General features: G+C 40.6%; 3 protein-coding genes and 1 long non-coding RNA gene across 6 annotated transcripts in view; 3 read left to right on the forward strand and 1 right to left on the reverse strand.

The window, feature by feature from the left end:
* The window catches only part of mapk7 (mitogen-activated protein kinase 7), a 10,699-nt gene extending 7,786 nt beyond the window's left edge, over positions 1-2,913 (forward strand). Inside the window, exon 7 of the mRNA XM_067429394.1 lies at positions 2,139-2,913. Coding sequence (XP_067285495.1) covers positions 2,139-2,292 — 154 coding nt within the window. The 3' untranslated portion in view covers positions 2,293-2,913. The remainder of the gene's footprint in view (positions 1-2,138) is intronic.
* A 1,226-nt stretch (positions 2,914-4,139) lies between these two features.
* zgc:92313 (uncharacterized protein LOC436869 homolog) lies at positions 4,140-11,088 on the reverse strand. The gene is made up of 7 exons (XM_067429437.1): positions 10,843-11,088; positions 10,694-10,720; positions 10,349-10,434; positions 9,116-9,195; positions 8,765-9,036; positions 4,831-4,991; positions 4,140-4,715 (listed from the first exon to the last, which is right to left on the reverse strand). The coding sequence occupies exons 1-7, from the start codon at positions 10,886-10,888 to the stop codon at positions 4,458-4,460; spliced, it is 930 nt and encodes a 309-aa protein (XP_067285538.1). The 5' UTR covers positions 10,889-11,088; the 3' UTR covers positions 4,140-4,457.
* Positions 11,089-26,773: 15,685 nt separating this feature from the next.
* Positions 26,774-53,498, forward strand: LOC137055925 (paired box protein Pax-6-like). Of its 3 annotated transcripts, none has more exons than XM_067429843.1 (8): positions 26,774-26,911; positions 36,179-36,307; positions 39,754-39,909; positions 40,003-40,085; positions 40,174-40,330; positions 41,479-41,549; positions 50,784-50,913; positions 52,567-53,498. In XM_067429843.1, exons 2-8 carry the CDS (start codon positions 36,196-36,198, stop codon positions 52,650-52,652), a joined length of 795 nt encoding a protein of 264 aa, XP_067285944.1. In that variant the 5' UTR covers positions 26,774-26,911; positions 36,179-36,195; the 3' UTR covers positions 52,653-53,498. The 3 variants fall into 3 exon arrangements, with proteins under 3 accessions (XP_067285944.1, XP_067285945.1, XP_067285946.1); XM_067429844.1 differs by having other exon boundaries at positions 26,857-26,911; positions 36,137-36,307; XM_067429845.1 differs by lacking the exon at positions 26,774-26,911 and adding an exon at positions 35,035-35,933.
* Positions 48,421-49,496, forward strand: LOC137055926 (uncharacterized). Its single transcript, XR_010900125.1, has 3 exons — positions 48,421-48,535; positions 49,207-49,257; positions 49,333-49,496. It is a non-coding gene; the product is annotated as an uncharacterized lncRNA (long non-coding RNA).
* Positions 53,499-58,924: the final 5,426 nt, after the last annotated feature.

The following is a 58,924-nucleotide window of genomic DNA, read 5'->3' on the forward strand; positions in this document are numbered from 1 at the left end:
AGCAAAAATGCTTCACTCTTATGTACATGCTGGGCATATTATAGGCTCTGTGAGGAACTAACATTTATTAAACATATGATAAAACATATAAACAAATAAATAATACAATTAAAATAAGTAAATGAATAAATTATTAAAATAAATCATTTTTAATAATTAAAATAATTATTATAAATGTAATTAATTGAAATACATTGAGTCATTTATTCATGATTAATTCAAAGTGCTGAATCATTCAGTAACAAAACACCGCTCTGAGTGTTGCTTTCCTTTGGAACTATTTTCGTCAGGAAATAGAACAAAACAAGTAGTTTGAGTCTAAAATGTAAGTAACTTGATATTAATTAGGCTACTTGTTTATTGAACTACACCATTCATGCTACACAATTCACGATTGCAAAGTAAACCTGTGTTATTAACAATATCATAAACATAGGCCGTAAAAAAATATGGACGACTCGACATCATCCATTTCCGCTTGCCAGAGTTGAAGCTTTCAGGCGGCCTGCACGACGCTGACATCTTGGGACAGAGTCTGCGCAGTAGCAACTTCGGCACCGGAGTTGTGCAGTAGAGAGCAGGAAGTACAGTCGCGATATCAAAAGCCCGCCCACACTCTCACAGATGCAGAACAATTAATTATGTTGGTGTGAAATAAACAGTTATGGAAATGTAGAAATTAAAGCTAAAGCTCCAACCTGCTCCCAAAAATCCAGAAAAAAGTCAGTTAGTGCCTCAGTGACAACTTCACTCAGAGAAGACATCAATCAGTAGCCTGACAATCCAGACCCACATCAAGATGTTTGGTCTGGAAACTCACCATAGACAGGGCTCAATCCGAGGGGCGGGATAAACGGTTGTCTTTCAAACTCCCTCTGCACGCGATAGGATAGCGCAACACCAACCAGAGCAATGAAGGTGAAACAGAGCTTGTAGATAGATTAAACATTCACCGTATCCGGTCGGCTAAACTCCGAATACATCTTCCTTTTTAAGAATGACTTCAGTGCCGTTCTTTGTTCTTTTCTCAGAGAAAAGCTTAACTCCAAGTCTTCCAGAATCACAGTCAAAGCTGATTCGAAAGACCTCCACCGTTCGCCAGTTTCTGAGTTTACTAGAAGCACGCAAACGCAACTCGGCAGTCGTCATTATGGCCCCGCCCACCGACTGTATACACGATATGATTGGCCCGTCCAGATTGTGAGGAATACAGCTCAGAAGGGTATTGAGAGTTCCTAGACAACATTGCGGGCAGATTAAATTTGCTGCCACTAGGGTGCGTCTAGATTTCTAGGCTAGTCAATCTGAGCTGTCAATCATGACTTCACAACGTCTCTCTCTCTCTCTCTCTCTCTCTCTCTCTCTCTCTCTCTCTCTCTCCCCCCCTGTTTTTATAGCATCAAATAACTAACTAAAACTTAACTTATTTTAAAAACTAACACTTGAAATGAAATCATCGTGATGATAACTGCCTTCAATGACATAAACTAACTTTGGGGAAAAAATATTTTAAGTGTAATTTTATTGTTTAGTTTGCCTCTTAAGTTTGCCAATGACCATTTGGATGATCCAGAGGAGTCATGGGAAAAAGTCATATGGTCAGATGAGACCAAAATATAACTTTTTGGTCATAATTTCACTAAACGTGTTTGGAGGAAGAAGAATGAGGAGTACCATCCCAAGAACACCCTCCCTACTGTGAAGCATGGGGGTGGAAGCATCATGCTTTGGGGGTGTTTTTCTACACATGGGACAGGGCTACCGCACTGTATTAAGGAGAGGATGACCGGGGCCATGTATTACAAGATTTTGGGGAACAACCTCCTTCCCTCAGTTAGAGCATTGAAGATGGGTCGAGGCTAAATAAATTGATACATTTAACAGTATACATTTATAGTGAGTAGAAAAGATATATAATGAAGTAACTTAATAGAAACTAATGGTAACTAATGAAAATATAATTTAGTTTGTGTATTAATTGAGTGTTTATAAAAGATACGTCTTTTAAATTTCAAGATGAGGTCCCCCACGTGGCATCTAAAAGTTTGAAAAGTCCTGACTTTTGATAAGAAGTGTTTGCTAAATGCATTAAAGTAAATAAATGTACATTTTCAATGGTCGTTTCTTGTTTTCTTTAGCCACAATGACTTGGCCCCCCTGTCGGCATCCCTGCTCTCTGATTGGCTCGAGGTGCATCGCATGACCCCCGCTGACATGGAGTCACTTCAGCAAGAGCTGCAGCTCGGATCTCCCATGATCCTCTCCGACAACTCAACGCTTCCTGACACCTGATCAGTACATGCATTTTTTTCTCCATCTCCTTGTAGAACCGGTTGAGGACCGTGGACAGAGGAACTTGATAGCTGTATTGTCTACCAGTGTACTAGACCTAGAGTCAGTAGAGAGGATATCTTTGAGACTCCAAATTATTAAGGTCTTACCCAGAAAAGTGCCTTTGTCTTTTAATGGGTTCACATGCATTATTTATTTGTGCCAACATTACAGTATGATGCTGTTCGGTTCTCTGAATTTCAGTGCCATCATAAAGCGATTCAGATCCAGGGAAGAAGAGTTCACTTCAGCTGTGCTTGTGCCATTGATTCACCAGCTGACTTGAAAATGAAATCTCAGCTGTTTAGCAGACCAGTGTTTAAAGCTATTTTCTAGTACACTACAGTAGGAGTCGCCACCAGGGCGGCAGTATTAGTGATGAAACACAATAAGGGAAGCAGAGCACAATGGTGGAATACTGGAGACTGTAGAATGTGGTGCAGAGTAGAAAACATTTCATTTGATGTTGCATGAATGCCTTGTAGAAAATAGTGACATTTGCTGCACCAACATGCAGATTTGCTCAGTTTTACACCAGCAATGAAAAAAGTATTGTTGTCTTGAATAAAGCTATCAAAGGGATGTTGTCGTGTTCTTTTGCAATCTTCTGTTGTTGATTTACATGTAGAAGGCACTTGGTAGAAATATGCAAATTAACCTGGACTAAGCCCTTTACCTTTGTTAATGCAAATCATTTATTTGTTCTTTTTCGTTAAAAAAAAAAGTCAAAAGCTTCTCACCGTAAAATGAAAAACCTCATTTAAAATTCATTACACTGAATCAATACACAAATTAAATTCCGTTAAGTTAGTATCTCTGAGCAGATATAGGTGCTTTCGGAAACATACTGCTTGTATCCTCTCTACCTTGTAATTATTACTTTTCACTTGTCAGTCAAAAATTACCCTTTTTTATCATTTTTTTAAATTAAATGTACCATATTTTACTTTGATAGTGTTTTAAAAACATCTGACAGATTGTTGGAAAAACAAAAAAGTTACAAAAATACAATTTTCAAATATGTATTTTTTTCCAAAACATTTTACTGTAACACTGTCAAAGTCAAATCTAAACAAGCTGTGTTCCATATTTGAGGCTGATAACTACAAAACATAGCTTTCATTAAGAATTTTTTTGGGTACAGTACCAAACGTTTACAATAGATGAAATTTGGCTCCCATACATGTCCAATGCGCTCATTTTGACCGCGAACAATACATTTACATTAATGCATTTAGCGACTTATAACTCAGGAGTACAGGAAGCGATCCGTCAAGAAGAGGCAAAGAAACAAAAAGTGCCCTAAATACCAAGATTTGTATACTACTTAGAGTAGCAAAAAAAACTGAAAAAGGGAAGAAGAAAAGAGAAATAGAGGAGGAAGTATTTTTTTAAAAAATACAACTGACGATTTTTTTCCAGGACCATTTAACCTTTTCATTATTATTTTTTCACACAGTAAGTACCATAACCTTTACCAGGTTTAAAAAACAGCAGCAGAGGGTAAAGACATATAGACAACATTAGACAACATAGATGCTTGTCTGAGAAGTGACTGACAGCAACAGTTGCTATGATAGGATTGGATAAGAATGTTTACCTCTACCAAAAATAAGCATACAAAAAACACTTTATTACAAATTTTATTTACAATATCAAGGGAAAAAGTCACCAAGATACAAAAAATACAACTTGCTAACTCTGGAAAAGTATTAAACTGTAAACATCTAATTGATCTCAAGCTATTACTTTTACATTTTACATCTTTATAGAAAGGTAAATAACATTTATAATTACTGTGCAAAAGGTTGGCTCAATTTTTTGGTGTCCATTTATATATATCATAACTGTCAAGTCTCACAAATCCGTTCATCTATTTTTGGTGGATTTGAGTCTTCAGTTGAAATTTTTATATTAATTATGCAGTTTAATCATTTCAGTGTTAATCATTACACTTGCACACATTTTACCATAGATAGTCTGTTACTTTGGTAGAAACAAAATTGGAAATTACATAATATAAAGTGGTTTAAAAAAAAAAAAGATTAAAAAGGCATTAAAATCTCTCTTTGTGTAGGACGGTATTTTGGGGTGTGCTTTCTGCTTCTACACGGATCAATGGGCGTCTATCTCAGCAGCTGCACCAATACCAGTAGAGTTAAAGTCCTGATGAGCACCATGACCCGGTCGGCCCAGTTGTGACTCGATGCGCTCTTGAGCTGGACTCCCCCAACATGGTTTTGGATGAAGTTACTAAAGCTGGAAACTTTGGCATAGACTCCCGGTCGGTTTGCTTTAGCGCAGCCGAGACCGAAGCTCACAATTCCAGCTTGAACCCAACTACCATCACTGATCTGACACACCAGAGGGCCACCAGAGTCACCCTGAAAAAGCATGCACACAGAGACGCATGAGAACAGAAACATATCGTGAACATTAGCACATGCACAAATAAGGTGTGCATTTGCATTTCATCCACCAGCACTCCATGCTCCTCACCTGGCAGGAGTCTTTGCCTCCTTCTTGGAAGCCGGCGCACATCATGTCAAAGCGGATGTCTATATTCTGCGTGGGGTTTGTCAGAAACATATCCTGACAAGCCTTTGAGTCAATGATTGGCACTTGGACTTCCTGCAATGGCCCAACCCCCTGTAGAGCAACTAAAAGAAATAAGAAAATATGCACTGAAAAAATGTAATCGTTAGAAATTTCCTGTGCCCCCATTTATGCACACTGATAGGGCGAGAACATGCTACACGCACAGCATACTAACCAACACTCCACTGAAGTGATAACGAGTGCCAGGCAGTCGCTTTATCCAGTTGAATTTGAAACAAGCGCAATGTCATGTGTACAGTAAAGGCTGTGGTGAAACTAGCTGAACCAGACCTCTAGCTCCGACTATAGGCTGCCTACACGACTGTAATCATGGCCGTATCCAGCTATGAGGCCACCGTGGTCTAGACCTCTGTATTTTTCAGAGGTGTATGTAGATTAGGCATAAAATATAAGATAAATATCAGTTTATTTTACCCCTATGTTTACTTTCTTCACTGACACAGATGGAAATGAAGAGACTATCAGTCAGAACTCAGCTTTAGGAAGGGAAGAGACAAGGCAAGAGAAGGAGACAGAGAGAAAGTGATGAAAATGAGAGGGTAGGTATGGTAGATAATCTACTGCCTACTAACATATTTTAAAAACTTTTTTTTAGCCTTCAACCATGCACATGTAACCCCTCCTGTTCTAACTGCCTCGCTCCAAGCGGGACTCAAACCCGGGTCAGCCGGCATTAGAGTCGGACGCTCTAACAAGGAGACTAAAGGCTGCAACAGCTAGTGTCAGTCGCTAGAGCGTCTCTTGGGATTAGAGGAGTGAGGTTTACTCGCACAGCTGGCCTCTTTTACACACATATGTAGATTTGAGAAATCTAAAATTTTCTTGGGGGACCATGCCCCCTGAATCCTTCTAAATAGCTCAAATTTGGGACCTCACTCACTGGTTTAACCTCAAGCAAGTTGTATGCTCAAAAGTTTCTGGAAAACTGGGGATTTGACAGATCCCAGATCTTCTAATTGTGATAACTGATCTCTGGCTAATTTGGTTCTTCAAACGAATTTGGTGATTGGATTAAAATATCTGGATTAAATTATCTGGGATTATTGCACGCTCTTGTGTTCCCTGTAGGCGGCAGGTGCATTGATACTCGAAACCACGATCAGCAATGCAGCGATTGGTTGGAGTCAAGTCAACAACAGAATGACAATTAAAAAAGCCACCTGGCAAATTTTTTTGACAAAACAAGAATTTCTGGACCTTTATAAGGAAACAGCCAAACAATCAATCCAACATAAAAGCTGAAATAGCTGAACAATAGATTCAGCAGATTATTTTGAACAGATAATAACAATAGACACTATTACAGAACTAGAACAATAGATTATTCATAAATTTCATTTATGAATAATAGATAAATGAATTGATTCAATTCGCATTCAGGATTTTATAGTATTTGTACACCCTTTACATTTTTATTACTATGAATTAGCTATTCATTTAATGTGTGACAGCAATAATTAAAGTTGTTTAAGGGTCAAGATTATCTGCATCTCTTGCGCTGCATCAAGCCATCCCATAATATCCATCACCACTCAAATGAATGCATGCTCATGTTAACCTTACAACAGCATGTGTGTAAACCTCTGATAAAATGATAAATTATATTACAAAATCTACCAAAATCCACCTGCCAAATCCCACTTTAACCGCTGCCAACCAAGATATTACCCTGAAAGAATTTCATACTTTACTTTAGCAAGGATCTATTAAATTGTTCAAAAGTGACATTTAAAATGTTACAAAAGATTTCTATGAATGCTATTTTTGTTTTTGGGGCCATGACGAGCTGTCTATCGGTTAGTGTTTGTGGTGTGACAGTTCCACACCTCGTCAGGGCCGTCAGTGACAGAGATCACTCTGATTGGCTGTTCAGTTTAACAAATGAGTCAATAAATGCAAGTGATGAACGCGAACAAAGTCAGGATGGCACAGGCACAGAGCCATACTAATTATCATCTTGACCGAGTCTTAAAGTGCACAACAACAAGAGCAGAATGATGAAATAAAAAAAGTGACCAGTGAGATTTATATTCAAAATGGTGAGCAAGCACTGATTTGTTGACGGTTTGTATACCTGCTCTTCAAGTTTCAGTTTCTCTTTTTGAATGCCGAACGTAGAACATTGATAGCTGTTAATATATACAGATAGTTCCTTACACGCACACACGAAATGCACATGCTAGCTGGCAGTCAGCTGCAATCTTTGTGTGTGTGCGTGTGTGTGTATATGAGAGAGAGAGAGAGAGAGAGGGGAGAGAGAGAGAGAGGGGAGAGAGAGAGAGAGCGAGAGCGAGAGAGAGCAAGAGAGGGAGAGAGAGAGAGAGAGGGAGAGAGAGAGAGGGAGAGAGAGCGAGAGAGCGAGTTCAAATGCACCATTAGTTCCATTAAATCACCATTAGTTCTTTCATGTTTGCTTGGTGTCACGGCTTTTTATTCATTAAAAAACGTATCATGGTTTCCACGAAAATATGAACCAGCATAGTTTTTTTTTCAAGATTAATAATAATCAGAAATGTTTCTTGAGCAGCTTATTAGATTGATTTGTAAAGGATCATGTGTCACTGAAGACTAATAATGCTGAAAATTCAGCTTTGATCACAGGAGTTAATTTCATATAAAACATTCAAACAGAAAACAGTGCTATTAAATTGTCAAAATATTTCACAATATTACAGTTTTTACTGTATTTTGATCAATTGAATGCAGCCTTGGTGAGCAGAAGAGACTTTTCAACAGTAGTGAGTTTAATATTAGATTGTGAATTGTTGGTGTAATAATGTAGCCTACACCATAAACTGCTCATGCACAACAAGACCAGAAATGTGCATTAAGAAAGAACAGCAGGGGTTAACAATATATTGGCAACATATCAGTTATCAATAATTATTATAATACATTTAATCATATTTTTACATTAGATCACTTTTTCCCTCATCTAACATGTTTCATTCGGTCCAATACCAATGAAGCCATTTTTTTGTTCTCTCTCTCTCTCTCTCTCTCTCTCTCTCTCTCTCTCTCTCTCTCTCTCTCTCTCTCTCTCTCTCTCTACTTTATGGCAGTGGTAAACTGTAAAAAGGTCAATAGTGGTTGACGTTTTTTTAACAGCAGATAGTGATCTTGTTTAAACTCGGTGCAAGTACTGATAATATATATATATATTATATAAGTAGCAGTTATCAACCCATATTTGATATTTAGTGGGTTTTTTTTTTTTTTTTTTACATTAGATTGCTATCACTTAATCTTAGAGACTAATAATTAAATAACACTAATAAATGTAAACTTCAAATCTTATTTTATTTTTCATTTCACATTTAATGCTTTGATGTCTAAATTCACTTAACGCATTTAAAACTAGTTTAGCATTTTATTTTTAACTTATTTATTGAACATACTAGCTTTAACTTAGTGGTTAAAAATATTATTTATCTTTATATTCATGTTGAATTTGAATCCCATTTCCAAGTTAAAAATCATTTTCAACATCACAAGCTGTGCTCAATTGTAATTTTAGGGTGGGTTCACACTTGGCATGTTTGGTTCGATTAAAATGAACCCTGGTGTGCACCGAACAAGCAGACCGAGAAGCTCTACATGAGTTCTTAGGTGGTCAAAATGCTATGATATGTACACACATACAGCGAGCGCATTTAGCCCCGCACACAGCATTCATTTAGATCTTCAGTAAGTTCCGTCAATATATAACTAAGGTTTGGTCTTAAAAATGACCAGGACAATGCATTTTCTTTTTTTTGGTCCGAACCAAACTACAAGTGTGAACACCCCCTCTGATAAGTGTACGTCGTCTCACCTCCATCTCTAATGTCACCCCATCCAGTGATCACACACTTCATGTCGCTGCTGAACTCCACACCGGCATATGGCAAGCACACGGGCTGAATGCGGTCCGACCACACAACAGGTGTGGCTAGCTCCACTAAAGCAATATCCTGACCGAGCTGAGGGTCTGTGTAACCCAGCGGAACAACCACGCGTCTGATCCTGTGGCTCGTCTCGTCCGAGTTCCAGCCGTTCAGCTGCTGTCGGCCCGCGTAAATGATGTAGGAGGAGATGTCATTAGGGCTGAAGGAGAAATTGTTAATATGTAACTGTTTAACAAACAAAGATTAAATATGTGTTAAAAATGTGCGTCGAATCTTACTTGGGAAAGCAATGTGCAGCAGACAAGACCCAGCTCTCCGAGATGATACTTCCTCCACACACATGTCCTAGACTATTACTCTAAATGTGCACATCAGACAGTAATCAGGGGGGTATCAATAAGAAACCAGATATGACAGACAGCAGACCTTAAGGTAGTGCCCTGTTACATTTTTGACAGGAATGAAAATGAGGCTGTGAGGGATAGAAGTACTGGGCATTCAATGGATTGTGCTTTTGTTTAACAAGATACCGATTGTCCAGCTGACTAAACGTCTTTCCAAAAGAAAGTTGAGTTATGACAATCATGTGATCTACAGCTTTTAAAGACTAATGCCCTATCCAAATAAACACACTTGCAGTCTTGGCTATTTGAGAGCTGGTGCACGGGACAGGAAATGCACAAGACTGTCCCATGTCTTAAAAATGCCAAAGTGCAGTGCCCTGAACGCACACTAAAACACAACCTTTGGAACGGTATTCGAGGCAAAGCGCATAACTAATATAAGGAAAACGTTCCACTGAAAGTTAAATTCATTAGATAATACATATCATTTGGTAGTAAAACAAAGTGTTGCACAATTTATTGGTGCAAAAAAGGAGTAGGCCATGTGTATTTTATACACAATATTAACTGCTTTTTATCACTTAATTAGAAGCACCACCATTTTAAAATTGTGTCTGTCTTCTGTTAGATACACAGGAACTAATGAACAGAGATTTAGAAGTTTACTTTAAAATGCAAAGTATTGAAAAGCTCTGTAAACAGAACACTTGCAACACTATACATCATATATACACACTTGCAGTCAAAATGCCAGACAGGACATTTGCCTCTCACAGCCTTGTTTTCTTCAGCATTCAATACAATATTTGTAGCTAACCTAACTATGGAAGTCAATGGGGCTCAATATTTTCTTTTTTTTGTGTTCAGCAGAAAAAAGAAAAGCATACGTTTGTAACAACATCATTTTCATTTTTGGGTGAACTATCCATTTAATGTGTCAAATTATGTGTAATTATTATAGAATTGTGCATGAAGATTTATATATATATATATATATATATAATTTTTTTTTTTTTTTTTTTGCTTTAATTGAAAGCATCTGATTAGTTTGTGCATTCCATGACCTTGCAGTTACACTAATGTCAGAGCTACATAAATGTAAATATAACTAGAGCCTGAGAATTCTGCCTCAGTTTTTCAAAGCGTTACTTTAATGCCTGCCATTACCTGAATATCCACCTGCCAAGGCCAAGCACCATCGATCGCAGAAGAACCTCCAACAATCCTGTTTATCATTGGTGTCCGACCACATTCTGAGACAAAGACATTGATTCTGTTGACTTGTTTGCTTTCCTCTCACAAAACAACACACACACACTATGATCTTTAAAAGATCATAAATGTGTCACACAAAATCTATTATAAAAATTACAATTTTGAACACATTTTAGTGCGTTTTTTTAAGTATACTTAAGTGTAAAAACTGGTATAATGATGTCTGAAGAATAGATTTTAGCTAATATGTTTCTCTCTGACAGACACTACGTAGTACAAATTAGGTCAATTGCTTACCTTGAGCCTCGCCCATCATCCATAACCCTGAATGGCGTCCGACACAAAGCAAAACAATGAAGTTACAATCCAAGATGAATTATTATCTAATCCACTAGCAAAACATATTTTCTATTTGGAAGGAAAAACAACTAAAGTTGGGCACCTACCATTCAATATGACAAAAGCAGCCCAACAACATGAGGAGGAACGCATTTTTATCAGAACACTTATATTCCGTGGCGTCTTCAAAAAAGTTCAACTTTGTTGATAATTCAGTGGAGATCGACGTAATTGTCTTTAAGACGCTGATGTTACTAATACTCACTGCTTTTATCGACGAAGTAGAATGAATACTAAAATACGTCGGAAGTTTCGCTCATGAAAAAAAACATCAACCGAGATTAGTTCTTCAAATGTTCTTCCTACCTGTCCTACACTGACCAATCAGGAGCGTTCGCTCCGCCCACCTGTTCACGTCTAGCAGTTTTGGTTTCTCATGTTTTGTTTCGGGAATTTTTTCGAGAATGTGGTAGGGCAAGGTTTTAGTAGACTAATGAATACAAGTTTAAAAATGTAGGTAAAAGTTTTAAAATGTTTTTGTAGCTAAAAAGCTTCAGTTCTGCCTTGTGGTGGCTTTGTTGGAAAAAACAAATAAATTGATTTAATTGTCTCCCATAAAAAACTTCTGGGCTTTTGCATGTCATCTAATACTGAATGCTGTGTGGGTTTTAAGGGACATTGTAAACAAATTCGAGCAATTAGATCCTTCTTCCATAGACATGACTGAGAAACAGGTATAACAGGTTTAAATTCTATCTTGATCTAGGCTAATGCAAGATTGTCAAAAACAAAGAATCATGACGGCTATTGGTGCTCATGACTTTGTAATTTTGTGGTGGGCACATGTTAAAGTGTTAAAATCAGTCATGACTTCACAGGTAACAATTCAATTAGGCTATTATTATAAATTCTAAACAAAATAGCTTATGTTAACTAAAACAGTTATTTCATTCTTATAATCATTTATAATATTACTGTAACTTTATTATATAAAACTAAACCCTCAAAGTTGACCAGGAACATTAATGGTTTCAATTGAAGTTCCTAAAGGGTTTTGTTCTGCAGTAATAACCACTGTAAATTATCTGAATAGCTATGCAAAAAAGGTAGAAATAAATGAGCATGCAATAACAGCAGTGCAGGAAATTAGTTCGCAGGGAGTTTAGCGGTATTTACAAAGGGAATACGTTAAGAAATCAAAATTGCCTTGATCTTTTGATACATAAGAGGTCTATGAAAACATTCTATAGGTTGAAGAGAACCCAAAGTGTTCTTGTTAGTACAAAAGCTTTTTTTTTTTTTTTTTAAACCAAGCTTTTGTTTGTATGTGTGTGTGTGTGTGGCATTGGAGCATTGCGAATGACCCTATTTTTCCATTTCCCCCAAGAAACTTTGTGCTCGCTAACAAAAGGTATGTGTCTTTGTGAGCAAACTCAAAGTTTATCGGGGAACACAAAACATAATGCCTGCCTGGTATTTTTTTCATATTTTTTCCTCGCATCTCATTTTTGTCCCTTTAGGTCAGTGGGCTCAAACTAAGGACCCGTCCACACGAAGCCAGAGGTTTCCCAATCCAATCTTTTTTTTCTCCTCGTTTTATGAAATATCTGTGTCCACATGAGAGCAGATTAATGTCAAATGTCCAGTGCCTGTAGATGTATCCCTTAACCCGCCATTTAGCCGCCATTTTGAAGTGCGTTCCACTAAGTGGACTAGGGAAGTGGACAGACCCTGATCTCTTGGTTTTGACTGAGGGAGCGAGTCTAATTTTATTAGACTCGTGAAATTTGTGTTTGGTGGTCAGTTTGTGTGTCTGTGTGTATGTTTACTTTCCACTTTTAATGTCATGTCTAGTGAAATAGTTAAATATATTTGTTTATTATCATCAAATCTCTCTATTTTTGTTGTAGATCATTAATGCTGCCTCAGAAGTCTGTAAAAGTCAGGAGTTTAGGCAACAAGTCATTTACCTCAGCTTTCGGTCATAAAAGTGATTCATGGGAGTGGGCAGATTTTTTATGTTAAAGCATTCTTTTAATGGGATGTTATGTTTTCAACGCTCTTATTCTTTGCAGAATGATGGGTAATTTAGTTTTTCACCAGCATTTATTTATTTAAAAAATAAGTTGAAATAATGCAGATTGATTGTTTAAAAACAGCATATCATTACTAACTTCAAAGTCTTAAAAATGTATTTGCCAATATGGAAAACTTATTTTTTTTTTTTTCTTTTTTTACCTATGGAACCAAACTGCACTTGATGAAAGTAAAACAGCAGTAAAAATTTTTAAAAATGTGCATGATTATTCACAAAAAATGATTGTTAAAGGGTGTCCTAATGCCCATTTTTACAAGTATACGTGATATCCCCAGAGTGTATATCTAAAGTTCTAGCTCAAAATACCCCACAGATAATTTTTTATAGTTTTTACAGTGTTACGTTTTTGTACCATTTCACTTTAAATGCAAATGAGATTCTGCTCCCGGCCCGCTTTCAAGAAGAGGGTGGAGCTTTAATATTTCATGTTAAAGGAACTCTATAGCTGTGTCTCATTTCAGAAGGCTGCGTCCTCCGGAGGTCTCATTCGAAGGCCGCATACGTCATAAGGCCGTCTCATTTCAAAAAAGTGAGTAGGACTCTCCAAACGCGACCTTCGAATGCGTCCTTTTTTCACAGGAATTCGGAGTGTGCACGAGGAGTATCCTTCACGGCTGGAGATAACCCACAATTCTTTGCGTCTCCGTTAACAACCGTCATATTTTTTTTTATATTATATGAAAAAACGGCACCACCGCCAGATAAACATGCGAGTGTGGGTGTGGTGTTTAAATTAAGTAGTTCAAGCTTTTTTTTGTTGTTTTTTTTTAAGCTCTATTACCTCAAACAGATAGTTGTGGTAAACAGGATTACAACTGTTTAGTGCATTTTAAACGTTTAGAACAGTACATTGCTGTCAAGACAAGAAACATTTCATAGTCATTTTCAAGTTATAAATAATTTTCATTCATATAACTGGCGTGAGAGCGCAACGAGGCTCAACTTGTTGGCATAGCAACGTGATACTTCCTGCCTGTGTGTCCTACGAAGGACGTCTCGTTTAATTCTGATTGAGGACACTCCGTATACTGCATCCTACACAGGACGGGTCCTCCGGAGGACGCAGCCTTCGAAATTTAATGAAATGAGACGCAGCTTATGTAAGAAATGTATTTCAATTAATCATAAAACTGCCCTATGTCATTAGACATAAAGAAATAATGTTAATTTAAAATACTTATATCACTGACAACAGTAGTCCAGCAAGGATATTGTCATTTAAAAGTTGTTGTTGCAGCCCTCAACTGATGTTGATGTTGACATGTTGTGTTTTGGCCTGAAGCTCCGCCCTCCGCCCTCCACCTATCGACCAATCACAAAGTCAGTAGTGTTTTGCATTCTGGGTTGCCAGATCTACTCTAGTTACCACAGCTGCAGATCTACAAACGTGACTGCTGATCCTGAAGCCTTGAGTCAAAGGGAGGAGGAGAGGGGATACACCGCTCTACAGTCATTTGAAAGTGATTGCAGTACTAGTTTTGGCCTCAATCTTACATACACTTCCTTTAACAGCTCCGATTCTATCATGCATACACGCACTGGAATGGTCAGAAAATGTTTAGTCTTTTATGTTCAAACCGGAGTCTGGCAATGATGGAGAGACTCAAGAAGAAGTGAAACATGTAGAATGAGGCAGGACGTTTTTGAATGTTAGTTGATGAATTTATGAAATGAAATATGAAATATATTTTATTGTCCCTTGAAGGGAAATTTGTGATGGACTCACTAGCCAGCATTTGAACAGAACCTGATACATTATAAATTTGTACACAATAATCATTCACACCATACATAACATACACACTTATGTAGCTGATCTTCAAGTAATTGAATAGCAATTTCTGTCATGATCATCTATAAATGGCTCGTGTGGGGACTGTTGTAAGATGCACAGAGCCAGAGAATATCTACTGCATGAAGAGAGAACAGGTTTAGTTTAGTTTAATTACGGTTATAATTCAAGTTGTCATCTTGCTTTTATGACATGCTATTGCATTTGTGTTCGTACTGTATTACGTATAAATGTGAAAGACGGATGCAACAGCTTGAGCGAATCCCAAATGTGCCCCACTAACAACTTCCTCTTCTCAACATGGATTGTTCCGTGTTCCTGTATGTAAATTTTAGGGTTAGGGATGTCACACACATGAAGAAGCTCATTGTAGTCCCTACCAGCCATTTGTTGTAGACGTTAAAAAGCAATTTCTAAAAGACAGTATCTCCCTTTGCTTTGTACTTTGAGCATAGTAACTTTGTGTAACCTCAAGAGAAGCTCTAGCGACTGACACTAGAGGTTGCAGCTTTTGCTCTCCTTGTTAAAGTGTCCGACTCTCATGCCGGCGGACCCGGGTTTGAGTCCCATTTGGAGCAGGCGGTTTGAACAGAAGGGGTTACATTTGCAGAAGTTTATTCTAAAATTTACACACTTACTAAAGTATACAAAAAAAAAAAAAATCATAAACAACCGCTTCAATGATTTATCTTCTTTTGGAAATTTTGTGAACTGGCACAAGGTGGCGCTAATTATTTGGTCAAGCGGCGATAATCACTACATGACTCTGTTCACCTTCCTCTTCTCTTCTGTCGTGCTGCTGCTGTCTCTGTTCTTCCCTCTCATGCTCTCCGTGGCCTCGGGCGCTGTGTCTGCTTTTACAGCGCGATTGAAGGTGACAGGGACAGAGAGGAGGGGGAGAGACCGAGAGAGGAGGATGCACCACGGTGTCGCCAGGAGCAACAAACACAGGAATAAAGCAGAAAGTAGAGGGCGCGTAACAGAAAAGAAAAGGATGTATAGACACGCCAAGAAGGTGTTGAAGGAAGCCTCGGTTCCAGCAAGCAGCAAGAACACCTATAATAAGCAACAATTTGAGAAAGTGACCAGAAGAAACCCTACAGGCTTAACAATATTTATTCTCTTAAGTTGAGTGTTGTAGATCATCTCTCTGCTGACTGTCCCAGGATGCACTACACGAGTTATTTGATAAAGCTGCTCCGCTTGGCTTTGTTTTAAGGACTTGATGGATATTTGTCGTGGCATTGTTGCCATGGTGACCACCCCTTCTCCCTTTATAGTCCCCTCCCGCCCCACTTTTAACCCCCAGCGCTAAAAAAAGAGGTAGAGAGGGATGGAGAAAGTGTGGGGTGGGGGTAGTTTGAAAAAAATATGCATGCCCTAAAGCTATATGAATAGTTGCAAGAAAATAGTCACACACGACCACACAGTCTTGTTCTCACAAATACACAAGATGCACTTAGTCACATTGTTAGAAAAATACAACTCTACATAATACAAATTTATCAAAAATAAAATTTCTAATTTCTATTATACATTTCTTATATGTATTATATATGTACATAGGCTATAGCAAAAAGTCGGACACACAGTTTCTTATGATTTTAAAATGTATGCCTAATACCGAGGAGTCTTTTAATCTAACTTTAATTTCTCAATAAAAAGATCAAATAAAATAAATAGAAACATGTATTGTGCTACATCATGACTATACCATACAGTTAAATAATTATTACACATTTATTTATTTGTTTAGCTATTTCTGAGGGGGTCATCTTACCCCAAGGGTCTAACTTTAATTTTCCGCTTTAAAATAAATCATTAAAAAAAATTGTCTTCTTTTTTTTCTCTACACAACCTCTCTCTTCTTACTTGATTATTTACATTGCCTTTTATTTATATATTATTTTTCTTCCAGTACTCTAGAGCACAAAATATGTTTCTGATAAGATTCTAAATATGTAACTGCTTAATAAATAAGTGTGTGTATGAGAGAGACAGAGACGTAGGGGATGTAAAGTCTTGTCAACTGGAAATAAAGTAATGTGGCATCCCCCTGTTCCCCAACGCAAAGACACACACACACACACACACACTCACACACTGGTTTATTTATACCCTCATCCAACTCTCATTGCGCTCTCATTATTCCTTCCACAACATATTATGTTGTGCTTATCATACATATATATCCTGAGAAATCTCTGTGCTTTTTTGTTTCATTTAGAGAAAGAGAAGAGTCTAATTATGGTCGTGAGAAAGGTCAAATTGAATATAATTTTATTAGACTTCATTGAATTGAGTTGAACTGAATGAATTCATATAATTCTTAGTTTTCCCATAAGGTAACAAATTGGATAAAAACTATGTGGCAAAACAATCTGGATGTCTTTTAAAAAGAACGTTAATGACAGTATGTGTTGTATTCTCAATGACAATGAACAATGAAGAAACAAAAATTTAATTTAATGAAATGAGACTTTGAAATCTACAATTTGACAGATATGGATCAACAATTTCCAATGTTTCTTTTTTCCACAGTCATCAACATCGTGAATCCAGTTAAGTCTATAAAAATGTATTATATGCATAATGTTATACTTTGCTATATTACCTTAATTATAAAAATAATAAAGAGAGAGAGCGACTACAATTTTCACATCATTCTCTCTGACTCTGACTAATCAATCTCTCAATATTATTTTCCCTCTTTTGGAAAGTCACAGAAAGGCTATCATGGATTTTCTTCTTCTTTTGCTATTAGAGCAAATAGGAATGCAAACATTATATTTGTTGTCATCTCCAGTTTACCGCTAGAAGTTTACACACCAACTTTCACTTCTCAAAATCCTGGCAATGTGAAAAGGGTCCATTGTAAGAACTGACATGTTTGCGTCTCTTGAGCATGATTCATATATAAATAACAAACCCTTTACATATTATATGCACCAAATTGACGGCTGCAGGGATGACACATTTTTGTAGGCCAAATCCCAGAAACGAGTTTCATCGTCCCTACGGTAATATTTGAACTTAATTTACTTTAAAACTATTAAGAAAGTATAGTTCTATGTAGTACGAGTGTGTGAATAATCTGGATTTACTACATTCGCCATGTTGTCATTATCATGTGACCCACCAGCGTCGCTTCACTGCCATTCACAAACCCTCTCCTGCGTCCTCATGGGATAGTAAAGTGTCCACTGAACGTGTACTTCAGAATCTGGCCAGAAGTAGTAGGTCATCCAGGGACTTTTCGCCCAATGCTTTTCAAATACAAATAATGTTATCGGACATACTACTAATTTTACACATTCTATATAGTAGGAAAGTATTAAATTTCAGATTAAAATATAGCTGCAAGCAGCAATTGTCGGGGCCAAGCGAAATGAAGACCCTAAGACATGCCAGCATAGCTAGCTAGGAGTATAAGACCAAATGCAACAATGAACCATTGAAGACCTATTAAGTTGATTTTTTAGGCAAAAAAGCAGTACAATTTTTAATACAGTAAATAATAATGATTTAATGGTTAATCTTTTTCGACCAATAGGTGGCACTGTTATGAAACTGATGTGGTGTAGTCAGACTGAGGTGGCAATGACACATGCAAAGTTTGGTGTCAATATGTCAAAGCATTGCAGAGATACAGCCTCAAGAGTCATTTTTTGCATCATAGCTCAACTGCGTAGCTGTGGTGTATGACAAATGGTTTGTCTATCAACACGAAATCCATAACTATTTGTTCTCATGGTCTGAAGACGATACGATTCAATTTTGGTGAAAATTGGACAACAGTCTAGGATGAGTTTGAAAAAGTAGGTTTTTAACCAATAACAAGATAAAGGGTAGAGAGGTTTGTCAAATATGGACAAAATTGGCGTCTATGTTCTCGGCAGGAGCCAATGAATGAATGTGACCAGTCTCATTACAATAGGCTAATTTAATCAAAAGTTATTAGCATTTTTGTACACCTTATTACAACTTTTGACCACAAGGTGGCGCTGCCCGAAAACTTTTTGAGTACCTTCAGGGCATGGAGCAGAAGACACATACTGAGATTTGTAATGATACACAAATGCATTCGTTAAGTGTAACATTAGCATTTTATTCCCTAATACTGCATTGAAGTCAATGGGAATTTCATGTTTTGTTCTATTATAGCCCCACCAAGAGGCACAATGGCACCATTTTTTTAATTTGTCCTCAGAATGAGCCCATACATATACGTGTCGAGTTTGGTGAAAATACCTCATTTTGTTTTGGAGTTATAAACATTTACATGAAAAAACACGTAAAAAATGACTGACACCTGACTTTGATTGGATTTTACTACCCCTTACTATCAATATTTTGAGATTTGGGTATTAGCATATTGCTATCGACCTATGTTTCCGAACTTCTGAGGCTGGTTTCGTCTCGATCGGACTAGCGGTTTTGAAGATATCTGCTAATGTTTTATAAGCACTAAATTACAACGCTGCGCAAACCATTCGCCGAAACCTGGCAAGTCTGGTATCATTGGACTCGGCAAGGATTCAGGAGACAAAAAAAGTTACTCCCATCCAAATATGTCAACCACAGCCAAAGTTATAAGCATTTGGGGAAAAAAATTATCCACTAGGTGGCGCTGTTTCAAAACTTCTCAGGCTACTTCAGGGCATGGTGCTGATGACCCATACCAAGTTTCGTAACAATCCGTTCATGCGTTCATAAAATATTTTAGCACATAAATCAAAATGGCCGACAGCCAAAAAGGCAGACCTAGTAAACTTGGATATCAGTTGACTCGACATGACTCCCCGTATCTAAGGAGATACATTTTATGATTTTTGGATAAATGGTTTAGAAGTTATAAGCCAAAATAGCCCTTTTTTGTACCTCCGGACCAGTAGGGTGCACTGCGCCGAAACGCTGCATGTTGCTTCAGGTCATGCTTGTGATAACATGTACCAAGTTTGGTTTGAATACGATAAAGCGTTGCAGAGATATGGCCTTTGGTGTGCTTTTGCAACCTCTACGTAAAATTTGTTCGCACATTTATCGTAAACGATTTGAAGAATCAACTTGAATTCCATAACTTTTTGTCACCATGGTCTGAAGATGATCTGGTTCAATTTTCGTGCAAATAAGACGAACCGTCTAGGACGAGTTCGAAAAAGTAGTTTTTTTGGAAAATTAAAAATGGCGGGTAATTTTTATGACGCAAAACGACGTCATAGGGTGCAATCGAATCGGCTTGAGCCAAGGAGTCAGAGGAAATTTGGATTTTGTTTCTAGCCCTTTTAGTTCAAGAGTTATTAGCATAAACATGAGCGCAACTATGGACAGTTGGTGGCGCTAGAGGGATTGAGTTAGAGACTCAAAATTTGATATATTGACAGTTGTGACTGTCCTTTATATGTGTGCCAGATTTCATCATGTTCCCGCGAGCGGTTCTATGGGCTGCCATTGACTTGTGAGGGGAAGAAGAATAATAATAAGAAGAAGAACGCTAACGGTTTCAATAGGTGCCTCCGCACCTTCGGTGCTTGGCCCCTAATAATGGGTTTTCTGATTGGGTTTTTAGTTAAATGTTTGAAATAAGGTCTGAGGGAATCAGGGTGATGCTAATTTCTGGGTTGGCCTACGAAAAAAGTGTCATCACTGCTCTGCTGTGTCCTAATTCAATATCCTTCGAAGGGCAGACACTTCAAACGCTTGCCTTCGAAGTCCCCAATACTTACATTTAAAAGTGTAATCCGGCAATAAAAAATAAAAATAAAAACCTGTCGTCACTGGATGCAATGGATTTTTGAGTAGGCAAGGCTGTGACAGATCCATCTGTTGCTTGTGTTATAGGCAACCCGATCACAGATAAATGCGTATAAATAGTACGAGTGTGCAATGTCGTGGAATGTATACGCCAAAACTCATTTCCCTTTCGGGGAACTCGAGCTGCGTCGAAACGCTGTGAGAACGCCTCTGCGTTAATGCGTCGTGAAGCGCCTGTAGAACCATTCCATCGGAAAAAAGATCGATCGTCGGCGTGATGACGTCATCGACCGGAAGCTATAAAACGTCCGTGAAAACAAACAGGAACTAGCTTCTGTGCCTTCAGTAAGCGATCTGTGTGAACCTGTCTGTCTATTTGGTGTTTTTGTCTGTCTATTGAAAGAGTTTTTCCACCCTTTGTTAAATATTCCATATATATTTTACAAAAAAGAGAAAATAAAATAGATAGAGAAATGGCGAGCGAAAGCAGTAACTTTAAGAGGTGTGTTCATCCCTGCCCACGCTACATCACGAGTGGGGATACACACTCTCTTTGTGTTGCCTGCTTGGGAGCGCAGCATGCCCAGGCAGCCCTCGAGGGGGCTGCTTGCGAGCACTGTGAGCGTATGCCACTGAGAACGCTGCGCTCCCGCCGGGCACTCTTCGAGGAGGGTGCCTCGGCTCGTGTTCCCCGCGGCTCTGGTCCCGCTGCTGCCGAGGCAGAGCGGAGGCTGCAGTCGTGGGGTTCACAATTGGATGTTGCGGAGGGGTTTGAGACGGGCGCTGCCTTATCTCTGCCCTCACCCGCTCCATCCAGCGGTTCTTCTCGGGGCTTGGAAGCACGCATTGCGGTTTCTTCCCCCCCGAGAGAGCCGCCGGTGCTCCAACTATCCAGCTCCGAGGAGGTGGACGTTGAGAGCATCGCGACTGAAGATTCGCCACTTCAGTCCCCTGCGAGTGATGAGCTCGTTGAGGTTCTAACGCGAGCCGTGGCCAGATTAAACATCGACTGGCCCGTAGAAAGATCTGAGGCAGGAAAGAGACGTTCTAGTAAATTAGACGAAAGATTCCTGCCCGCTCGCGCTTTAGAACCTCAGCGGCGGGGCCTGCCATTCTTCCATGATTTGCACACCGAGGTGGCAACATCATGGAGGAGACCGGCATCTTACCGTGTGTTCAGCCCTCAGACTACGGTCTATAGTAACATCATTGGGCTGAAACACTACGGTTATGGGGCGATGCCAAAGGTAGAAGAGACGCTTGCGAGCCATCTCTCGCCTTCCTCGGCATCGTCCCTAAAGGCCCCGACTTTGCCCACCAGACCATTGAAAACAACGTCGGCACTGGTGGGCAAAGCGTACTCGGCGGCAGGTCAGGCTGCTGCATGCCTTCACACCATGGCAATTATGCAGGCTTATCAGGCTGACCTGCTTAGGGACCTAGATGGACGCGATGAAGTGGGGGGTGATGTCATAAATGAGCTTAGAACAGCAGCTGATATAACTCTCCGGGCCACCAAAGAGACGGCCAGATGTGTTGGCCGCTCGATGGCAGCATTGGTGGCTACGGAGAGACATTTATGGCTCAACCCCACCGAAATCAAAGAGAGGGAGAAGAGCTTTCTGCTCGACGCGCCGCTGTCTCCTGGTGGCCTCTTCGGTGACGCAGTACACACTGTCACCGAGAGGTTCCAGGAGTCAAAGAAACAAGCTGCGGCGCTGAAGCAGTTTCTCCCTCTCCGAGTCCAGGTCCCTGGGGCTGCCGCTGACATCAGGCAGCCCAAGCCGAGTACGAGCTCAGCTCACAGGGCACAACAAAAGCAGAGCGTCGCCGCTCGGGCTCCCCCTCAGCGCGGGGACCAGGGGCGGCGCTCTCAGACGAAGCCTTCGAGGGGCAGGGCTGATCTGCGGACAGTCCTGATCGCCAAGAAGGCTTCGTCGAAGCGTTCCTGACGCCAGAAGCGTCAGGACGCTGAGGGTGGTTCCCCCCGTAGGGAAACGGTGCTTACCCCTGCCTACGGTACCCGTTTCCCTACGGCACCCTCGGGGGGCCGCGCTGCCAACCCTGCCGCAATGCCGGGGCGCAGTCGGTCTCCGCGGGCCACCCGAGGGTGGTCCGCACCCCCTTCGGGGGGTCCCCGAGCAGTCAAGTCAGTTGTTCCCTGCCGGTCCGCCGCTTCAGGGCACTGTGCTTGTTGCTCAAAATACACCAGAGGCCAGCCTCGAGAGGCTGGTTCCCTTAGTAGATTTTCTAGACGAATGGAAACGTCTATCAAATATATCTCAGTGGGTCCTGCAGATAGTAGAAAAGGGGTATGCCATTCAATTCAGAAGTCGGCCACCTCCTTTCTGCGGTGTCCTACCTACAGTGGTGGGCCCGGAGCAGGCTCTGGTAATGGCACAGGAAGTAGAGACACTCCTGCAAAAAGGGGCTATAGAGAGGGTTTCCCCTCCCAGCAGGGAGTCTGGCTTTTACAGCCGTTACTTCATCGTGCCGAAGAAGGATGGGGGCTTACGCCCGATATTAGATCTGCGGCTATTGAATCGCTCGGTGGCCAAGCTCAAATTCAAGATGCTTACACTCAGACAGATTGTAGCGCAGGTCAGATCGGAGGATTGGTTTGTCACCATAGACCTCAAAGATGCGTATTTTCATGTCTCCATCCGTCCACATCACAGGAAGTTCCTGAGGTTTGCCTTCGGGGGAGAGGCATACCAATATCGTGTACTTCCCTTCGGTCTAGCACTGTCACCCCGCACGTTCACCAAGTGTGTGGATGCAGCTCTGGCGCCGCTGCGTCTTCAGGGCATCCGCATACTGAACTACATCGACGACTGGCTGATTCTAGCGAATACAGAGCAGATGGCGGTTCAGCATCGAGATGCTGTTCTCGCCCATATGTCGAAGCTGGGGTTGAGGCTGAACGCCAAGAAGAGTGTGCTTTCTCCGGCTCAGAGAACCACTTTTCTAGGTGTGAACTGGGACTCGATAATTATGCGGGCGCAATTATCGCCAACACGCATAGCGTCGATCCTGGCAGCCGCCAAAGAACAGAAGCTAGGCCGAGCCGTCACTGTGAAACAGTTCCAGAAACTGTTAGGTCTCATGGCAGCAGCGTCCAACGTGATACCTCTTGGCCTACTGTACATGAGGCCACTGCAGTGGTGGCTCAAAACACAAGGGTTCTCCCCGAGGGGAAATCCGCTCCGCACGATCAAAGTCACGCGGCGATGCCTACGTGCTCTGGTCATGTGGAAAAACCCGGGGTTTTTATCTCAGGGTCCCGTGTTGGGGGCTCATGTTCGTCGCGTAACGCTAACGACAGACGCCTCCCTCACGGGCTGGGGGGCGACCATGAGTGGTCGCTCATCCCAGGGTCTATGGCAGGAACATCAGCGGCACTGGCACATAAATCGGCTGGAGATGCTCGCAGTGTTTCTTGCATTGAAACAGTTCCTGCCCGACCTCAGGGGCCACCACGTACTAGTCAGAACAGACAACACGTCCGTGGTGGCCTATATAAATCACCAGGGGGGTCTGAGGTCTCGTCCGTTGGACAAATTGGCACATCGGATCCTCCTGTGGGCCCAAGGGAAATTGCTGTCAATCAAGGCAGTATATATCCCGGGGGCCCTAAACCAGGAAGCAGACAACCTGTCGAGACAGGGGCCGAGGCCCGGGGAATGGAGACTCCACCCAGAGGTGGTGGAGCTCCTATGGAAGGTTTATGGGAAAGCAGAGATAGACCTGTTCGCTTCGGCGGAGAACTCTCACTGCCCGCGGTGGTTTTCTCTGACCCATCCGGCTCCGCTGGGGCTGGATGCCATGGTACAGGAGTGGCCGAGGCTGCCTCTGTACGCCTTCCCCCCGATTGTTCTGCTTCCAGGAGTTCTGGAGAGGGTACGCCGGGACGGGGCCCAGGTACTCCTAGTGGCCCCGAACTGGCCGACCCGAGTATGGTTTTCGGACCTGATATCTCTCCTGGAAGGCTCTCCGATGGAGATTCCGACCAGGAGGGATCTACTCTCTCAGGCGGGCGGGAGATTCCTGCACCCACGCCCGGAGATGTGGAAACTGTGGGCCTGGCCTCTGAGGGGGCTAGGCTCATAGAGGAGGGTCTCTCGGCCGAGGTCGTAGAGACCATCCTACACTCCAGAGCTCCGTCCACGAGGAAGCTGTACGCTTTGAAATGGAGACTTTTCTCAGCTTGGTGCAGAGAACGCCAGTGGGATCCAGTTAACTGCCCGGTTGGTACAGTGCTGGAGTTCCTGCAGGAAAGGTTCTCTGCAGGGTTGACCCCCTCCACACTTAAGGTGTACGTGGCGGCCTTGGGCGCTGTCCACGTCCCTTGCAGTGGAGTGTCTTTGGGAAGACACCCTTTAATTACACGCTTCCTTCGTGGCACATTAAGGTTGAGGCCAGTTATGCACTCGAGGGTCCCGGCATGGGACTTGGCCATTGTTTTGAGGGGCTTGTCCGGACCTCCGTTCGAACCTTTGGAGGAGGTTTCGGATAAGTTCCTCACCCTGAAAACTATTTTCCTTTTGGCCATTTCATCCCTTAAAAGGATAGGAGATATTCAGTCCCTGTCAGTAGGGCCCTCATGTCTAGAGTTCGCGCCTGGGATGGTGAAAGCATTTCTGCATCCCAGGCCGGGTTATGTCCCCAAGGTTCCTACGAGCCCACGGGGCCCCATCACTCTACAAGCCTTCTGTCCTCCTCCATTCTTGACGTCAGACCAGGAAAGATTAAATCTGCTGTGTCCGGTGAGGGCACTGGATACTTATGTCCACAGAGCTGCCCTGTGGAGAAAAACTGAACAATTGTTTGTTTGCTTCGGACCCCCTAAGAAGGGGGCTCCTGTATCCAAGCAGAGGATGAGCAAGTGGGTGGCCGAGGCCATTTCACTTGCTTATGAAGCTGCCGGGCAGCCATCTCCTTTGGCTGTCCGGGCACATTCTACCAGGGGTATGGCTGCTTCTAAAGCACTTTTGTCGGGGGCTTCCCTCCATGATATATGTAACGCGGCCGGATGGTCGTCTCCTTCTACCTTCGTCAGGTTCTACGAGCTAGACCTGGCATCTACAGTAGGGGCACAGGTTCTCTCGTAACCGTGTGCGCTTCGGTTTCACACATACGAGACACTTGGTCCTATGGCGATGTGGGTATAAGCGTTCTCACAGCGTTTCGACGCAGCTCGAGTTCCCCGAAAGGGAACGTCTCAGGTTACGTATGTAACCCTAGTTCCCTGAGGGAACGAGACGCTGCGTCGCTCTGCCATACTCCCGGCGTGTCCGTGATCACTTACTTCAGGCTTTATCAGAAGTTAGTTCCTGTTTGTTTTCACGGACGTTTTATAGCTTCCGGTCGATGACGTCATCACGCCGACGATCGATCTTTTTTCCGATGGAATGGTTCTACAGGCGCTTCACGACGCATTAACGCAGAGGCGTTCTCACAGCGTTTCGACGCAGCGTCTCGTTCCCTCAGGGAACTAGGGTTACATACGTAACCTGAGACGTTTGGCGTGCATATAATACGCTGTTTTTCGCGTGCATATGATACGCACTTAATGGCGTATATATGACACGCACTTGGGTAGGTTTAGGGTAGTGGGGCGTATATATGACACGCACTTGGGTAGGTTTAGGGTAGTGGGGCGTATATATGACACACGCTTGGGTAGGTTTAGGGTGGTGGGGTGGGGGGTTCGTATGTATAATACGCCATAAAATGCGTATCATATGCACGCGAAAAACAGCGTACCATAGACACGCCAAAATGAGTTTTGGCGTATACATTCCACGACATTGCACACTCGTACATTTATACGCATTTTTGAGAGAATAGCCTGGTTATAGGACACATTTCAAGAAAGTCTTTGAATTGGGAAGACCTCCGTCGCTGTCGACCTTCGAAGGATGCAGCTTGTGTTGTACTTGTATCTTTGATGACACAGGCATCATATTTTAGAGGGGTAAAGTGGATTTTGACCAGACTATTTACAGCACCATTTAGAAATGTTAACATTAAATCAGCATTTATTGATTTACCATTATTTACTAAAATCTGCAGATTCAGCCAAGCTGAAATCAATGATCAAAATAATGACCTCACATTTCCCTCCCAAATCCCACTTTTTTTTAAGGTGTGCAGGCCAATTAATAATAAACTGTGCTCTTTGCTGCCATTCCCCTCTTCGTCTTTTTCATCACTCCATTATCTCGTTATTTATTTATTTATTTTTTTGCTGCTCTCTCTCTCGCTGGCATTAAGTTCAAACTTGACACTGATGTTGACTCGCTGTGTCACTCTCTCTCTCTCTCTCTCTCTCTCTCTCTCTCTCTCTCTCTCTCTCTCTCTCTCTCTCTCTCTCTCTCTCGCTCTCGCTCAGGACAAATGTGCCTGCAGATGCATTTCTATCTCTCTGTCACTCCACGCACACAGGTCATTGTTAACAAAGCAAGTGGAAAGTAAACACTTTAAAAAGAGGGATAATATCATGGATGTGCTGCTCGTAATGTAACAACTGGTGAGTCGGATTTGTTCTATTTCTTTTTTGTATTTTCTTATAATTTGTTGGTAAAAACAACAGTCAGAATTTTTTTACCAAAACAAAATAACACTGTAAAAAATCCTACAGTAACTGGTGAACCTGTTAACTGTAAGATACCTACAATATCATATCATTTGTAATTATACTGTTATACTGTCATAGGCCTATGTTTTTATTTTTATTAAAAACTGGATAATTATAAATATAAAGTGTATGTATAATTTACAGTAAAAAAAACAATAAGGGATTATTGATTAATAAGTCCCTACATGACACTGCATATGGTTATATTTTATATGAATAATTTTCTGATTTTTGTTATCAGTAATGTGCATTTAATTTACTTATTATTATTATTATTATTATTATTATTATTATTATTATTATTATTATTATTATTAACTGTATTATTATCATTATTATTATTTTAAGATGCAAGCCGGTTTTGGCACTTTTAATTTAGCAATTTAAGTTTTGGCCATTTCATAATGCCATAAACATTATCACAGTGTTTAATTATTTATTTATTTAATTTAGGGAATAGCGTATGTAGCTTTATTTTTAAAAAGTCACTTTCTGTCGGCTTAAAAGGCTATTGAACATTTCCTCACAGTTCATTGAAAGAAATATGCAGTTCATCAAACACTGGTGTCATTATGGGAACTATGGAAACCTGAGAAAAGACAATTGTAGACATTTCAGCAACTTTGAATAAAATATAAATAATAAAAAGAGCCACAAAATAATTAGTGAAACGGTTGAAATGTAAAAGAAAATGTAGCCTACTACAATATCAAACCTTTTTGGCCCACAGAAATTGTAATGTGTAAAAGTACAACTTTAAAAAATAATTGATAACTTTTATAAACCCTATTTTTTTTTTTTTTTTAGAAATACTGTTTTATTATATTGTTGACCCTAAATGACATGAATGCATGTCAGAATGTGTTTTCATTCAAGCTGGTATACTACATCGGCTGGGCAGGCAATGGACAAGAAGTGCATACAAAATGCAGCACAAAACATGTATTAAACAACTAAATCCAATCCAATACGAGGGCTAAAACATAACAACTTAAAGGGGTGATGAATTGAGAAATCAACTTTCCCTTGAGCTTTTGAAATATAAGGTCATGATAATATAAGAATATCCAGACTCCCTTTATATTAGGTGACCTTAACTACTATGTACTAACATTTTAATTCATCATTACAATGCACTTATTGTGTACATACATGTTTTTACACAGTGTATACATTTAAAAGAAAACCTGCATGTAATTACGTCTGTAATTAATTTCTGTAGTTACATTTGGGTAGCTAACCCTATCCTTAAACTGACCCACACCACCACACCTGTCCCTAACTTTACCCTTAAACTGACCCACACCACCACACATGTCCCTAACTTTACCCTTAAACTGACCCACACCACCACACCTGACCCTAACTTTACCCTTAAACTGACCCACACCACCACACCTGACCCTAACTCTACCCTTAAACTGACCCACACTACCACACCTGTCCCTAACTCTACCCTTAAACTTACCCACACAACCACACCTGTCCCCAACCCTACCCTTAAACTGACCCACACCACCACACCTGACCCTAACTTTACCCTTAAACTGACCTACACCACCACACCTGACCCTAACTTTACCCTTAAACTGGCCCACACCACCACACCTGTCCCTAACTCTACCCTTAAACTGACCCACACCACCACACCTGTCCCTAACTTTACCCTTAAACTGACCCACACCACCACACCTGTCCCTAACTTTACCCTTAAACTGACCCACACCACCACACCTGACCCTAACTTTACCCTTAAACTGGCCCACACCACCACACCTGTCCCTAACTCTACCCTTAAACTGACCCACACTACCACACCTGTCCCTAACTTTACCCTTAAACTGACCCACACCACCACACCTGTCCCCAACCCTACCCTTAAACTGACCCACGCCACCACACCTGACCCTAACTTTACCCTTAAACTTACCCACACCACCACACCTGTCCCTAACTTTACCCTTAAACTGACCCACACCACCACACCTGTCCCTAACTTTACCCTTAAACTTACCCACACCACCACACCTGTCCCTAACTTTACCCTTAAACTGACCCACACCACCACACCTGTCCCTAACTCTACCCTTAAACTGACCCACACCACCACACCTGAGCCTAACTCTACCCTTAAACTGACCCACACCACCACACCTGTCCCTAACTTTACCCTTAAACTGACCCACACCACCACACCTGTCCCTAACTTTACCCTAAAAACTGACCCACACCACCACACCTGACCCTAACTCTACCCTTAAACTGACCCACACCACCACACCTGAGCCTAACTCTACCCTTAAACTGACCCACGCCACCACACCTGTCCCTAACTCTACCCTAAAAACTGACCCACACCACCACACCTGTCCCTAACTCTACCCTTAAACTGACCCACACCACCACACCTGAGCCTAACTCTACCCTTAAACTGACCCACGCCACCACACCTGACCCTAACTTTACCCTTAAACTGATCCACACAACCACACCTGACCCTAACTGACCCACACCACCACACCTGTCCCTAACTCTACCCGTATCCCACCTCAATATTAGCAAAGGTGTTTTGCAATACAATTTAAACACAGTAAGTACATTGCACTTATTTTTTGATGTAAGTACATAGTACTTAAGGCCACCTAATATAAAGTGGGGCCAAATATCCTGTAAGTTTCAGAGCTGAAAACGTCCTTGTTAGTCAAAGAAAAGCTTTTATGGACACCGGGCCCAGAAAACGATTGTGTGTATCATCTTGGCCTAATCGTGTGATGAGACACGCCTCTACAGAATTACAAGCACGATTAATTCAGTAGCCCCGCCCACCGACTCATAGAGCTGTTCAGATCGCGGAAGCCAGCAGCAATAAACATGTCGAAGAAGATAGCAAGATATTGTGGAAGAACACAGCCGCTGCATAAGCTTCCTTCGGATCCTAAAATTAGGAATGTGTGGTTGAACTTTATTTTTAATAAAGTTCCAGCTCACGTGGTGAAGAGATTGTACACGTGTTCACTTTATTTCCCTGTGGAATCGTTTGTATACAAGTCTCAGGTCGAGCTGGATTTGCAGATATATTGAGATTAAAATATAATACAAAATACAATGTGCCTTCTATATTGGATCAGACAGGATTGGTGTGACACACTTATCTTTTTTATATGTAATAGTAGTCCTGGGAATCTAGCCACAGGAGGTCACATGCCAGTGTACCTTTTGTGCCGGTCCCAAGCCCGGATAAATAGAGAGGGTTGTGTCAGGAAGGGCATCCGACATGAAAATTTTGCGAAATCCATTATGCGAATCACGAATATGACTTCCATACCGGATCGGTTGGGTCCCGGGTTAACAACGACTGCCATCAGTGCTGTTGACCTACAAGGCACTGGTGGAAATTGGGCTACTGTTAGTCAAACAAGGAGAGGAGGAAAGCGTGTCCGTAGGCAGAAAGAGAAGAGGAAAGGCAAGAGTTTAGGACTGAAAGTAGGGACTTTGAATGTTGGTACAATGACAGGTAAAGGCAGAGAGCTAGTAGATATGATGCAGAGGAGGAAAGTTGACATTCTGTGTGTCCAGGAGACCAGGTGGAAAGGGAGCAAGGCTAGAAGCATTGGAGCAGGGTTTAAACTGTTTTATAATGATGTGGACAGGAAGAAGAATGGAGTGATCCTGAAGGAGGAGTTTGTGAAGAATGTTCTGGAGGTAAAGAGAGTGTCAGATAGGTTGATGAGTCTGAAGCTGGATATTGAAGGTGTGATGTTGAATGTTGTTAGTGCCTATGCTCCACAAGTAGGTTGTAAGCAAGATGAGAAAGACAGATTCTGGAGCGAGTTGGAGGAAGTGATGCAGACTGTTCCCAGAGGTGAGAGAGTAGCGATAGGGGCAGATTTGAATGGACATTTTGGGGAAGGGAATAGTGGGGACGAGGAAGTGATGGGCAGGTTTGGTCTTCAGGAAAGGAGAGAGTGTAGCTAGACAGCATAGGATGGTGGTGTGTAAGATGACTCTGGTGGTGAGGAAGATGAAGAGAGTAAAAGCAGAGCAGAAGACAAAGTGGTGGAAGTTGGAAAAGGAAGAGTGCTGTGTGGTTTTCAGGGAGGAGTTGAGGCAAGCTTTAGGTGCTCAGGAGGGGCTTCCGGATGACTGGACTACTACAGCCAAAGTGATCAGGGAGACGGGTAGGAAGGTGCTAGGTGTGTCATCTGGAAGGAGGAAAGAAGACAAGGAGACTTCTGCGTTGTGTCTTTGTAGATTTAGAGAAAGCATATGACAGAGTGCCAAGAGAGGAGCTGTGGTATTGCATGAGGAGGTCTGGAGTGGCAGAGAAGTATGTTAGAGTGGTGCAGGATATGTATGAGAGCAGTAGGACAGTGGTAAGGTGTGTCGTAGGTGAGACAGAGGACTTCACATTGAAGGTGGGACTGCATCAAGGATCGGCTCTGAGCCCCTTCTTGTTTGTGGTGGTGATGGACAGGCTGACAGATGAGGTCAGACAGGAATCTCCATGGACTATGATGTTGGCGGATGACATTGTGATCTGTAGTGTGAACAGTGTGCAGGTTGAGGAAAGTCTAGAGAGGTGGAGGTTTGCTCTGGAGAGGAGAGGAATGAAGGTTAGTCGCAGCAAGACAGAATACATGTGTGTGAATGAGAGGGAACCAAGTGGAACAGTGAGGTTACAGGGTGAAGAGGTAAAGAAGGTGCAGGATTTTAAGTACTTAGGGTCAACAGTCCAGAGCAATGGGGAATGTGGAAAAGAGGTGAAGAAGCGTGTGCAGCCAGGTTGGAATGGGTGGAGAAAAGTGTCAGGTCTGTTGTGTGATAAAAGTGTACCAGCAAGAATGAAAGGAAAGGTGTACAGGACAGTAGTGAGACCAGCGATGTTGTATGGTTTGGAGACAGTTGCCATGAGGAGAAGACAGGAGGAAGAGCTCGAAGTAGTAGAGCTGAAGAGGTTGAGGTTCTCTTTGGGAGTGACGAGGATGGATAGGATCAGGAATGAGTACATCAGAGGGACAGCACATGTGAGATGCTTTGGAGACAAAGTTAGAGAGGCCAGGTTGAGATGGTTTAGACATGTTCAGAGGAGGGAGAATGAATACATCGGTAAAAGGATGCTGAGGTTAGAGCTGCCAGACAGGAGGTCAAGAGGAAGACCAAAGAGGAGGTTTATGGATGTAGTGAAGGAGGACATGAAGGTAGTCGGTCTGAGAGAAGAGGATACAGAGGATAGAAATAGATGGAGGCAGATGATTCGCTGTGGCGACCCCTGAAGGGAACAGCCGAAAGAAGAAGAAGAGTAGTCCCGGGGCGCAATATTTTTTTTTTTTCCAGGATGGTAGGGGAAGGTACTGCCTTTTTCGTCTATGATTGGCTATAAGGACTCTCCTCCGATTGGTTATACATTCATATAACCAGTTCATGGCAGGCTGTAAGCTAGTCTGTTTTGTCTGTTTTGATCGTCTTTACAACAGAAGTAAACTAAGTCAATCCAACATAGCCTACACACACACACACCACACGTTTACACATTTGTTTTTGTGACATATGAGGACATTCCTAGGACATATTGATTTTTATACTGTAAAAAACATATTTTCTATCCCCCTGCACTGCCCCTACTCATCACAGGAAACATTTTGCACTTTTACTTTCTAAAAAAAATTCATCCTGTATGATTTATAATCATTTTGAAAAGTGGGGACATGGCCAATGTCTTCATATTTCACCCTCTCCTTGTAATACCTGTGTCATACCCATGTCAGTATAGGCTACACATTTGTGTCCTCATATGTCACAAAACATGCCCCCCCACACTAAATAAAATCTGTCATATTTGAATCATACTGTGGTATCTCTTCTATGAAATTGGCTATGAAATTGTGAACTTGAAATATAAATCTGAAGACACAGACATATAGCACTTTTCTTAGTATGCTGGATTGACTTTGTTTGCTTCTGTTGTAATAACGATCAAAACAGACTAGCTTAAAGCCTGCCATGAACGTGAGATAACCAATCGGTAGAGAGCCCTTCAAGCCAATCATAGACGAAATACAGCTCCCGGGCTGTGTGTTTCCCAGACAGGCTACTAAAACCTGTGCCTGTCAGCAGGGTGGTGAATCTCAAATAGTGAAATATTATTCCTTTCTTGATCTGGCTGCACGCACGTGTGTTTCTTTTTGAGCTTTAATATTCACTTGATGCGACAGCAGCCATGTTGCGCCAGAACGCCCACCACACACCAGCTGATTGGTGGAGAGCAGACTGAGTGATTAAGCCAATCAGGAGAGGAGGATGATTAGGAGGTCATGGTGGACAGAGGCCAATTAATTGGCAAATTTGTCCAGGATGCCAGGGTTACACCCCTACTCTTTACTGAAGGCCATCCTGGAATTTTTAATGACCACAGAGAGTCAGGACCTCGGTTTAACGTCTCATCCGAAGGACGGTGCTCTTTGACAGTATATTGTCTTCATCACTGTACTGGGGCATTAGGACCCACACAGACCACAGGGTGAGCCCCCCCTGCTGGACCCACTAACACCTCTACCAGCAGCTCCTAGTTTTCCCAGTTGGTCTCCCATCCAGGTACTGTCCAGGCTCAGCCCTGCTTCGCTTCAGTGGGAAACCAGTCTTGGGCTAAAGGGTGATATGGCTGTTATACGATTGGTTAAGAGCATCTCCAAAACTGCAGCTCTTGTGTTCCCAGTCTTCAGTGGTCAGTATCTATCAAAAGTGGTCCAAGGAAGGAACAGTGGTGAACCTAAATGTCACAGGTCGGAGTGGACCACAGATGGCGTGAGTCACGCCCCTCCCTTGTTTCCACCTCGAGGAGGTCCCAAGAACACCCCAATGACCAGACACACAAGTGGTTAAGTGAATATTAAAACAGACTTTATTAAGTTATTTAAAATATGGAAAAAGGTGGGGGCAGGGAGGCTAAAATCCAACTTGCGACGAACTCCGAGGCGGCCCAGCGGGCTGAACTCCCAGTCGGCCAGATGCCGATGGAACTGCACAAGAACATACAGGTGAGTATAACAAAACTGGACACGGACGGTGGACACTGGCTCTTCACTCGGGGCACAGGTAAGTCTGGGGCTTCTCTTGGGCATACAGGCAGGTGTACAACACAATATGCTGGCCTTTGGCTTTGGGCATAAGGTAAGTACATCAAAGGTAACTGGAGCTTCACTTGGGCATACAGGCGGGTGTACAACACAATATGCTGGTTTTTAGCTTTGGGCAGAACAGGGAAAACAGGAAATGATGGAACTCACAGACCTTCAAGGAAATAAACGTCAGGCGTTCCTTTTCTGAGGCTTCCAACTATATCTACACTGTTCTTACTTGAAATTGTTTCCCACCCCCATCACGTGGGGACTGAAGGATCAGGATGTCATTGACGGCATATAATTGGAGATGAGTTCTTTGCACGCCTCAGTGCTTACTTCCTTCACTGTCAGGTCCGGATTCGAACCCAGACTGTGTTGCTGGAAACCCTAGGTTCTAACCACTGGGCTACTGAGCAGTGAGGATCTATTTGGCAGATATTAACAGGAGGCAGGTATAGAAGTAACCAGAAAAAGTCTTTACTTAGTCTTCTTGAGACAACACAAAGGATCCAGCATCAGAGGAGCTAAGGAGAGCAAGGCCCAAATCCACACTGGATTTTGCAGGCAGCAGAGTCCAAAACATGAAACAAAAGATTACCAGAGAAGCTGGTCAAAAGGGTCTAAGCAAAGTCTTTAGGGTAGTCTGAACGAGTCAACACAAAGGCATAGAGCTAGGCAAGAGAACTTCAAGACTGAGCAAAGGTACAAGCAAATGCAAGTCTTTAAATATACAATAGTTAACACTCTAACAAGCTAGGCACAGGTGATTTCATTGAACTGATAATGAACAGTGAACTAGGAAGATGTGGAAGGTCTTGTGCTCTCAGTTTCCCTCTGCTGGACAGACCGTGGTGTGACATTCACAGGATTTCGTCAGGCCTGAAAGGTGGCTGTTGACAACACAAACACAGCACCACACTGCGATTTTCAAGTGTATACACTCACAGCAAAGGACAAGGACTCACCCACTGCACTCCACGCACTCTTGGTGAATTTAGGGTCAAAACCCCGTCTGACCAGGGACTCGTCCTGGAAATCGTAGAGCCACTGATGCAGCAAATATTCAGGTTTAAACGTCGCCGCCACAACACCCCAACGTCTCCTCTCACTCACTAGTCCCGGCTCACCCACAATCCTCCTTCACGGTGGGGCCGCTCTCATACAATGTCACAGACTCACCAAAGGGCTCACAGATAGTTCACTCGAGATGATTATGCTACTGTACAATGGTTTTGTGGTACTCACTCCGTTACTAACTCGAGGTCTCTTTTCCCTCCTCTTTCCAGCTCCTGGATACTTCTCCTGCTACCCGTGACCTGTCGAAAGGGCCTCCTTTGGCGATACTTCTAGCGAATCTCCCTGTGTTCAACCATTCATAATGGGTTACACATGTCTATAGAACATTTCACAGTTAGATACACATCTCCAGTATACTCAGCCCGGTTTCTGTTTCTGCCCAACTCTTGTCTCCGTCTTCGCCCCGCCAACAATATCCTCCGCCTTCTTTCTGCGGCACTCGCCCAACAACTCCAACCCTCACCGCATCGGCTCCCAACAGACAACTCCCTCTTTCCGTTTCTGAGGCCTTCTTTATACTTCTCTTTCACTCCAGTTGCCCCATCCGCGATCGCCCCGTTCGTCTCTGCACCTGCGTTCAATAATGCCCTGATTTTTCCCTCCTAGGAGTTCCCGGAAGCGACTGGTCTTTGAATTATGGTCCGGGCGGAACCAATCTCCCTCACTTTTAGTTCCGCCCTTACAAAGTCACTCCGTGACATAAACATTACTAATGTAAGGTAATATATTTTTATCAAATGATGTCATTAGAAACGTGTAATAAATAAAGTCACAGACAGGTTTTAATACACATAATTTTTTTCCTAATGCACAAATTTGTGTTATAGTGTACTATCACCCTCGTGTAATAGACTCTTTCTTTACATGTATAAAATGATGCTACTGTAAATCACTTTAATGTGATTCTGTCGTTGTTTTTCAGAGTCAGTGGTCTTAGTGTGTCTTGTCTCTTTCCATTCTGAAGCTGTAGTGGGCAAGTGCATGATGTATGAGAGGTTAACCATGCTGAATCTCCAGAGCACTTCAAACTGGAGTGGATCCAATGACTGGTACAATCAGCAGAGCAGCGTTCCCGGCCAGCAGCACAGCACTGGTGAGATGATTTACGCCTTATTGAAAACACTATATATATATGTGTGTGTGTGTGTGTGTGTGTGTGTGTGTGTGTGTGTGTGTGTGTGTGTGTGTGTGTGTGTGTGTGTGTGTGTGTGTGTGTATGTGTGAGCCTGTTTATGTGGTTTATGAGGACACAAATTTGCATAACTACATGGGTATTACACTGGTATTACACTATAAATGTGGTTTATGAGGACATTCCAAATGTGTTTATAATTCAAATGGCCTTAAAAACATACTAAATGATGATTTTTTAAGAAAGTAAAAATGCAGAATGTTTCCTGTGATGGGTAGGTTTAGGGGCAGGGGCAGTGTAAGGGGATAGAAAATACGGTTTGTACAGTACAAAAACCATTACGCCTATGGAGAGTCCCTGTAAACCACATAGACCAACATGTGTGTGTGTGTGTGTGTGTGTGTGTGTGTGTGTGTGTGTGTGTGTGTGTGTGTGTGTGTGTGTGTGTGTGTTTGACCTCCAGCGCTATAGGTGATTCTCTACAGAAAACTTTTTTGTTATGCTGGTTGAAAGTCATATCTATAGCAATCACTATGTTAAGCGGTCAAACTGCATTTTTATAGGTATATATCATCTGTGGAAGGTATAGGACCATACAACGTTTGTTCAATCTTTGCATTCGGTCTGAATGAAATGATAACGTGTTCCCTGTCAACGCAGTGTGTGTTTTCATATCACTGCAGCCTGTTCACTCAGACATCATATGTAATCAGCGCGTTTTAACGTACGCTCTGCAGACAGAGCCAGACTGGCAGCCAAACTGTTGTTTGTCATAACTCACTGTAAAGATTTCTCACCGTTTAATGACACATGATATCATCCAATGACATTGTCTCTGCTCATCTCGCTGCTGCCCTGTGTGTTTTCATGTGTTGTGGAGGAGGCGTGGCTTTGGATGGTGATTTGCAGGGAGCGTGGGATGTGCTTTTAATGCTAGCAGGCTAAAGTTAGCATTTCCCAGATCACCTACTGGACCTTTAAGACATCATATAAAACACACTATAAGGCATTAAAATGTGTGTGTACAATAGTTAAGTTTAAAAATCAGTATTTAAACCAACATTTCTACCAGTTAATTATTTGTTTAGTCATTTTGGTTACATAAATCCCATACTTGTTCTATTTCATGATTTCGATGCTTTATTTAACCAGGCAAGTTACTTCAAGTTCTTATTTTCAACAACAGCCTGGCAGGAGAATTAGATCTCCTCAAAGACAAAAATATTCTGTAGTACACACATATAAAACATTCATGTAATACATTCACATTCTGTAATACACTCCTTTTGTGTAGATTTTTTATAAGCGTTACCTGTAGATTAAAATTTCTATAGTCTTTTGCTTTTGACTGCGGATGAATCTCGCAAATTGTTATTTGGACCTTTTTGGGTTACAATCCGCCATCAACATGATCAATTTAATTATTCCAGCTGCTGTGAGAAAAGTCTATAAATGATCCGCCACCTGCAGAATCCTCACATGCGATACTACTAGCTGGACTCAGAAGTGTCAGAGTCAGAAGTGACGTAATGACGCAAAGACGAACAGCGACATGCTCGAATTTCCAGCGGAAAACTACCAGTACCACTCGAATTATACACATTTCTACAAGCTTACCACTGTGAATCCAGATAAGATAAGGAGATCGGTTTGAACACTGGCTGGTTATGTATGTGATCATTTTTTCTAATCCTTTTTTATACCCAAAAAATGTATGGACTGCAGCTTTAAGAATTCATAAAATCTCATGAATGTTTCTAACTATAACAATCAATCAATCAATCAATCAATCAATCAACTTTATTTATATAGCGCTTTTACAATCACAATTGTATCAAAGCAGCTTCACAGTGTCAAACAGGATAATATTGCGACAAAATTAGATTTGGCTGTACAGTCGTACTGGAGAAAACAGTGATGTTATCAGCTTATTTTAATTCATCATATAGCAACAATGTTGGCAGATCAGTATTTAAGTTTATAGAATTAAATAAGACCTAATTCATACATTTTATTTGTATAATAAGTTGAATAACTTTAATCATATTTTTAGTGTCCCCAACTGAGCAAGCCAAGCCAAAGGCGACAGTGGCAAGGAACCAAAACTCCATCAGGGCGTGATGGAGAAAAATAAACCTTGGGAGAAACCAGACTCAGTCGGGGTGCCAGTTCTCCTCTGGCCTATTAACACACCGTGTACGATTATTATTCTGGCAACCTTACAAGTCAGAAATCATATTAGATTGGAATATTCAAAATTTCAGGGTATCACGGAAGAGACGGATTTATTTGGAAATAAATGATGGGATGGCGCGTCGATTACACAAGAGTATGAATACATGAAAGATCGGAATTATTGCGCCGAAGACGGGTTTTGAGCATGTCGTGCCAGTGAGGCAAATTCGGAGGAGACAGCATTTGACACGGCTCAGCAGACACTCCAGGATGAGCTGGTCATGTCCAGGCAGGTCCACCATCCGATCCGGACAGGGCCCAGATCCGGGATAAACCTCGGGATAAACAGAGAGACTAACATTAGCGTAGATGCCACTCTTTTTACGATGTAACGAGTACATCAGGTGTTATGGGAAGTGTTCCCGGTTCCGGCTGACCTAGTTAATGCAGCCTAACAATCAGTCAATTGAATTGAAAAATGAAAGTTAAAAATGTTCTATGTGTATGCCATAGTAAAGAGATGTGTTTTTAGTCTAGATTTAAACTGACAGAGTGTGTCTGCTTCCCGAACAATGCTAGGAAGACTATTCCACAGTTTAGGAGCTAAATAGGAAAAGGATCGACCGCCTGCAGTTGATTTAGATATTCTAGGTATTATCAACTGGCCAGAGTTTTGAGACCGCAATAGACGTGATGGAGTATAATGCGTTAAGAGCTCGCTTAAGTACCGGGGAGCTAAACTATTTAGTGCTTTGTAAGTAATAAGCAAGATTTTAAAATGTATGCGATGTTTAATAGGGAGCCAGTGCAATGTTGACAGAACTGGACTAATATGATCATACTTCCTGGTTCTAGTAAGAACTCTAGCTGCTGCATTTTGGACCAGCTGGAGTTTGTTTATTAAGCGAGCAGGGCAACCACCCAGTAGAGCATTACAATAATCTAGCCTTGAGCTCATGAACGCATGTACTAACTGTTCAGCATTTTGCATTGAAAGCATGTGCCGTAATTTAGATATATTTTTAAGATGATAGAATGCGGTTTTACAGATGCTAGAAACGTGGCTTTCAAATGAAAGATTGGTATCAAAGAGCACACCCAGGTTCCTCACTGACGACGAGGGCTGAATAACACACATTCAGCTTTGTGAGGTCAGCAATGCACTGAGCGATGTTTCTAAACTTCTAGGTATTTCTTTTAAGCATCCATGATCGATTTTTATTCAATTTCAGATGTCTGCCATGTGGACACGGATGGGAGGATGGCAGGAAGAGGACACGTAGAGAGAGATGAAGGAGAGGAGTCTCAACTGAGGCTGCAGTTGAAGAGGAAACTTCAACGCAACAGAACCAGCTTCACAACAGAGCAGATCGAGGCCTTGGAGAAAGGTAAGAAAATAGACAGAAAAGCTTTTGCATTAGTATTGAATTATTACATGACAAAGTATAAAAATCAACAGGCTACTAAATTTTATCCAACAGAGTTTGAGAGAACACATTATCCGGATGTTTTCGCACGAGAGCGACTTGCAAACAAAATTGACCTTCCAGAGGCACGGATACAAGTAAGCTACTGTCCTTGTTATTACGCTGACTTCGAAAAGGCTGGAATAGATCATTTCGTATATTCTTTCTCTTCACCTTGATTGACAGGTGTGGTTTTCCAATCGAAGAGCCAAATGGAGGCGTGAGGAGAAGCTGCGAAACCAGAGACGGTCTGGAGGCGGGACGTCCTGTGCTCAAACACACGCTCCTCTGAACACATCCTTTAATACAGCTGTCTATCATCATCCGCATGGCAACAGTGCAGGTGAGAACGGAGATTTACATTGGAAAATTTGCATACTTGCCGCTTAGAATATTTTTTTTTATTTCCTTTTCTCATGTTCTTAGTGTGACTTAATGTTAAAATGATATTAAAAAGGGAAAAGCTTTTTCTTAAATGTTTAAAAATCATTTTGAAAGTGTACCAGCATGTGAATTTAAATACCCAGTTCAGTCATGAATTTCTAACATGTTGTTGATTGGTTGTCTCGCTGCCGTTACTACAGCCAATCAGCATTTCTTCCTATCTTTCTTCCTGTATGGTCCGACACAGGAAGCGTTAGACTGCGTGATTGTCTTAACCCTCCTCCACCCCAGCTCCACCTGCCTACACTGTAAAACATAAAAAAACGGAAAATGTACTGGTAATTTTCAACCGGTACATTATCCAGTAATTTTACAGAAATTTCTTTGACCCTTAAAACACAAACTAATGCAATGTGTAATTCAATTTACAGGTACAACACCTGTAAAAGAAAACAATAATGAAAATTCCTTTATATTTATACAATACATTGTGCCCTATTTTTACAGACTTTTTTTTACAGTGTAGATCTGCTACAGGGGTCTCTTTGCAGCAGCACCTAATGCCACCTTGTTTTATGGAGCAAGTGTTCGTACTTGCTTTGCAGCAGCAGCAGTTTTATTTTTTTGGTGTTTTCGTGGTCAAGTTTGTGTAGCCTACTTGGCTGATCTAGTCAGCCATAGCCAAGCCTATTTACATCTACAGCAACATTACTCATTTAATAAAATTGTGTTCAAACTATTCCGAGAGTTATCACGACTGAACTAAAAATGTAATTCATTCATAGTTTTACATACTTAAAGGTCAAATGTGTAGCATTTATGAAGATATATTGTCAGAAATGTAATATGGTATACATAACTATTTTTTCAGTGGAGTAAAGACCTTAGCACTAGTCACTCTCTGCTTTTAACAATTATTAAGACTTTGAAGAAGCTAAAATGTAGAGCTACAATTGATTTACATAATTTGTGTATTCCACTTGCATTCTTTCATGGTTTTGATGTTTTAATAATGGTTAATGTAAGCTGTTGTGCAATCTATACAGTACATGGCGCTGAGATCATAATAATTTTCTCTCTTCTTCTTTTTTATTTGTGTGTGTTTAGCATCCATGATCAGTCAGAGTGACTCAGCTCTCCCCAGTTATAGCTCTCTCTCAGTCTATACTGGTGTCCAGGTGAGGCTCCACTGCTCATTTTATGAGATCCATATTTCTATTTAGCCTCAGCAAACCGTTGCAATGCCACATCTGTACTGTTATGTGTTACTGCCCTCTTGTGGTGACAATGAAAGAGTTATCAATGAGCACTACAAAAGTCAGAATACCAGCTGACTTACTGAAGATGCACATCTAAAAATAAGGCAAATAATAGGCTAGTCAATGATTAATGTTTCAAACCGTGATATACAAAATGTTCATATTATTTAAACAGTGTTTTTTTTTTTTTTTTTTTTTTTTTGGTTAGCCTATAAACATCATTTTACTTTTTTAAATATTGCATACAATGTCTTAACTTTTATCAAGATGGACCTGTTAACTTTCACCCCCCTTTTTGAGCATAGATCTGAACTTAAATGATTGTAATGCATGAATGATTTGGAAAACAGACAAAGAGAAAAAATCTCAATCGTCAATTAAGTTTTAATAGGATCAAATAATTATCACTATAATCAAACTTATTTAAAAGATGTAGACATGATCAGCGATAAAAACTGCTTAAAATGCCAGAAACCACAATATATATATATATATATAAAATATATATAAATATATATATATATATATATATATATATATATATATATATATATATATATATATATATATATATATATATATATATATATATATATATATATATATATATATAATTATTATTGTAATTTTTTTTTTTTTTTTTCAAAGATGGTTTCTGACATTTTAGGCAGTTTTTATCTTGCTGATCATTTCTACCTATACTGGGACCAACCACCTGGGGGCGATCAAGACGCTTTGTCTTTTTGTGCCCAAAGTTCCCTCTAATTTCTTTTTAAGCAAATTTAAGCAAATTTTCTCTACTGGGCAGAGGCAGACATATTGGTCACCTGAGTAAAAACATTCTTTGTACCAGACCTGTACAGAGTACGTAGAGTGGTTTCATCATGCAATTGTAATTTTTAACTTTAATAGGCCATTTCTGTTTTATTTAACCCTTGATGTAACACACACACACACACACACACACACACACACACACACACACACACACACACACATATATATATATATATATATATATATATATATATATATATATATATATATATATATATATATATATATATATATATATATTAAATATTTGTTTATTGCTTATGAATTTGTTTAGTTTTTTTAATGACAAGGATCCCTAAACAATCCCTTGTGAGATCTATTATTTATTAGGCTTGGAATATAACATAATTAACAGCCTATGATATAATTTAAAACAAATTGAAGTATTTAAACGGATATAGGCTATTATATCAGTTTAAATGCTTAAATTTGTATTAAAAAATAATTACAAACCTGATTCCTAAAAAAGTTGGGACTGTAAAAATTGTGAATAAAAACAAAATGCAATGATGTGGAAGTTTCAAATTGCAATATTTTATTCAAAATATAACAAAGATGACATATCAAATGTTTAAACTGAGAGAAAATGTATAATTTTAAGGGAAAAATAAGTTGATTTTAAATTTCATGGCATCAACACATCTCAAAGTTGGGACAAGGCCATGTTTACCACTGTGTGTCATCCCCTCTTCTTTTTATAACAGTCTGCAAACGTCTGGGGACTGAGGAGACAAGTTGCTCAAGCTTAGGAATAGTAATGTTGTCCGATTCTTGTCTAATACAGGCTTCTAGTTGCTCAACTGTCTTAGGTCTTCTTTGTCGCATCTTCCTCTTTATGATGCGCCAAACCAAATGTTTTTTATGGGTGAAAGATCTAGACTGCATTAGCATTCCTGTATGTGATGCAGCGCCGTCTAAGGGCCCGGAGATCACGGGCATCCAGTATGGTTTTCCGGCCTTGACCCTTACGCACAGAGATTGTTTCAGATTATCTGAATCTTTGGATGATTTTATGCACTATGGGGATGATAACTTCAAATTCTTTGGGGGAATTGGAGATCCTCTGCCCATCTTGACTTCTGAGAGACACTGCCACTCTGAGAGGCTCTTTTTATACCCAATCATTTTGCCAATAAACCTAATAAGTTGCAAATTAGTCCTCCAGCTGTACCTTATATGTACATTTAACTTTTCCAGCCTCTTATTGCTACCTGTCCCAACTTTTTTGGAATGTGCAGCTCTGAAATCCAAAATGAGCCAATATTTGGCATAACATTTCAAAATATCTCACTTTCAACATTTGATATGTTATCTATATTCTATTGTGAATAACATACAAGTTTATGAGATTTGTAAATGATTGCATTCTTTTATATTCACAATTCGTACAGTGTCCCAACTTTTTTGAAATCGGGTTTGTAAATAGATCTAATAGCTAAGTATGGTCAAGGGACCATGTGAACTCTTTTATAATTCTCTAAACATCTTTGAAACCCTAACCACACACATTTATTTAAAGGTGTCATGAAAGTTATATATATATATATACTATATATATATATATATATATATATATATATATATATATATATATACACTGTGGTCTGAGGTCAACTTATGACGTTCGTGTGGTTTTTACATTGAAAAACAAAATAATGAGTAATAGGATATTTTCTTCACTGGTTTTGAGGCTCTCTCCCTGCTCTGAATATAATTTTTTCATCACTTAACCTGCCCGATCGGTGGATATAAGTGCGAACCGCACACACACATGCACACACACAAACACACGCGCATGCGCGCCCTTCAAATATCAAGTCAAGAGAGTGAATAACTCAGATCAAGAAAGGAATATTATTTCACTATTTAGGATACACCTGCCTGCAGATGGCTTACGTTTTGGTAGCCTGTCTGGAAAACACATGGCTTTGTGAGCCCCCTGGCCCATACATGTCCGAGTCTGATCCCGAATCTCAATGAAACAACAATTAAAGGATTCTCCAGCCTGTGACAGCATGCTAAGTTATGTTCTGTAAGACACGCACACATAATCAAAATGATCTGTAAGAATGCAATAATACCACATATAAAAAAACATGTTTTACTCACATAAGTGTGTTGCCGGATCCAATATAGAAGGCACAGCATTGTTTTTTAATCTCAATGTCTCCAAATCCAGTCTCGACCTGTGTCTTGTTTACAAACAATTCTGTAGTTAAATGAACCAAACAAACATCCACTCATTCCTAATATTAGAATCTGAAGAAAGCTTATGCAGGAACTGTGTTCTTCCACAACCAGGCATAGCGCAATATCTTGCTATCTCCAGCATGTTTTTTGCTCGGTAGTGCAATCCGTTTAGCCAGGTGCCACGAGTCGGTGGGCGGGGCTACAGAAGCAGGCGTACATATTTATCTATTGAGGCGGCGTTTCCCGTTCAATTACGTTATCGATCAATATATATTTGAGAGCTCTCGTTTTCTGGGCCTGGTGTCAATAAAAGCTTTTCTTTGACAAACAAGGAAGTTTTCAGCTCAGAAACTTACAGGATATTCTTATATCATGTTGAACTTTTATATATCAAAGACTCAAGGTAAAGTTGATTTCTCAATTCATCACCCCTTTAAACTAACGTGTGTTACTGAGGTGTTTTTGAGTTTGCACTCTGCATTTGCGGTGTGGGTGTAACTGTAATTGTCTGTTTTGTTACGGTGCTGTGTCCATCATCTGTTATTTCCACCAGTTAATCAAGCCACTCTTCTTTAAAGCATGTTTTATTTCACGTCTTCTCTCATATTGAGCTATTTGGACCACAAACATGACTCGCTTCCGCTCACACGTGACATCATTCTCTTTATGAAACATGTAAACCACATTCACTAATTATAGCAGTTGAACAGAGCACTGCAATTATTTCTTTAAAGTACATTCTTTATTATTTAAATTATACAGTCAAATGGATTTCTACTCTCATTCCAAGTCTGGGTCTGCGCGGAATTTTATTTTTTCTGCGCGGCCACGCACGCAGCTTAAAGGGAACATTGCTTATGCAGTATTCTTTGTTTTCACAGAATGAATTGAGATTTTGAATGAAACCTCATATAAGATTATTATTAAAATATGCGATGTGGAAGAAAGGCAATAAAAATAAAAGCATACCAAGTATCCCGACTGTGATGCTGACAGTTAATTGGCTAATTAAGCTCACTAGAAATTTATTGGAAGGTCAAGTTGAGTGCATTGCGGTACATCAACCCGATCGCATGTAAATGCGTATAAATAGTACAAGTGTGCAATGTAGACGCCAAATGCAGTTGTACATTTTTGGCAAATATAGCTGTATAGTGATCTAGTGTTACGTAAACACAAAGGAAAAACTGGTGCAAGGATTCAAGTGCAAATGGAATGATTTATTAACAAAAAGGAAACAACTACAAAGCAAAATATAAAGCGAAAACCGGGACCACCGGAATTGGATCCCCTGGAACTGGGACCACCGGAACAGAGTCTATCAGGACACGATCCACCAGAACTGGGACCACCGGGACACGATCCACCAGAACTGGGACCACCGGGACACGATCCACCAGAACTGGGACCACCGGGACACGATCCACCAGAACTGGGACCACCGGGACATAATCCACCAGAGCTGGGACCACTGGGACACGATCCACCAGAACTGGGACCACCGGGACACGATCCACCAGAACTGGGACCACCGGGACACGATCCACCAGAACTGGGACCCCCGGACACGATCCACCAGAACTCGGACCACCGGGACACGATCCACCAGGACTGGGACCATCAGGACACGATCCACCAGAACTGGGACCACCGGGACACGATCCACCAGAACTGGGACCACCGGAACACGATCCACCAGAACTGGGACCACCGGGACACGATCCACCTGAACAGGGACCCCTGGAACTGGGACCACTGGAACAGAGTCCATCAGAACACGATCCACCAGAACTGGGACCACCGGGACACGAGCCACCAGAATTGGGACCACCAGGACACGATCCACCAGAACTGGGACCCCCGGACACGATCCACCAGAACTGGGACCACCGGGACACGATCCACCTGAACAGGGATCCCCGGACACGATCCACCAGAACTGGGACCACCGGGACACGATCCACCAGAACTGGGACCACCGGGACACTATACACCAGAACTGGGACCACCGGGACACGATCCACCAGAACTGGGACCACCGGGACACGATCCACCAGAACTGGGACCACCGGGACACGATCCACCAGAACTGGGACCACCGGGACACGATCCACCAGAACTGGGACCACCAGGACACGATCCACAAGAACTGGGACCACCAGGACATGATCCACCTGAACTGGGACCACCGGGACACGATCCACCAGAACTGGGACCACCGGGACACGATCCACCAGAACTGGGACCACCGGGACACGATCCACCAGAACTGGGACCACCGGACACGATCCACCAGAACTGGGACCACCGGGACACAATCCACCTGAACAGGGACCCCCGGACATGATCCACCAGAACTGGGACCACCGGGACAAGATCCACCAGAACTGGGACCACCGGGACACGATCCACCAGAACTGGGACCACCGGGACACGATCCACCAGAACTGGGACCACCGGGACACGATCCACCAGAACTGGGACCACCAGGACACGATCCACCAGGGACACGATCCACTATAACTGGGACCAACAGGACACGATCCACCAGAACTGGGACCACCGGGACATGATCCACCAGAACTGGGACCACCGGGACATGATCCACCAGAACTGGGACCACCGGGACACGATCCACTATAACTGGGACCAACAGGACACGATCCACCAGAACTGGGACCACCAGGACACAATCCACCAGAACTGGGACCAACGGGACACGATCCACCAGAACTAGGACCACCAGGACACGATCCACCAGAACTGGGACCACCGGGACATGATCCACTATAACTGGGACCAACTGGACACGATCCACCAGAACTGGGACCACCGGGAAACGATCCACCAGAACTGGGACCACTGGGACACGATCCACCAGAACTGGGACCACCGGGACACGATCCACCAGAACTGGGACCACCGGGACATGATCCACCAGAACTGGGACCACCGGGACACAATCCACTATAACTGGGACCAACAGGACACGATCCACCAGAACTGGGACCACCAGGACTGGGACCAACGGGACACGATCCACCTGAACTGGGACCACTGGGACACGATCCACCCGGTGGCAGGCAAACTCTCAAACACCCGCCCCGTGTTGGCAGACATATTATGAGTTTTCCTGCCGCATCACCTGTACAAGTCTGGTAAGCTCCATATAGTCCAAAGGAGCTTATAAAGGGAAGAAATCAAGAGCGAACAGGTGGGAGAAATCAAACACTAATCAGATAACAAGGGGTAGGGATCAGACAATAACAGGAGCACATGCTCAGAATGACAAACCCACATCTGCACACAAGACAGGACAGGCATGTGAAATATAGTATGGCAACCCGATCACACATAAATGCGTATAAATAGTACGAGTGTGCAATGTCGTGGAATGTATTCGCCAAAACTCATTTTGGCGTGCATATGATACGCTGTTTTTCGCGTGCATATGATACGCACTTTATGGCGTATATATGACACGCTCTTGGGTAGGTTTAGGGTGGTGGGGCGTATATATGACACGCTCTTGGGTAGGTTTAGGGTGGTGGGGTGTATATATGACACGCTTTTGGGTAGGTTTAGGGTAGTGGGGCGTATATATGACACGCTCTTGGGTAGGTTTGGGGTAGTGAGGGGTATATATGACACACGCTTGGGTAGGTTTAGGGTGGTGGGGTGGGGGGTTTGTATGTATAATACGCCATAAAACGCATCTCATATGGAGAAGGGTATTCCTGCACACCCGGAGGCTGCAGTTTCAGGACCTCAGTTCTAAGACCCCAGTTCTAGGACCCTCGTTTTTTGTGACAGCACCACCTACCGAATTGAATCACCAAAACACTAATTTAAGATGGACGATGGACACTGATCAGATTGTGAGTACCGATATTCAATCAAGTTTTATTTTATAACGTTTGAATTATATTTGAAGAATTTGTGTGCTAGTTTTATTAATTACTATGATGTTCTTGATCGTGGCGTGGCCATGATTTATTAAATCCTTTTTGATTTTTAATGACTATAATACATCTAGCCAGCTGCCAGCACATTATTAAACTTAAAAAGATGACAAAAGCATGTTGGTGTAAGGGTGTGTACCTGTAGCTACTGTACTAGAGGACACACTTGCTGAATACTCATTGTTTTACCATAGTTAAGAATAAAATATTCTCACATAACTGCTCTAGCAATATTAGCCTGTCTAAATGATGCATAATCTTTGACAAGTTCAGCCATTTATACTTTGGCTACGTTCTTATAGCCTGTACTGATATATGTTTGCTGTGAAGGATTAAAAAGATTAAAATGAATCCTTTAATTAAAAAATAATAATAATTCTGTATGAATCTTGCACAAATGTTTTTTTTTTGTTATCCTTGGAGCTAGACTGAGAAGACTGGGCATAACATTGCAGTGATTAATAAATGCATATTTAGCTACTCCAAACAAATATTATTATATTCCATTCTTCATATCATGTAGATTTCATAATGTAACCGAGATGGCAATGGCTTTTGACATGTATATTACCTTTTGTTGATTTTAGGGATTGCCACGCCATCACTGTGGAAATGACAGCGGGATTTTCATGTTAATGGTAAAGTCTCAGTGTTTTTTTGTTTTTTTCAAGTATATGCTAATATAGTATCTGTCAATGTCACACATCTTACAGATGGACATGGCTTTCATTAGAAAGAGGTGGTGTCTTCTTCTGATGGAGCGCTTCAAAATAGAAGGGTATTATGACAATATATATTTGTATATTCATCTCTGTAACACTTGCTGTTTTTTTTATAAATTGTGCAGTTTTTTATTAAATTTATGTTATCATCTACAGTTCATTTTGTGCCGTGGCTCATTTATCAAAATTACTATGTTCACCAGATTAGTATAATGACTTTCAGTCGTTATCCATTTAGCTAAGTAAGGTATATAGGAAATGTTTACAAAAGTTGCCTCATCACGCTGTATGCAGCTTCAACTGTATAGTACCATGGTCTCAATTGGTGGGTATTGCTCTTATATACTTACAAATTTGGAGTTTGGACTTAGACATGAGTAACATTAATATTCTGTTTGGCTTTCTCTCTCTCTATAACTCCAACAGTGCACAAGTGTTAAATCATATGTGTGTGTGTGTATATATATATATATATATATATATATATATATATATATATATATATATATATATATATATATATATATACAGCCATTCCGTCTGTGCAGCAACAGATGAAAAAAGGGGTCTTTTTGGTGCTGTTGTTATTGCAAAAATGACATAAATATATATTCTTCAATCATTCTTGAGTCTTGTCTTGCCTCTATACAACCTTTAAAATATCTGACTGTAATTTAGTGACTGCATATAGCCTACTGATTCCATCTTTATTTTATCTGATAATGAACTAATTAGTTAAACTTAAGGAGGTTAATCAATATACAGTATAATTCAAGAAATTAAGATTTTTAAGATACTCAACTTTTTTTTAAAGATTGATAGACATTTTTCAATTATATTTTGTGTAAATGAATGTTTAAATTTAAAATTGTGCATCAAAGCAGGTATAACACACTTTATAATTAACCTCTGATGCATTTTGAATTTTAAAAATCACATAAAATATACTCCTGCGATTCAATATCTTGATACTATGTAGGCTACTAACTAAACCACCTGGGTCGTAGAACTGAGGTCCTGAAACTGCAGCACACCGCTATATCATCCAGTTCTGTAGGTGGCGCTGTCACAAAAAACGAGGGTCCTAGAATTGCGGTCCTGAAACTGGGGTCCTGAAACTGCAGCCTCCGGTTGTGCAGGAATATACTACTGCTCATATGCACGCGAAAAACAGCGTGCCATAGACACGCCAAAATGAGTTTTGGCGTACATTCCACGACATTGCACACTCGTACTATTTATACGCATTTTTGTGAGAATACCCTGAGTATGGTGTGTATATTGTGCACGTACCGCAGAAATAGAGTAATATTTTATTACTATGCTTCTGTTCTTTATTGCATTGCATTGCAATACTATTTTAAATGATTCAATGTTTTATATACAGTCTGTCAAGGTGTTTGTTTTCTTTGTGTCTCACTCTACTGAACTTTTCTTTGCAGTCTGTTCCTTCTCCATCCGCCTCCTCGTACGCCTGCATGCTGCCTCCGTCCCCGTCTGCACCTCGCTCGTTTGAGACGTCATACTCCTCTCCTCATCTGCCAGCTCCTCCTTCAGCTAACACCAGCACAGGTCAGTATATCACTCTATATGAGAGCTAGTCTAAAATCCTAACAAAATCGTTTATATTTACTTAGTATAAATATATGTATTACTTATTTTTTATTATTTCCATAATGATGCATTTATTATTTACTTTTTACTTATGTATTATTTTAGGTTTTTATTTTTTTTAATATATACCGTGGTCTGTGTGTATACTAAATTGTTATTGGTTGGAAGGTGTGTAAAACAGTCGCTGAATGCACCGGTAGTTCCAAGTCAGTTTAATCACCGTTTTAAATTAATGCACACACTTTAATTAACTTTAATTAGCGCACAAACTCATACGGAGATCGTGCTGCTGCACACGCAGAATTATTAAAAGGATAGTTCACTTAAAAATGAAAATTAGCCCAAGATTTACTCACCCTCAGTCCTCCTAGGTGTATATTACATTCTTCTTTCAGACAAATACAATCTGGTTTATATTAAACAAGTCCTGGCTCTTCCAAGCTTTATAATGGCAGTGAACTGTTGGTTTTTTTTTGAAGTCCATGAAAGTGCGGTAAGTCGACGTGCGTACGGCTAACCACCGGAAGCTAGTTGTTTTAATCTACACAGTTTTGTATCTTGATATTTTTCTTACACAAATGCGCCACTTCACTTCAGAAGGCCGTTATTAACCCCTGGAGATGTGTGGAGCAGTTATATGATGGATAGATGCACTTTTATTCACTTCGAAAAATGAACCAACAATTCACTGCCATTATAAAGCTTGGAAGAGCCAGGACTTGTTTAATATAACTTTTTTAATATAACAAATTTTATTCGTCTGAAAGAAGAATGTTATATACACCAAGGATGACTTGAGGGGGAGTGAATCATGGGATAATTTTCATTTTTGGGTGAACTTACCCTTTAAGGAGCACAGAAACTTGTCAACACCGTCCCGCAACTTTTATTAATAAAATAGCTTTGCTACTGGATCAGTGCATTATATTTCTCAGCAATAAAAATATCCGTAACATTGCTGGTTTTGAAATAATTATACTTACAGTTAATAAAGATGCTGCATAGACAAATCTCTCTCTCTCTCTCTCTCTCTCTCTCTCTCTCTCTCTCTCTCTCTCTCTCTCTCTCTCTCTCTCTCTCTCTCTCTCTCTCTCTCTCTCTCTCTCTCTCTCTCTGAAATAAATTCAAATAAATGCTATAGTTCCTTAATTCACATAAATGTAATCTTACACATCTGTCTCATTCAGTGCAAGCAGAATGCTAGATCTAACGACCCGTAACTGACGAAAACTTTTGTCAAATATCTTTTTGGTCAAATATTACACTGCTCTAAGCTGTCAATGCTGGCAGAAAAGCAGTGTAATCCACGGCTAGCTATGCCTTAAACCATCTGCTTTGCCTTCCTATCGTGCATTAAAAACATTAGATTATTCCTTATTATTTATTTATTTATTTATTTATTTATTTATTTATTTATTTATTTATTTATTTATTTATTTATTTATTTATTTATTTATTTATTTATTTATTTATTTATTTATTTATTTATTTATTTATTTTGGCTTTCTATTTATTATTTACTTATTAGTTATTTTTTACTTATTATTTATTGGGGGCTAAATTACTCAAAGTTAAACAAAATGTAATGATTTTGTCCTTTTTCTGCTTTAGGTTTGATTTCTCCAGGAGTTTCTGTACCTGTCCAGGTACCAGGAAATGATCAAAATATGGGCCAGTACTGGGCCAGACTGCAGTAAAAAAGAAAAGGGGTTTAGAATACTAAATATGTATGTTTACAAAAGGTACAAAATCCCTTTAGAACCAACTGTTCTCAACTCAAAGGAAATCGATTCTCTGATGGTTGAACATAAAGAACAAAATTCCTCAATTCGACATGCACATTTATTTTTGTCATATTTATGACATCTAATGACAGTGTGCCATATTTGTTTCCATTCAATTTCAGACAATCAGGAATGTATATGATTTCTTTGATGATGCATTGCGCAATGACTTTTGTGTTGTTCATAAGAATTCTGACTCATTATATTCCTGTCTGTAATTTCAAAGAACTGGGAAGCAATCTATGACTATATATAATTCTAGTTTCAATTTCTTTTATGATAATTCCTCATTTCTCCACTGTAATCTCCCTCATTATAGTCATTCTTTTGCCGTGATCATTTTCATAATCAGATATGTGATACCACTTTTCATTAAATGTTTATGACCTTGTTCTTTCATGAACCTCAGTAGGCTTGTGACAATCAAGACAAATGCCTAGATCATTCAGAGCAGGGACTGAGACTCAATCATGGGATTTGCACTTAAAACAATGAACAAATCAAAGATTTCAAAAGTCATCAGCAGTGACAATCACAAAGGTATTAAAAAACAAAGGAGATTCAAAGTGTTGTTTAAATACAGTAGTGTTGTGTTAAATTTATCCTGTGTTCTTTATTTATTTGTTCAAATGCATATTGTTATACAGTATATTTATGAAGAAATGTTTGAATATTGAGAAACTATCTCTGTACTTAAACTATAATTTATGGAATATGTATAAAGGCAAACTGTGTGTGTGTGTGTGTGTGTGTGTGTGTGTGTGTGTGTGTGTGTGTGTGCGTGCGTGCGTGCGTGCGTGCGTGCGTGCGCGTGCGTGCGCGATTAAGGATTTACAGTGGGGTACACATGAAGTCTGAGACAGTGTTGTATTTTGGACCCCACTGTACTGTATGTGTGGATGTTGTATTCACTCACTCTTGTCAACCCAATTTATGTATGCATTAAAACCTTTAATAAAAAATGTATCTTGCAATCATGTGACTGAAATGCAATGAATGACCATAATTATTTTAGTTAATTAAATCAAATGAAACACGAAAATAATCTTTTGGTTGATTTTATTAATGGTGCATACACACACATCAATAGTTTCACTGCCATAAGGAACCTGTATTAGACACAACACCAGTGAATTTGTATACACTATTATTAACAAAAATTTTGGGACGCCTGGCTTTGCATGCACATGAACTTTAATGACATCCCACTTTTAATCCACAGGGTTTAATGTGGAGTTTACACCTTAAGCAGCTATAACAGCTTCAACTCTTCTGGGAAGGCTTTCCACAAGGTTTAGGGAATTTTTGACCATTCTTCTAGAAGCGCATTTGTGAGGTCAGGCACTGATGTTGGACGAGAAGGCCTGGCTCTCAGTCTCCGCTCTAATTCATCCCAAAGCTGTTCTATCTGGCTGAGGTCAGGACTCTGTGCAAGTTCCTCCACACCAAACTCGCTCATCCATGTCTTTAATAATAATAATAATGTATTTTATTTAACAGCGCCTTTCAAAATGCCCAAGGTCAACAAGAAATAAAAATATAAATACATAAATCAACACACTTAAAACACGCATGAATCATAGAGACAGAAAAATAAGTATCATAAAAAGCCTGTGTAAAAAGGTAGGTCTTAAGACGAGATTTAAAAGTATGTCGACTGTCATTATTACGGATATCGAGAGGTAGAGAGTTCCACAGGCGAGGGGCCGCATGGGTAAAACTTCTTGCTCCCATGGTCTTTAAGCGTTTATGTGGTAAGACGAGAGTGAGAGTGAGGATCGTAAAGAGTGTGAAGGAGTGTAAATATGAAGAAGTTCAGTAAGATAGGGAGGAGCTAGACTGTGAAGTGCCTTGAATGTGAGAAGCAGTATTTTAAAGTCAATTCTATATTTCACTGGTAGCCAGTGAAGTCGCTGGAGAGTTGGTAAGATGTGAATGGTAGAAGGAAGAACACGAGCCGCAGAGTTCTGAACCAACTGAAGTTTATGGAGAAGTTTGGAAGGAAGACCAGTAAGAAGAGCGTTGCAGTAATCAATACGTGAAGTAACCAGTGCATTAATAAGAAATGCAGTATTGTTCTTTGAAAGGGATAGACGAAGGCGAATAATATTACACTCTAAAAAATGTTGGGTTGTTTTAACCCAATGTTGGGTCAAATATGGACTAACCCAGCAATTGGGTTGTTTTAATCCTGCAGTTGGGTTAAATATTTGCTTAAGAAAACCCAATCGCTGGGTTAAAACAACCCAATTGCTGGGTTAGTCCATATTTGACCCAACATTGGGTTGTTTTTTACCCATAATTTTGTCAACACTGCCCAACAGTGTATGCAGATGAAAATATGCGATACGTGTAATATTATTAATATGGGCTTCAAATGAAAGTGTGGTATCCAGAATTACACCCAAACTCTTAATCTGTGAAGAGGGATAATTGAGATGTTGATCAATATCCACAGAAATATAGTCAAAGTTTGTCAACGTGGATTTTGTCCCTACAAGTAGGACATCGATTTTGTTACTATTAAGCTTAAGAAAGTTAGCTGAGAGACAGTCTTTAATTTCAGCCAAACAACGGGACAAATAAGGTGGTGGAAAAGAGTCAGAGGGTTTGGAAGACAGGTAGAGCTGGGTGTCATCGTCATAGCAGTGAAAGTGAATGCCATATTTCCTGAAAATATGACCAAGTGGGAGTAGATAGATAATGAATAAAAGCGGGCCCAAAACAGAGCCCTAAGGAACACCAGCAGTGACTGTAGATGATCTTGATCTGAAGTGCTTTAATTGGACAAACTGAGTGCGGCCAGAGAGATCCGATATAAACCAGGACAGGGTGTGCCAGTGATCCCAATAGAAACAAACCTGTCATGGAGTATCTTGTTCTTTTTCTTTCTTTCTTTCTTTCTTTCTTTCTTTCTTTCTTTCTTTCTTTCTTTCTTTCTTTCTTTCTTTCTTTCTTTCTTTCTTTCTTTCTTTCTTTCTTTCTTTCTTTCTTTTCCACGCAGAGCCAGACGTGAAATGAGGGGAGAAATCAATTTGACTGTACTTTAAATAAGACAAAAATGGCAGTGCTCTGTTCAACCGCTATAGAGTTAGTTTTGCTACAGTGTTAGAATTAGTGAATGCGGTTTACATTTCATAAAGAAAATGATGTCAAGTGTGAGCGGAAGCGAGTCATGTTTTAAAGAAGAGTGGCTTGATTGATTGTAGGAAATAACAGATGTTGGACACAACACGGTAACAAAACAGACATTTATAGTTACACCCACACCGCAAGTGTAGCGTGCAAACTTAAAAAACCTCAGTAACACACGTCAGTTTAAATAGATGTGTGTGGTTTAGGTTTCAGAGATGTTTAGATAACTATAAAAGTTCACATATTCCCTTGAACATGCTTAGCTATTGGATATATTTAATGACTTCAGTTTATTTATGTATTTATTTATTTTACATATTGAAATATTTAAATTATAATAGCCTATAACATTTAATAGCCTATATCAGTTTAAATACTTCAAATAGTTTTTATATTATATTATAGGCGGTTATAATTATATTATATGTAACGGAGGCCAACTAGTAGTTGCTGTGTGGGTAAACCTCACCCCTCTGCCCTCAAGAGACGCTCTAGCGACTGACACTAGAGGTTGAAGCCTTTAGTCTCGTTGTTAGAGTGTCCAACTATCATGCCAGCCAACCCGGGTTCGAGTCCCGCTTGGAGAGGGCGGATTGAACAGGAGGGGTTACACTGGTAAGACCTCACTCCTCTGACCTCAAGAGACGTTCTAGCGACTGACGCTAGAGTTTGAAGCCTTAAGCCTCCTTGTTTGGAGCTTGGAGCGGGCGGTTCGAACATGAGGGGTTACATGTGGTAAGCCTAATAAAGAATTGAGAACAAGGGGATCACAAGGGGGTTGTTTGGGGATCCTTGCCATTAAAAAGTAAAAGTTAAAAAAAAAATGATAAAGATAAATATTGGCATTGTTAATAGTTTTTCTGTACAGTTAACAGCATTGTAAAAAAAATATCACTCAAATTGAAATGTGCTTAATTTGACTTGGTCAAAAAAAAGAAAAGACTTATAGAGACTCACAAAGTTAAAGCACATTAAAGTTAAAAGTTATAACTGCATGATGAATCCTCTTTTTGTGTGTGTTTACAGTACAAGCCTGGTATAAAGAATGTTTTTGCTCAGGTGACCAAAATATCTGCCCAATAGAGAAAAGTTTTGCTCAGCGAGAAAAGAAACTAGGGAAAACATTCTCTATCACGATACCACGTTTGAATTCATTGAGCTCCTGAGAGTGACCCATTCTTTCATAAATGTTTGTAGAAGCATATGCATGATTGATTTTATACACATGTGGCCATTGAAGGGATTGAACACCAGAATTCAACGATTTCGAGAAGTGTCTTAATACTTTAGGCAATAAAGTGTATTTCTCAATGCATGACCTTTTACTCATTTCATATCGGAGTTTACACATGAACTTCAGTCTAAAACAAAGCCACTTGATGAGTCACTTGCTTTAAATAGTTTATGTGTAGCAGGAATTTACCCAGATTGTTTTTCTTTCTTTCTTTCTTTCTTTCTTTCTTTCTTTCTTTCTTTCTTTCTTTCTCTATCTTTCTTTCTTTCTCCCTCCCTGTCTCTCTCAAGGCATTAGAGTTACCGTGTCATGTACCACTAATAGATGCACTTTCAGATGCACTCTGGCCATTGGGGGGGTTGGGAAAAGATAGGAGAGAAGCACAGCTGATGGTTTGCAGGCACTTTCAAACAACAGGAAATGAGCATGAGCATGAGCATTCTGAAGCTCACAGATACACTGAAAAAAATTGCTTAATTAAAATGAGCTAAAGCAACACGATTGCTATACATTTTGTCCAAACTTAATTTGATTATGTTCAATCCACTTAAATGTAAGTCAAATTGAAGTCGAACTTAATCTGTTTGTGTTACATGAATGATTTGTGTTGCATTGACTGAAACTGGGCAGGGCTTGTTAGTTAACAGCATGCTTGCATATGATTAAACAAGAGCGAGTAAATGTTGTTATTTTATATGTAAAAGTGTTTTTGTAAAAAAAAAAAAAATTATTGAAGGAATAAGTATACATACTGTAAAACAATGAAAGTTAAATTTTTCCTTCCTTCTATTTTTACTTTTATAATTTTAAGAAGAAATCACATCTTCCAGACAAGCTGCTGCAGAAGGAGAGGTAGGGGATTTCCAACTCAACAAAATTCTTCTGCGGGCCAATAAAGAAGTATAAGCAATAACATCTGTTTGGGTTGCAGTTAGAGTAATGGTCATAGTGTCACTGGGCGTTCTGAAAATAGCTATTGAAGAACATGGCAGCAGTGAGACCCCAAGGGTTTCATAGCTTTAAAAACCACTGCCCAGTAGTTATTTAGAGAGGTGCAAGACCAAAACATGTGAGTCAGACTGGCTGAGGAGAAAGAGCATCTATTACAGGTTGCATCTAACCCAGGATATTTTACAGCTAACCATGCCTTGCTCAAGTGGACCCTGTGTATCACTTTGAACTGTATGAGTCCTAACCTAACAGAGGAAGATGATGAGTGAACATTTTTAAGTGCCTCCCTCCAAAAAGCCTCAGAAAATGTTATGTCCAGTTCGTCTTCCCATCTGGATTTAATTTTATCCACGTTGTATCCTTTCAAAGACATGAGCTGGGAGTACAATCTTGAAATTAATCCTTTATTATTAAAGTAAAATCTAAGGGCGAAGTAGGAGGAAGGTCAGGGAAGAGTGGAAATTTGTTCTCAACAAAATTGCGAATCTGAAGATATCTAAAAAAGTGGTTCTGTGGGAGGTCGTACAATCTACAGAGGTCCTTGAAGCTGTTAAATAAACCTTCAGTATATAAATCCCTGATGCATATCAACCCGGAAGTTCCCCACTGTCTAAATGATGAGTCCAGTGTAGAGGGAGGGAATAAATGATTTTTGTAAATAGGACCCAAAACCGATGCTGATGTGAATTTAGTGACAACGAAACTGATTAAAGATCTTGAGAGTGAAAAAAGTACCACAGGGTTGGATTTAAATCATGAAGCTTTCAAAGGTAAGGAAGAATACACTAAAGCAGGGAGAGAAGAAGAGTGACATGTTTGTGCTTCAATTAAACACCCATTCCTTTTTTTGGGCTATGAAGCCAAA

Source organism: Pseudorasbora parva, chromosome 21 (assembly GCF_024679245.1).
Source record: "Pseudorasbora parva isolate DD20220531a chromosome 21, ASM2467924v1, whole genome shotgun sequence".
Taxonomy (NCBI): Eukaryota; Metazoa; Chordata; class Actinopteri; order Cypriniformes; family Gobionidae; genus Pseudorasbora; species Pseudorasbora parva.

Coding starts and splice junctions, on each gene's coding strand:
- zgc:92313 (XM_067429437.1), bottom strand. CDS start 10,888: ATGCGTTCCTCCTCATGTTGTTGGGCTGCTTTTGTCATATTGAATG. Junction 10,435..10,693: donor GATGATGGGCGAGGCTCAAG/GTAAGCAATTGA, acceptor TCTTTGTCTCAG/AATGTGGTCGGACACCAATG. Junction 9,037..9,115: donor GCTGCACATTGCTTTCCCAA/GTAAGATTCGAC, acceptor TTTCTCCTTCAG/CCCTAATGACATCTCCTCCT.
- LOC137055925 (XM_067429843.1), top strand. CDS start 36,196: ATGATGTATGAGAGGTTAACCATGCTGAATCTCCAGAGCACTTCAAAC. Junction 39,910..40,002: donor GATCGAGGCCTTGGAGAAAG/GTAAGAAAATAG, acceptor TTTATCCAACAG/AGTTTGAGAGAACACATTAT. Junction 50,914..52,566: donor TTCAGCTAACACCAGCACAG/GTCAGTATATCA, acceptor TTTCTGCTTTAG/GTTTGATTTCTCCAGGAGTT.